General features: G+C 40.3%; 1 long non-coding RNA gene across 1 annotated transcript; it reads left to right on the top strand.

Moving 5' to 3' along the window:
• Positions 1 to 45,437: 45,437 nt before the first annotated feature.
• LOC140476755 (uncharacterized) lies at positions 45,438 to 58,325 on the top strand. Its single transcript, XR_011960593.1, has 3 exons — positions 45,438 to 45,670; positions 52,658 to 52,753; positions 57,052 to 58,325. It is a non-coding gene; the product is annotated as an uncharacterized lncRNA (long non-coding RNA).
• Positions 58,326 to 72,089: the final 13,764 nt, after the last annotated feature.

The following is a 72,089-nucleotide window of genomic DNA, read 5'->3' as shown; positions in this document are numbered from 1 at the left end:
TATTCTCCTGCTTGCATCTCTCCCGACCCATACTTCTTCTAAGCGCTCTAATGCACGAGGTGTCAGACATTTAACTTGCAGATACAACATATAATCAGGAAGACTCATGCCTACGATTCCATGCTGTAATAAAGAGGTACTGAAACACCTTTCATTTTAAGTTCTCAGACCCTACACACAGTGGCATGGCGTCCGCTATGGTAAGGGCAATGGGGCAGATTTCTGATTCACCACAAAGCCAACTCGGTTAAACCATCATGTTATTGGCACCAATCTGATCCACAGCAACTGTGCAACCAATTGTCACCCACCATAACCTTGTCCCCTCCGCCCTCACCAACACACCAAATTCAAACTGCTGTAGCAACGCACTGTGATGCATGCATGTTGTAGCCCCAGCATTATAAATAATGATGGGAGAAGGCTCCAATTTTGGTCCATCAGATGGCTGGCCAGGAATCTCCCCTCTTACCATCTGGCATTGTCATATTTTAGAAGGATTTATAAGTTGATACTGTTGAGGTAGATTATTTTTAAATATCGCACTGGTCACTGACAGTAGGCCTGTATAGTAAAATAAAGAATGTGGTTTCTTGTTTCAACTCAGTAGGCCTTCTTACTGACTTGAAAAAGATGCAGTCTAATGGTTTCTCTAGTATGTATGACTTTCTGAGACTTAATATATGCTCTACAGCTCTCTGTCTAAATCCTCAATGCCCTTATAGCTTTCTTGATTCAACAAGTTATTCATTTCCTGTGCGTCTACATTTTTCTCCCTTCAGTTAGCCAAAGATTGAAGGAGTTTGCAGTGCAATGGATATAAGATGTTATAGACTAACCTGATGAACTAATACATTGTTTAGTCTTTGGGGAAAACAACTTCCGTTTAACAAATTTACCACAGTTTATCTTGATCCTTCCATTTTAAACTTGAGAAGTTATACCAGAAAAAAAACACTTAAGTTAACTCTTCCTGTTAAATTGCTTCTGTCAGAAAAGGTTCAAAGTAATCCTGGTTGTGACAGTGACAATCTTGTTGATGAAAACCTCATGTTGCTCTCTGTGAATGATCAATAATCAATCACAGTAGCTCCTATTCCTTTTCATTCTTCATGTATTATGCATCCAAATTTCATGTTTCTTCCACTGATCTGTATGAGTTTACTGATCCACAGACACAGAATCACTTCTAATAGAATTTGTTCAGTAATTGATTAACTAAACAATTCAGCTAATAAATTGATTAATGGTAAGTCTTCAGTTTTGGTCTAATCACTTTCTATCTCAGACAATCCTCTGAAATATCTATGCTGCTCCAATTCTAGTGACCCCTGATTTTAATCCTTTCACCTTTTATGACAGTGTTTACAACAGCCTAGACTCTAAATTCTGAAATTTAATCTTTAATCTACATCACCTCTCTGCTACTCTCACTCACTCTCTCATCTGATCTAAAACCCCCACGGGCAGGTTTTTAGTTAGCAGTGCTCCTGTTGAGCACCATGTGCCATCTTATTCCATTTAAAGCACCACATAAATGCAGGTTGTTGTTATCCTTGTCCAATTGCTTTCTGCTGAACGTCTCTGTTTATTCTGTGAAGCACATTCTGGAGTAGCGCCTCATAGCTTAGGAATTAACATTGATGTTTTTGAGAACAGTCACACTTTTTTTGGCATGTGTAGTCAGCACAAACTGACTCTTTCCTTTCTGAGGCATGTTCACACGCTTTAGTAATTGCCAAAACCTTGGGCAAGACTTTGTGTTTGGGGTTAGGACCCTGTCAGAAGGATCTAAAGTGATTCTTGACCTTGGACCATGTGACAGATATTTTTACGAGAATAGCTAATTAGAGTCCTGAGGGTGCCCACACTGTCCATTTACAGATGGAACAATAAAAGGCTGCAACCTACCTTTGCGGGTAAGAGAATGGGAGGGAGCTTTTTATCTTCAGTCCCCTCAGCACTTTTCACAAAAATGCAGAAAGACATTGATCACAGCTGCTGTGAAGAGGCAACAGCAACCACAGCTGGAACAGGTAGAGTCGTTGGCAGCACAAGGTCCTCACAGTGACTCCAGTGCATTGGCTGTCTGGTACTTCCAGGCAGTGCTGGCCAACCTGAAAATTCCAGTTGGTTTCTGATCATCAGTTTTCATTGACCCTCTTAATTAGACCCCTCAGCATCTATGGCAGTGGTGAGCGCGGTGAGATTGAACCCAGCATGAAGGATATCAAATCTTTATGGAGTGTGCGAGCCCAGCATTGTTAGACTTTTAACTTTATTTCTTTAGTTTTCTACTCTATACTAAGAAAGACTTAATGTTAGACTTCTAACTATATTTCCTTATTTTTCTACTTTGTACTACTGTTGTATCTAAAATGGTGAAATTGTATACTTTTCGCTGTACTCTCGTATCCCTGTACTTGAGTACACACGACAATAAAATCTAATTCTAATTCTAATTAGTTGTACTAAGAAGCTTCACCATGGTTCAATGTGATCAATCTACCCTCCAGGGCAATGACTGGGAGTCAGGACTATTAAGCAAATACAGCATGCCAGCAGGCATCAGGAAATGCCACACCCTCTTGACAGACATGCGACCATGTAACAGCACCAAAATCCTGCTCCATTGTTTTGACCTGTGCCAATGAACTAAGGAGGAAGGGGAGGTTGCAGGGCACCTTAGCTTATTGGGTGCAGTCAGTATGCAGTTCAGCTGGTGGCAGCCTTCTGAACCCAGAGGGCTCTTTGCCCCTGAAGTCTCACTGCCCAGGATGGCAAAGTCATGGGTTGCCCTTTGTGATTTTGGGAAATCAACGTTTCAGGCAGGAGCTCTTCATCAGAATTCCTCATGGAGGGTTCTATCCAAAACATCAATTTTCCTGCTTCTTGGATGCTGCCTGACCTGCTGTGCTTTCCAGCACTACTGTAATCTTGACTCTAATCTCCAGCATCTGCAGTCCTCACTTTCGCCTTTGTGGTTCTTTCACTGCTGTCAGGAGTTTGGTCACTGAAATCTGGGTGTGTCTCTATATAAAAAGCAGGAGGAACTAGAAGCAGGAGCAGGCAATTCAGCCCCTCAAGTCTGTTCCCCCATTGATTTGATCATGGCTGACTTTGTCTCAGCCTCAACTCCACTTTGTTGCCCACTTTCCAAAATCCTTCAACCCATTACCCATCCACCTACTGCCTCAAATTTATTCAATGTTCCAGCATCCACTGTACTCGAAGGTAGTGATTTCCAGAGATTCATGACCCTTTTGAGAGAAATAATTTTTCCTCATATTTATTTTAAATCTCCTCCCCTTTATTCTAAGATTTTGGCCTGTCATTCTACGTTGCTTCACATAGGAACCATCCATTCTAAGTCTGCTTTGTCAATCCCATTTAGCATCTTATATACCTCAGTATAAAACCCTGATGTGACATCCTTATCCACCCTGAAGCTGGATATTCTGCTGCTTGGACATTGTAAGGATTTCAGAATCTCCTCATATTGGGGTAGTCAAAGGCTGCCATTCTCTCTGAGTATGATCATTATTCTCTGCTGGACTTTTGATATTTTTTCAAGCTGCCATTGAGATTAAATCTTTACCAGGATTTGTTCAGCCTCATTCTCCATGTTTTAATATATGTTCTCCTAATTTTTCACAATACCTTATGTTTTCCAAAAGACCTGCAGGGGAAATCCTGAGCCCAGAGAGGCTGTTTATTACCTGCAAATGGGACACCAATTTAGACACTCATGTTTACATCGATAAGGAGATCATGGTGGTTGAGAAGCCTGTCTTATCCGTTAATCCTTTGTGAAAAGCTTCATGAAATGCAGCAAACGAAAGCAGAAACTGTTGGCGAAACTCTTGAGTTTGTTTGAAACTCTGTGTTTGTTTCTTTTCAGCATCCACAGTTCTTTATGCATTTCATGGAGGGAAAAAAAAACTATCCCTTATGGAAATGGATGGCTTGAATGTTCAATGGATAAATGAGTGGAATTTCCAATTGTCGCGCTGTGGTGTCAGAATCAGTGAGCAGTGATCTTACACACATTGGTTTGGGCCAAACTCAAGGCCAACATATTATATATTGATTGAGAGCATATTGTGGGAAATAAGGTTTTGGCTACAGTTTCTATTGACTGCCTCATTATGATGGGCGAAATTGTAAAGGACTGAATGCTTAGTAGCCTTCTCTTACAATGTCCCTTTGTAAAAGCTCCTAGAATCGTTGCAGCTTCGGAAGATTGTACTGTAACAGTCCCAACTGAACCTCCCCTGCAGCTGTATATTTCTGGGTAGGGTTACTGCTGTGTCAAACAGAGGATAGGTGAGCAGATTATTGTGTCCAGGGTGCCTGCCATTATTTCAAGTATATAGATAAATTGCACGTGCAATAAAGCCTTTCCTCCCCAACCATACCAAACCACAGTGCACTTCTCTAAGTATCACATATTCACCATGGAGCAACCTGCAGTAATCATTTCACCAGAAGTAAGCTTTAGCACTGCCCATCTCACCCTGACCGGTTAAGGAAAGTGAAGCAAATGAATCAATTCTGTTGCTTGGTCATGTGACACCAGATCACATGACACTGGCACACCTTGGTTTAATGCCTCAGCAGCAACCCCAAGGGCTTCTTTAAAATTCCATTCTCAGGGTGTGAAGAAAAAAGTATTTATTGTCCACCCCAAGCTGCATGTCAGAATAAGCAATTATGAGTAAATTACATTGATGTGGAGCTGGAGTCGCCAAACTGCATGTTTCCCTCACTGAAGGACATGAATGAACTGGTAGGGCTTCTATGATAATCCATCAGCTTCAAAGTTGCTTTTACTGAAACCAACTTGTCCAGTTTGAATTTTAAAGTTGTAAAATTTTCAAATTGCCAGTGGTGTAATTTGAATGTTTGCTGGAATATGTGTCCAGTGTTCTGGATTATTAACTCAGAAGCATTAAATTTATTGCACCCTTTAGTTTTGTAGGATACCAGATTTTAGTCAGATGAATTGCAGCATGATTTGTGAATAATGACAGATTAGAAGCTTTGTGCATTTAAAGATGTGTAAAAAGACTTCTAAAGTTATGTTTTCAAAGTATCAACCACAATGAGAAACACTATGCAAATTCCACTTATTCATTGCAAGCATAATTGATAAAGTTCATTCTGACCAAAGTTTGTGTGGAATTTTATGCTTTTATTCGAATAAAATTAGTAAGTTGTAAAACTTGAGTAAGTTATAAAAATAATCAAAAGAAAAGCCCAGAACCAAACTTACTAACTCACTGGCTTTCAAACCCCACAGCAGAAATCCAGTTTTGAGGAGATGAAGGTTTGTCCTCTGAGAGAAATTCCCTTTAATGAGACATACTGAAGGGAATTTAATGGTCACTGTCGATCTGAGTCCATTTACCCAACTGCTGAGAGGGTATTAATGTCTTAAAGGGAAGTTTCTTACTTTCTGATGGATAAAGGAAAGCAAATATGTTAGCCTGTAGTGCAAAAAGATTAGAATACAGGAGTAAAGATGTCTTGCTGCAATTAAGAAGAGGCCAGAGCTGGAGCATTATGTAGAGTTTTGCTTTCCATTTTTGAGAAAGGATATACATTAGAGAGGGTGCATGGAGCATTTATTGGATTGATCCTTAGGGTGAGAGTGAAAGACAGAGGCTAATGAGCGGCCTGATAGAATTCTACAAAACTATGAGAGGCAGAGATAGGGTGGATAGTCAGAGGCTTTCTTCCAGGGTGAAAAGGTCAACTACAAGAGGACACAAGTTGAAGGTGAAAAGAGGAAAGTTTGGGGGAGAAGTGCAGGAAGGGTTTTTCATTCAGAGTGTTATGTGTGCCTGGAATGCACTGTCATTGGAGGTGGTGGAAGCAGGCACATTAGCAACAATTAAGGCGTAATTAATAGAAATGTAAACCGGAGGCAAACAGAGGGATTGAGACCACATAAGTGCAATAAGTAGCGGGTCTAAATAAGGATTAGTGCAGGTTTGGTGGGCCACAGGATCTGTTTCTGTGGTGGATTGGATTGTATATAGTGTGGAGAGATTGAGTAAAATGTTTGCTACTGGCGAGACGAATGTGGCATGACCTTATTGAAACTCATAAAAATCTTAAACAGTTTGACAGAGGAAATGTTCGAAAGATTTTTTTTAGAATTCAGCTGTAGTCTCAGGACAAGGGGGTGGCCACTAATGGTTGAGGTGGGCAAGAAATATTTCCATTGTGCATTGTGAATTCTCTACCCCAAAATGCTCTGAATGCTAAACCATTAGGTTTGTTGAAGGCAGAGATAGGTAGGCACTTGATAGATAGGAGAATCAATGGATAATAGGTTGGGGCATGTAAAAGTGGAGTTGAGCTCAGCAGTTGTCCATGATTATTTTGACTGGCAGAGCGTTCTCATAGAATAAAATGGCCTGCTCCTACCCCTGTTCCTTATGTTCATGGGTCTGTAAACTTCAGTTGAAGGAAGGAATGGACATGGCTGTCATTTCCCTATGGATGTACATCTGTCAGACTGACACGAGAAAGTGGTCACTCAGGTGAGACATTAGAAAATAGGTGGTGCCTATAAAATTGCATACCAACCAGTGTCAGCACTTGCAAGAGAAGAGGGGAGAACATTGGATGAGAAAAATGAATTAACTGATTGGGAAAGGAGGCACCTAAAATAGAAATCAGATACATTCTTCAGACAACAGCAGGATAAGCTTACTTTAACCGTAATGACTTTCATGTAGAAAAATAAATTTGTGAAGGGGCAATCGGGGGCATAAAAAGATGCCAAACTAAGGAAGAGGTGACTAGACACTTGGGGTAAAGAAATTTGCTTTAACAAGAGTCTTAACGCAATTGTGAAAGTGGTGGAGAGGGAATTCCTGGTGGCTCAACAGAAGGGTTGGATTATATACTCAGGCCATACAATGAGAAAGGAGGTGATTGGTGCCACCGTGTTTGTGCCAGCTCCTTGAAAGAAGTATTTGATTAGCTCCACTCTACTGCAGTGTTCTCCTCTGCAATTGAAAGTTATGATTAGATCTGTTTCTGCCACCATTTCAAATGGTGCATTCTAGATTGCAACAAAATTCCCCCAAAGAATATTGCTCTTTCTGATCCCCCTTTGCATTTTTTGACGATGATCATAGATTGCGCTCACAAAACTAATGCTGGTGCAAACACTTTCTCCCTATCTATCATCATTTAGAACAAATCTTTCAAACCTCCTCTTGAGTTCTTTTGCACTAAAGAGCTCCCCAAATTCGCCATATGAACGGAAGGCCCTCATCTTGGCAAAGCGCCTGAACATCTCTGTGAAGGTGGGATATCCTTCTGAAAGGCTGGTGCACAGAATCAGACACAGTACACCAGCTGAGGTCTAACCACTGGTTTATAAGTATTTACAATAACTGATTTAACCAAATTTTGTTGTCATATGCCACAAGTTCTTTAAATAGATGTTTCCTCTAAATATTCTTACTCAGCTGTGTGACCATGTTATGTAACACAGAGAAAGCGTTGCAAGGTATCTTCTAGGCTGCTACGGCTCTGTATGTTAATTGGATTCTGAGACAGGTACAAAAACTGAAACTAGACGTAAATTGTTTTCTTACTAGCTGGCTTATTTTCAGAATGCGGTATTACCTCCTAATCACCAATCACAGCAATCTCTCTTTATAAGTGATTGAAATTCGACACCGCCCTTCGCCTACATATCCCAACAAGCCACACTGTTCATGCATGCAGTTTAGTAGAACCATGGTCTGCAATTTTATTCTTTTCCTTCATTATATGACCCTATTTGTAATGCCAAGCACCCACATGCTTTTTAATATCCCTATCAATCTGTCCTGCCATTTACAAGGATTTATTTCTGTGAACATTTCGATCTTGTGTTCTATTGCTCCCTTTACAATTCGGTTTCAGGTCTGAAGGCGATAGGCAGGGGTGAAGCAACGAAAGGATTTAAATATCTCATATTAAATTACCAATTGCTCAAATTATGATACTAGCCTGAACTGCTGTGCTCTTCCAGCACCACTAATCCAGAATCTGGTTTCCAGCATCTGCAGTCATTGTTTTTACCCAATGTAAAAGATCAATTGATTGCATGGGTTGAGACAGCACAGGACTAGAATCTGAAGAGATGTGTAGTCACAGATATTGGATTTGCTTATCTCTGTTCTGCAGATTACAAGTCTCTTCTGACTTTGGCTGATACTTGGACTTCCCTCTTGAAAACCCTGTACTAGACTGTTCTTAGTCACAGCAAGGCCTGCAGCATGGGTGTAGGAGGTTTTCGATTTCCCCAGATTTGAATTCCAGGACTGCACATTAACAAAGGAGGAAACAGTAGACTAGAGGAGAAATAACCTACATTTATATAGTACCTTTCCCAACCTCAAGCTCACACTGCTCATTCACTTTTGAAATGATAATTATACTGTGGGAAACACAGCAGTCAATTTAAACACAGCAAGCTCCCACAAATGAGATAAATGACCAGATAATCTGCAGTTTTGTGCAATGAGGGACAAATATTTGGCAAAACATCAGGGAAAGCTCTCTTGTTCTTCTTGAAATGTTTCCACTTTTGCCCAGAAGGGAGATGGACCTAGATTTTATATCACTTCTGAATTACCAATCACTTAAATGTTGCTGTTGTTGCAGCACCTATTGTCCTCTTGGTCAGTGTTAAAACCTAGTGGAATGTTGTTAGGGTGTATTGCAGGTGAATGGAGATGGGTTTTAATTATGACTGCTTTCCCCCTCTTAAGTTTAAGGCTGTGAGGTATTATTTGATTTAATCCTCTTCCTTTTTACACCCATGTCTTACTGAGATATTTCAAAGGGTATTTGATTCCAAATTTTTGAAATAGACCAGCAGCAGCAACCTTTAAGATGAGAACACACACACATACACACACACACACCATAAGTGAGGCCAGAAGGGAAATTAGATGTACATGACATGTTTCAGTAAATCCAGAGGTCTCAAAATCAATTTATGCGAATTACAACTTCTAGGAGATCAGTGTCTTAAAATCATGTTCTAAGGCCAGTTCCAGTGTTTTCATTGTTGCAGGCAAAGTCTCGGCCTGTTTTCAATCAGCAACCTGAAGACATAAATGAAGAATTAGAGGAAAATAATCAACTCTGTCTGGCATTCTCTCTCTCTCTCGCTGGAGGTCATACAGCAACTAACTTGGAATCCCAGGGACAAGTCAAGAAGCTCAGCTTTCAGACATGTGACAAAGACACACATTTTAGTGTTAAAGAACCATCAGGAATAATCAGAAGTTTATTAAGCTAATAGCTTTACCTCTCCCATCAGAATTTCGATTGTCAGGTAACAAAGTAGCTGTGAAAGCATTACTGTACATTTCAACACACAGGACCTTGATGTTTTCCTTTATCCAGTGCTGTCCAGAGGCTGAATGTACCTCTCCAGCCCTTTGTGTCAGCTTTTCAAAGAATGTCGATACAATGCAGGGGGGGCGCTGCTGAAGCTTCTGGAAATATGGTCAGCTTCAGATATAGGAGGCCAATGATTTTAAACCTGAAAATATAGATGACATACTACATTTTCTTTGGGATTTCTCTTCATGCCCTTTAGCCATGACACAGAGGATATTCCACTGGAATTATGGTTACATGGCTTCTCAAGTTTCCTGTAGATCTTCTGCTAAAGATTTCTCACAGAAATTCAACTCCTTAGCTCTTTAAGCACCAAAAAGAAAGTCATCATCTATCCTTTTTCAATTTACTTCAACCTCCACAAATCTATTTTCTTGCCATAATCCCTCAATGCCTCTTTTTTGGAAAATATACAGTCTCCTGAGCCGACATACTTCAATAAATCTTCCCCATAACTTATTCCACAGAAGCATTTGTAGTTGTTTGACAGTGCAGCACTTGAGTATTGTTGAAAATAGATACATTTTATTCAAGTTTTCATGTAGCAACCATTAGAACAGTTGGCAAGAAATATCAAAATAAAAGTTGAGACGCTTATATTCTATGAGTTTGCTAATTGGTAAGCAAAGGAATTTGATTAGCATTGCCATGGAAAATGCACCAGTTAATGATGACTGACAGTTAACTATTGATCTATTTTAAAATTTGCAGAGTCAATCAGAGGCAGGTTGACTCTGATTGGTTATTTCATTGTCCTAAGAAATGAACCAGAGAATGGCTGACACCTGTTTTGTTGCACTAAAGCAGGACCGGTACATGTATGTGGATTTATAGAGTCATACAGCATGGAAACAGATTAATTGGTCCAGCTTGTCTATGTATACCAAGCTTCCCAAACTAAGCTAGTCCTGTTTGCCTGTGTTTGGCCCATACCTCTCTCAATCTTTCCGAAATTCTCATCCAAATCATTTTAATAAATGACAAACAACAGAGGACCCTCTGATCCCTATGGAACACTACTGGTCACAGGCCTCTAGTCCGAAAAACAGCCCTCCACAATCACCCTCTATCTCTGTCAAACAAATTTTGTATCCAACTGGCAAGCTCTCCCTGAATCTCATGTGATCTAATTTTGCTAACCAGTCTACCATGCAGAACCTTGTCATAGGCTTTACTAAAGCCCATGCAGACAAAATCTATCACTCTATCCTCATCTGTCCTTTTGGTCACATCCTCAAAAAACTCAATCAAGGTTATGAGAGATGATTTGCCATGCACAGAGCCATGCTGAATTAGTCCTGGCCTCTCCAAAGGCATGTAGATCCAATTTTTCAGGATCCCTTCCAACAAGTTTCCCTCTACTGATGTCAGACTCACTGGTCTATAATTTTCAGGCTTGTCCTTGCAGCCTTTCTGAAATAAAGGTACAACATTAGCCAATGTCCAGTCCTCTGGCACCTCACCCATGGCTGTAGATGATCCAAATATCTCTGCTAGGGCCCCTACAATTCCTTCCTTCGCTTCCCACAATATCCTGGGTTAGACCTGTTCAGGTTCCAGAGATTTATCTGCAATAAATCCTGACATGAAATGTTCATATTCATCTAAAGAATAGGAACTTGATTATTAATATATGTAGCTTCCAGCACAAAGATGTGTGCTATACTGAAAACACAACTTGCAATCCTAAATTGGTTGCCAGCGAAACTCATTGCACATTCAAGATCATGGAGCAAATGTTGTTCAACTACAGCATCACACCTAATATTGAGCATTGCATTGTGTACTTTGTAGCCATGTGCTGGTTAGGCACAGTCAGTACCTTGCTTGTTACAAATAGCTGAAGGGATACCTTAATGGATCATTAAATCCCTAAAGCATGAAAGCAGGCCATTCAGCCCATTGAGTCCACACTGTCCCTCTGAAAATCATCCCACCCAGATCCACCTCGTCCTCTGTAATCCTGCATGTCCATAGCTAATCCACCTAGCCTATGCATCCCTGGACACTATTGGCAATTTAGCATGGCCAATCCATCTAACCTGCACATCTTTGGACTGTGGGAGGAAACTGGAGCACCCAGATGAAATCTACACAAACACATGGAGAAACTGTGCAAACTCCACACAGAGAGTGACCTGAGGTTGAAACCAAATCTGGGTCCTTGGCGCTATGAGGTAGCAATACCAACCACTGAGCCAATGTGTCACTTGCTTGACTCTATCCATCAGTCTTTGGGACATACAGCCTACATAACTAACATTACACTCATACTGAAATTCATTTCCAGCATTGTTCATTTGTGGGGTAGGAAAAATGTCTTTTGGCTTGATGGCAGTGTCCTGTTTATCACAAACGCCACTCATGCTGCTGCTACATCGTAGCTGCATGAAGCAGTTAGCTTCACCTTTTACTCAAACTATTGAGGTACCTTGCCCTTCTAGGGTAAACTGTGGTAGTCTGGGCTGTCTTCAGGCCTAAATCAGGTGGCCTTCAGCCTAATCATAAGCTTTGTGATATACAGTAAGAAATTATCCATTCAGCACAGCCATTATCCTGCAGGATGGCTTTGATACACCTGATTTCAGCTTCAAATTTGTATGGTTAGCATCTGACTGGGCATCTATTATAAGTTTGCTGATAAGGCCAGCCTTATAGAATGTGTAACTGTGTATTGACCAATATAGGACGCAGTAGTAGAGAACACTTAGCCAATTCCTCAATTCAGACATTGAGGAAAGGGGGCTCATTTGACAGCTCCACCTCAAAGGTGAATTTGAACCAAAGATGGAGTCAATTAAGACATGGAAGAAAATTCTTCTGTGTAATTGTTGATTCAAATGTAGCAAAAGTATCATTCATGTAATGGAAATGTGCGAGAGTTGGGAGGTTAAGTATCATTCCATTGGAGACACATTTCTCATGGAACCCAACAAAGACGTTGGGCATCCCATGGTTTTCTCCACTCACATGGTATAAATATTGCTTTTCCTTTACTATTTCTTAAGAACTGCATTGACAAGTACAAGACTTTGATTAAAATGTAACGCTTTCAGCAAATCACAAGCATAATTTGCGTGGAAAAGAAAATTTCCCCTTTCTTCTCATTTGGATCATGTCCATTAATACTGAAAACAGCCTGCTGTAATGTTCAAGTTGTGACATCAAAGAAGCTGTAGACCAATTTATTTTGCCCTATTGAAATTGTATACTTTAATTCTTTATTTCCAGGAGAATGTACACAAGCTCTAATAGTTGGCCCAAGGCATTTCATTCTTAACGAGTGCAGAAATCTGTAAGAAAGGAGCAACGTTCAATCCATCACCTCTACCATAAGGCTGTTGGAGAGAAGCCTCTCCCCGTTGTCATGTGAATTTGCTTCCTGACCCAATGATGATGTAAACTATCTTATTCATATATTCACATTAATTCTCTACATTACAGCAATGAAGAGCCTGAAAATGTAATGGTGCAGATTGATCACCAGATTGCTGATGATTTGGCTTTTGCTGTGTGTGAAAAGCCTCCTATTTCACAGGCCAGGAGGTGAAATTGCTTTTGACAGAACTGAGAAGAGATGGAATATACTTAAAAATTAGTATCCACCCCCACCACCCCCCAAAAGCCCCTCAAGACACTGTACATAGGAAGAACTAGCTGAATGCAGACAACACTCGTCATCCACCACAGTAAAGGATGTGGCAGGTTCACACATAGGACCCTTGCAACACCTCAAGTTTATATCAGCTCTCAGGTTGGTACTAAAATTGTTCATTATTTTTACACCCACGTTGTGGTGTCTTACTGTTCCACATTTACAGCGTACTGCCAGGAAGACAGAGTGTCAGCTGTTGATTTTGTTGCTGAAATAGCTGCCACAGTAATCCTTTACATTGCCTGTAATTTATAGGCTGAACTCCACAGTATGTGACTTTACACATAATAGATCTTGGAGTAATATTAGTCCGATCATAGCACCACATTCAGTTAGTATTCTTTTTCTTGCCACTTTAATGAATGTTGTAAAATTAATGGGTTGACAAGTTTCATTAGCTCAGCTGAGAGAATTTCAGGAAAGTATTAACATATTTGTTCTGAATGTCACTCAGTAAGTTTCACTTCCTATTACAACTACCAACGTTGATATAATTAAACAGTAAAAATGCCCCAAAGAGTCATAATCTGAAAAAAAAACCCCGTGACACTGAATCAGCTAATGAAATATTAGAACAGGTGACCAAAAGATGGTCAAAGAGGTTAGTTCCTCAGAAAGATTTCAAAAGGAGGTGAGACAAGATGGGGAGTATTAGGGAGGGAATTCCAGAATTACTAACCTAGGCAGTTAATAGCTGAAAGCATGTAATTCTGGAAGAGCAGAGGTGGATGAGTGCAGCGATCTCAGATGGTTGTAGAACTAGAGAGAGTTACAGAGATGGGTGTCTGTGGGGGATGGGGGCATGGTATTTGGATAGGCATTGGTGGGATTTGAACACAATTGTAACATGAATGTCTTGACTCTCAAAGTGAGTGAACCGGCAGCAGAGGTTCGGATGAGCTGATGATTATCAAGGGTCGAAGCTAGAAGGTCAATACCAAATGAGTACATAAATACATTGTAATGATTATTTACATCTTCATCTACAACAAATTATATTTTTTTAAAAATTCAGCTTCTACAATAAACCTTCTAACCACCATAGCCAACAATAATGAGTGGAATGAGAAATTGTGGCTGGAAAGATGAGGGTGGATGACTGTCATTGACCTCAACTCATTCTTAATTACACATAATCTCTCAGCTCGCCCAATCTACTCTTGCGCAAGACTCTCCAGACCTTCATCATACTACATCAGTGTAAGGTTGATAGCATGATGCGAGTAACTGTTTTTAACACTGAAAATAAGTTGTACCTTTAAATTGTCCACAAGTGAGATTAGGGTTCAATATGTTCCTCACTGTTAGGCCTTCTTCACCCAAAGGGTTGTGAATCTGTAGAAAACTTCCTGCCCGGTGAAACAATTGAGGCTTCCTCATTGAACATTTTTAAGGCAAAGATAAATAGATTTTTGAACAGTAAAGGAATTAAGGATTATGGTGAATGGGTGGGTAAGTGGAGCTGAGTCCATAAAAAGATCAGCCATGATCTTATTGAAAGGCGGAGCCAGGTGGCCAGATGGCCTATGGCCTATTCCTGTACCTATTTCTTATGTTCTTACATTTTTAGAGGCAGGTTGGGTGTTTAAGAGGAGACTTTAAAGTAATGTTTTTATTTGGAGCACAGTCCAATAATAAATATATCTTAAGCTTTGAACTGGTGAGTACTGAATTTATCACAGTGCTTTTGGGCATGGGGGAGTGCGTCAGTTGTTTTTCCATGTATTATTTTGAAAGATACTTCATTACTAAAAGCAAATATCTCGATATGAGATGGCAGTGGTTTGTCTTGTATTTTTACCATTTGGGGGAGGTAGGAGATGATGAGAGGGCCAAGACTGGTTCAACTGTATTGGAATAGGACTGCCCGTACTCAGTGGCTATGTGAAAATGCTTTGGAGAAACCTGTCTTTGCATGTTCTAACTCAACACAGAGGAGGCAGTGATAGATTAGTACTGCCAGCTCCATCTGACCTGTGGACAATCTCCATCAGTGAATGGAGCTTCTAGCAATCACCAAGGCCATTGCAGCCTGAACTTTTATACCTCAGGCACATTCCAAGTGATTATCAGGGAATGTCAACAAGTGATCAATCAATTAAACTAGTTACAGGCAACCTGTTCATTGCTGTTCCCTTATTTTGCACGGGAAAGCGTGCAATAGAATAAGAACATCATGTAAATTTGTTTTTGGCTCAAAGTCTGAAAAAGGTTGCAGGAATTGCTCCTCTCAAAACAGTGAATGCTGCAGCAATTGAACCTTTTAAGACTGAGATCATTTGATATGAGTTTGATTGAGGTATCAGGAAATATGGAGCTAAAGCTAATAAACAGAAATTTTCTGCTCTGTCATGAGATGGGACCATCACTTAACCAGCATTTATTATCCATCTCTAGTTGCCCTTGAGGAGACAATAGCCTTCTTTTAGTGCTGCAGTCCATCTGGTGCAGATGCATCCATGGCACTGTTAAGAAGAGAGCTTCAGAATTGCAACCCAGCAACATTAAAGGAATGGCAATCCAGTTCCAAGGCTGGACTTTATGTGGTTCTGAGGAGATCTTGCAGATCATAGTGCTCCGATTTACCAACTTTTTTTCAAACCATTGTTATCCTTGGTATAGGTATGCTCACAGTGCTGTGTGGCTGCTATCCTTCTCCTAGCTCGTAGAGGTCACAAAATTGTAAGGGTCTCCAAGTAGTCTTGGTCATTTGCTGTAGTGCGTCTTTTGTATAGTGCACATGGCTACCTCTGTGCATTGACAATGGATGGAGCGAATGTTTAGGTTGGCAGATGAGGTTTCATTTAATATGTTTAAATCAAGTATTCTGGAGGCTAGCTTAAAATTGGGAAGGAGAACCAGCATTTGGTAAGTTAGTGTTTGAAAACATAATAACAGGACCTGCAGGAGATAAATTTAATTTGTAGGTGACACAAAGAGTTGATGCAGAGTAATAAGGACTGTGGAGGGAAATTGCTCTCAATCAACACAGACTTTATAAACAGGCATTGTCTGCTGCACACAAGTCTTGTCCTATCTTTCTGCCTCTAACCCTGTCAGTATAAGTTTGGTTCCTTTCTCCCTCAGGTATTTACCTAGATCTCCCTTAAATGCAAATGCGCTATTTGTGTTAAGTAGTCTGTGTGATGGCAAATTCCACACATTATTCCCTCCATTAAAAATTTTTACCTAACTTTCACTGGATTTATGAATCATGTTTTATATTTATGGCCCCTAATGCTAGTCTTTTCCTTATGATCTTATTAAATAATTTTGAAGGTCGAACCTTCTCATTTCAAGGGAAAAAAGGCCTGAGCTTGATCAGCTTTTCCTGCTGGGAATAACCTCTTGGTTTGGTATCATCCTTGTACATCTTTTTGCACCTTCTTGCAAAATGAAAGGTTTTGAATTACACTGCATATTATTGACAAACCTTTGGGCCCTCATGGAGGCAGGTTTGAATATAGGACAATAAGCAGATTCTGAGGGAATCCAATTACAAGTGCTTGGATATAAGTAATCTTTTAGGGCTGGGTGAAAGACTAATTGCAGGCAAGATGCCACTACCAGCATGATCTTATCCATGGGCTCCATTTTAAACCAGGCGTTTATCTGGATGACACCTGCTCAATCCCATCATTATGCAATCCCTGGGGCAGGAAGGCCACAGCCACAACCAATAACAATCCTGTACAGGGGCTCCCCTTCCATACAGGGTCTTGGAGTTGTCTTCAGTAGTTCTTGAGGTACTCATGCTGCTCCCTACACACATCAGCAATATCCATCTGTCCAGTTTGATTGCCAATCAACCACATTGTCAATTCTTTTGAGTGGGCCCAAGAATCTGCCTGCTGTCTTTAATTGATGGTGAATGTAAAAGTGGTATCTTAATTGTCTTAGGAAATGTGCACAAGGGAACATAGAAGTTCAGGTCTCCAAAACTCTATCAAATCCTGAGACTTTTCTAAGACATTAAGCATTCTCACTATGAGAACTGTGGAGAAGATAAGTCATTGCCAGTGTATATGTGATGGATAGCATGGGTGAAACAAGAAAATGATGTGATAATTGCAGCACAGATGAAGGCCATTTGCTCTGCTTTGTTTGTGGCTGTTCTCTGCAAGCTCCACCTATTGAAATCCCACTTCCCCATCCTCCACATAATCTTCTGAATCATTTTACCAGGCACTCATCCAATTCCCTTTTGAAAACCCACAACTGAATCTGCCTCCCCCACTCTCTTTGCAGTGTGTTACAAATACGAACCATAAAAACAATTTTTCTCTTGTTGCCTTTGATTCTTATGGCATTCACTTTAAATGGATTTACTGCGGCTCGCACCTCTCCCTATCCACTCTTGTGATTTCGAACAACACCCCTGTAGAATTTCTTCACAACTTTTCCTTATTTTATTGCTCTCTCCACAAAAGTGAACTCCCTCACCTCCAGAAATATTTTTGTAATTCTTCTCTGAATCATGTAGAACACCTTTGGATCCTTCCTGACATGCAGTGCACAGAATTGGGCATAGTAACCCATTCAAGGCTGAATGTGTATTTTACAGAAATTCTTCTTTGCATTCCTATCTTTGCCACTATTTTTGAAGTCCAGAATTTGTTTTAAAAACCTTTCTCAATCTGTCCTGTCACCTGCAATCACACACACACACACACACACACACACACTGTATTTTGGTATGCCATGCATCGTTCATCCTGCTAACGTGAATGGTTTCACATTTCTCTGCACCATCTGCCATATTTCTGCCCATTCCAGCAGCCTGTCTCTCACCTCATGAAATCTATCAATGTCCTCCTCAATTCACAATGTTACCAAGTTCTCTGTCTTCAGCAAATTTTGACATTGTGCCCTGTTCCCCCAAGTCTAGGTCAGTAATACATAATAAAGAAAAAACACTGATCCTTGATTATACTAATTATAAACATTCCTCTGGTCCAAAAACCATCAGTTGAATATTCCTTTCTGTTTCCTGTTTCTCTGCCTCTCAGCCAACCTTCTATTCAAGAAGTCTCTGTCTCATTTAAACGTTGCTGGCACATCAACACATTTTGGAAGCGAATGTACACCACATTGACTGCAATACCTTTATCACATCTCTCTGTTACCTCATGAAAACCTCAAGTTGGGACAACATGAATCATCTTTAGGAAATCTCTGCTGGCCTTTCTTAATTAATGCATGATTGTGAAGTAAATTTAAACTTTTCCTTGATTGCCATTTTGAATCTTTTTCCTACTGCTTGTAGGAAAACAAACAGGCTTGTAGTTTCTTAGTTTATGCTTTTAACAAGGGATTTGCAGATAAGGTACATGGATAGGAAAGGTTAAGAAGGAATTGGGCCCAACACAGGGACTAGTTTAGTTGGGAATCTTGGTTGGCATGAATGGGTTGGTCAGAAGGGTCTGTTCCATGCTGTATGACTATGTGACTCTATCTGGTCTGGACTTACCAACATTAAATGCAGTCAGTTTTTCTATCATCTCTGCTGTAATACTTTCTAGCCCATTCAGAGTCTCAACTATCTCTTCATTCATTATGAATTCACCAACAACCTCCTCTTAATGTGTTAGTGCGATATGAGAGGCTTGAGGGCAGAACAGTGTGTCTGTCAAAGACATGGGGGAATTGAAGGGAAGGGTAAGCTACCAAGGACACAGACAGTGCATTCCATACCAAAGCATCTTGCGCTCGAAGCAAGCAGTGTCCTCAGCAATCAATCTCCTCAGCAAGTACTCACAACTATCAAATATGAGATGCAGAGTCATCCTCATATCTACCCAAACAATCTCTACATGTCAACAAAATAAAAGGTATTTCCACAAAAACAGTGTGACCAATGCAACTGTCATTTCAAACCTGTAGACCTATGTCCGTTCATATACTGACAGACCCTTACAACTAGGGAGAACTTCCATTGTGTTGTTCTGGGGCATACATTTTTGTTCATAGGTTAAAGGCAGAAATGCCACTGTTGTATTGCCCAGTGCTCCAGTGCCTGACACTGGAAATGTTATTTCATAGATATGTGTGTGCTGGGAAGAAGCTGCAGTATCTGCCAGCTGCTAAAGCAGGCTGTATAAGTTCCAGTTTGCAAGGTAATCAGCAATCGATATCTCCGTCTAGACCCATCTAGTGGATTTGATTGAATTTTAATTTCCCACAAGGCTGAATGACCTGACAAAACAGCTGGCCCGAAGCAGCATCAGCAGACAGCAAGGTGAAAGACAACAAATGTCTTTATAAGAGCAGGATGTATGATTAAAACTGCTAATGGATGTACTGACCTATTGTGTAATGCTGCACTTCCCAGTCTATGCATCCTAGCCTCAGTGGAAAGAGTGACGCTCCTATTCCATGCTTTAATGAGTTAATGTTATCTTTCAAACAGTTTAAATTTATATTTAAAAAAATTACTTTAATTGTAATCAATCAGTCCATTCTTGTGTATTCCTTGTACATTATAACAACAGAATCAGGGATAACATGAAAACAGATGGCATTTTTGGCTCCAGTTCCTTGATAAATAAACATAAGGGTTTTCTTTTGAAAGGGGTGCGAGATTTAATTTAAGTACAATATAGAAAAGGGTTTGCACATTGATAAACAGTGTGCTGTCAAATCCATACGGATCCTATTAATAAAAAAAATGAAAAGCTGAATACATACTGTGGGCCGTAAAGGTTTCCTTTTAACATGAGCGGTCACAGCACATGTATTGATTTTTTGTGAATTAAGATGTTAATTTATCCATAATTGGATAATGGGGATTGTTTTTTTTCCCCCAGTTGGTCGATAACTATGTTTCTTCAATGTTATTCTGGGTGGCTTGTCCATTATTTCTTAATCTTACAAGTGAGTGACCTTTTCCTTCAGTGTGCATGAATGTTATGAGCATACAAATGAAGGATGTTCTTGCTAGGGAATGGAATATTTTCCAGCTTTTTCCGTGTGTCAGCAAGAGGCACTCCCATGACAGCTGTAGACATGCAGAGTTAAACTCCCCTTAGCTAAATCACAACTGCTTAGACAGAGTAGGTGAAGAACGTGTTTGATCGAGGTATTTAAATCACAAACCATTTGGATGGAGTAAATTAAGGGATACTGTTTCCAATGGATAAAGAGCAGATAACCAGAGAGCATAAATTTCAGGTGATTGACAAAAGGACCAGAGGTAACATGAGGAAAAAGATATTTTTTACATTGTGTGGTTTGGATCTGCATTGGGCTGCCTGATAAGGTGGTGGATAGAGATTCAGTAGCAACCTTCAAAAGCAATTGAAGACTCAAAGCAGGAAAAGAATTGCAGAGTTCTGAAGAAAGAAAAGGAGAATGGGACTTAATTGGATGGCTCTCTGAAAATGGTGTTTCTGATCCCTGTAGAGAACAATCACTTTTAAAAAAGAAAAATTGAACTTGCAGTTGATTTCTAATAGGATGATATGATAAGATTTTATCTTTTAAAATGATTACTACAACAAACAGATTAATAGCACTCTAGACTAAGCACAGTTCTTGTAGCGTACAGCCATTGCCAAGGTTCCGTCGTCCGAGTTCTGGTCTCCAAATTTGAGGAAAGACATTCTGGCCATTGAGGGAGCGCAGCGTAGGTTCACAAGGTCAATTCCTGGAATGGCAGGGCTACCTTACACTGAAAGACTGGAGTGACTGGGCTTGTATACCCTTGATATTAGAAAACTGAGAGGGGATCTGATTGAGACATATAAGATTATTAAAGGATTGGACACTCTGGAGGCAGGAAACATGTTTCCGCTGATGGGGGAGTGCCGAACCAGAGGACACAGCTTAAAAATACGGGGTAGACCATTTAGGACAGAGATGAGGAGAAACTTCTTCACCCAGAGAGTGGTGGCTGTGTGGAATGCTCTGCCCCAGAGGGCAGTGGAGGCCCAGTCTCTGGATTCATTTAAGAAAGAGTTGGATAGAGCTCTCAAGGATAGTGGAATCAAGGGTTATGGAGATAAGGTAGGAACAATATACTGATTAAGGATGATCAGCCATGATCATATTGAATGGTGGTGCAGGCTCGAAGGGTAGAATGGCCTACTCCTGCACCTACTGTCTATTGTCTATTGTCATGCTCATCTCCCGGATACCTTCCATTACCGGACGTTTCTGCCACACACGAACCTTGAAGAGCCACACAGCTGGAATAAAAATGAGAGGAAATGCTGGTTGTAGACACCTCATTCTTTAAATTACGAAACAGAGCATTCTACTTTTACTTCTAACGTAACTGAAAATTCCATTCCATCCGGTATTCTGTGCACTGTCTGATTAAGTCATTGTTTGATTTTCCTAAACACAGTCTAAAGTGGTTTTCAGTTCCTGAGGGTTTATTTTTGTTCCTTTCCTTTCCCAACCTGGCAAATTTTAACCCTGGAACTGGTGAGGGCATTTTCTGATGGTTCACCCTCTAGTGCAAGGTAGGCAAATCCTTCAGCCTCATTTCATTTCCTCAGGAAATTTGGCCTTTTAAATTTCAATTTCACCCACATTCCTGAATGGTGAACCATAGAAACCTTTGACAAAATCTAAAAGAGAGAGAATAGCTTGAGGCCATTCAGCAATAGGCTTCAGAAATCTGAAACATAAAGGGATTCAGGAATCCTCATTCAGGATTCTTTTAAGGTTAACATGTAGGTTCAGTGGCAGTTAGGAAGCCAAATGCAATGTTAGCACTCATTTTGCGAAGACCAGAATACAAGTGCAGGGATATACTGCCAAATGGTGTGGGTTCAAGTCATTGAGAATATTTAAGACAGAAATAGATAGATTCTTGATTAGTATGAGAGTCAAAGGCTATGGGGAAAATGCAGGAGAATGGGATAGAGAAACATATCGACCACGATCTAATGGTGGAGCAGACTTGATGGTCAAATGGCCTCATTCTGCTCCTATATTCTATGGCCTTCTGGATATCCTAGAAACCTTTCCCCTCTCAAAGCCTACACCTGCGCTAACATGAAACTCATAGGTCTTGTAGCAAGAAAAAAGTGCTGATTAGCTATTGTTGAGACTCAAATTCTTTATCTTAGATGAAAAGGGACAAGCATGTCAGGATGTAAAGCATAATTGTTTACAGTCTGGCATTCTTAACATCTTCCTGGGATTTTGGAGTCGACCAATCTGTTTACTGTATCTGCTGGGACAGTCTCCAAGTGTGAGCTCCTTACATGTATCTTTTAGCAAAGCAATCTGTGTCTTCCCTTAATCTTTAATAGACCTCAGCCAGACATGTTGTTGGTAAACTTTGGAACGTAGAATGATAGGATTTTATGTACAAAAGGTGGCCATTTGAACCATTGTGTCTGTACTGGCTACTGAAAGAGCTACCTAACTAGTCCCATAGATCAGTTGGGGACATGGGCAGAAAATGGCAAATGGAGTCTAATCCAGACAAATGTGAAGTGATGCATTTTGAAAGGTCAAGTACAGGTGGAAATTATACAGTGAAAGGCAGTACCCTTAGGAGTATTGATATGCAGGGGGATCTGGGTGTGCAGGTGCACAGATCACTGAAGGTGGCAGCACAGGTGGATAAGGTAGTAAAAAAGGCATATCGCATGCTTGCCTTCATTGGAAGAGGCATTGAGGAAAAGGATTATGCTGCAGCTCTATAGAACTTTATTTAGGCCATAGTTGGAATATTGCATGTAGTTCTGGTCACTACACTAAAGGAACGATGTGGATGCTTTGGAGAGGGTACAGAACAATTTTAGCTATAAAGAAAGGTTGGATAGACTGAGTTTGTTTTCACTGGAACACAGGACGTTGAGGGGCATTCTATTAGAAGTTTATAACATTGTGCATGGCATAGGTAGAATGGAAAGTATGAGGCATTTTCCCAGGGTGGAGGGGTCAATTACTAGGAGACACAGGTTCAGAGTGCAGGGGGGAAGTTTAAAAGAGATGTATGAGGCAAATTTTTCACACAAAGCATTGTGAGTACTTGGAATACACTGACAGAGGAGGTGGTGGAAGCATAAAAGCAGCATTCATGAAGAACCTGGGCAAATACATGAATAGTAAGGGAGTAGAGGGATACAGATCATGTAAGTGAAGGCAGTTTTAATATGGAAGGGCAAAATGTGGAGGTGCAGGCCTGGAGGGCCAAAGGACTTGTTTCTGCGCTGGATTGTTCTTTGTTCTCTTTATTCTCATTCTCCAGCCCATGAATTTTATCATTTTACCCTAGATTAGAGATGCTGTCCCAAAACGAAACTTGATAATTTGACAGTAACTTATATGATTGGGAGCCAGGAGAAGGTGAGGACTAGCTTTGATTACCATCCACTAGCTAACCCACCTTACCCCCTCTGCCTTCAGAACAACTGTGTGCTCTTAGTTGTTGACCAGTGTTGAGGTAGTCAGATGGTACTGGCTCTGTGGGCCTGAATGAAACTGACTAAATTGAGGAGAACTGTGGCAAATTAGGGAGGGAACAAAGTTATTCCTGCATTTTATGAAAAGGGGAATGAGTAAATGGCTTGTAGTTAAAGCAAAAATATCAATAAAGAATATATGAGAATATAAGTGTCAGGTAAGTGCTCTTTCATAATGAAAAGAGTCTGTAATGAATTAAAATTCATAAATGATCCTAATGGTGACAATCTGACTAATTTGAAAATGCAGGAAGGATTTCTTTTGGCCTGTGCACTGCTGAATGACAATGTGCAACTTTCACTGATTCACCACATGGCTATATTTGTAATATGACTATGGGACAGGCTGACATGTAGTAATGTCATTGTGCAATTCAGTTCTGAGCTGTCCCTTCATAGACTGTAATCTAGATATTTTTGGGTACATTTCCTTGTCAACATTTTGGATGGTGCAATGAAATTTCTGTCAATACAATAAAGCCAGCCTCGAAATAAGTCTTGTCTCTGCATCAACTTAGAGACAGAGGACAGGAATAGATCATTCAGGGCTCCAACTCTGTCTCATCATTCAGTTAGATGGTGGGCAATCAGTACCTTAATTCCACTTGCTTTTTACACATTAAAAACCTCCCTTAATAAGTAGCGAGCAATCTTGGAAGTTTTGCCATTCTAATTGATCTTGCTTCAGAAGCTCACAAACTGTACAGAACATTTATTGGTCTTGGAATGACTACATTAGAAGGTTAGAAGGTTTTGGTGGAGCTCAGGGGTTTTGGTGGAGAATCACAGGATTGTTATGGCACCGAAGGAGGCCATTTGGCCCACCATGCCTGCACTGGCTCTGCAAATGAGCTTTATTACCAAATGGTCATCTCCTGCTTTTTCCCCAAACCCCCTGCAAATTATTTCTATCTAATTGATCACCCAATACTTCCTTGATGCCTCAGTTGAACCTGCTTGCACTACATTTCCAGGCAGTGCATTCCATGCCCCAACTACTCACATCGCACTTACTTCACATCTCTTTAAATCTATGCCGTCTCATTCTTGTACGTTTTGCAAGTATGAACAGCTTCTCCTAATATAATCTATCCAGCTTGCCCATGATTTTAAAAACATCCATGAAAGTTCATTTCAGTTGCTTTCTGTGCAAGACCCAACTTCTTCCGTCCACCCTCATAACAGAAGTTTATCATTCCTAGAACTATTCTTGTAAATTGCTTCTGCACTCTCTCCAATGCACACACACCTTTCCTGTAATGTAGCACCCACAACTGCACACAATAGCTTAGCTGAGGTCGAGCAAGTGTCTTAGAGAAGCTCAACATCACCTCCTTGCTCTTGTAAGCTATTAATACAGCTGATTATATGCTTTATTAACTGCTCTCAATATTTAGTCTGCCACCTTCAACGATCTCTGCCCAGCTTCCACTGTTCCTGCATCCCTTTTTGCATTTTAACAATGAAATGAAAGAAAAATTACTGGGAAGAATCTGAAGGCCTGATTATCCCTTGCCCCCAAAACCGACACAGCACTGACACACAGTTACCCTCCGCCATCTAAGTCTCACCTCCTCTTCCTCTCTAAGCCAGTGTCTCTCTGAAACCTGGCCTGCAGACTCACTTGCAACTCAGGGGTTTTGAAGGAACACCTCAGACGGGGAGAGGGGTGGTGTTTTAGTGAAACATCTCGGAGATGGCAGGTTTGTTGAAGCAACCCGACGGTGGAGATTTGGTGGAGCTCAGGAGGTTTTGGTGAGTCTGGGTGTGTTTTGTGGTGGTTCTGGTCAGCAGAGCGGGAAAGAGTTTCTGTGCAAAATCCCTGCAGGGAAATTGTAATCACATTTCTGAAATGATGTTTACAATTGCCTAGTGGATTTAATGGCCCTGGATATTTTGTGACAGTTCCAAGAGATCTCCTGGGCACTGGACCCATAGATAAAGAATGATACACGCTCGCTTTGGAAAAATTCACAGTGAGAAACTAAATAGAGTTCAATCAACTCTTGAAAATACTTAATGGGAGAATTTGGACAAAAGTTTGTGACTCTTGCAAGTTTTGGCAGCCTGTTACATTGATTGCTTTAAAAAAATGAGTTGCATTGTTAAAATACATTGATAGGTTTTTTGAGAGACAGGTATTAAGGTTTGGGAACCAAATGGGTTAGTAGAGTTAAGATAAAGATCTGTCATGATCAATTCAATGACAAAGTAGAATTAAGAAGTGGTTTATCCACTCCCCCTGTTCCTCAGGTCACTTCTTCCTAAAGCTCGGTCATGGAGAATATTGCCAATCAGTATTTGTCTGATTTGATTTAAAGTTGGAAAAATGAAGCACTGACATCTTCTGCAATGAATACAACCAAATGGAGATCCATTGAGTGGTTTCCCAGAGATTTATTTGGTAATTTTCAGCTTCATCATCTGAAGATGAACAAGATCATCGCTCCATTCAACTTTGTCCTCTCCCCCATCCCCAACTCCCATCTAAATTATTTCCCTAATTTCATTTTAATATTATCTGGAGAGTTTTCCTAGAAAAATGGACATGCTGTTGCTGAAAGGTCACATGATTCAATTTACAATCTGTACTGACTCAACTGATCTCGGGTACAGGGTTGAATTTAGGACTCCCCAGCTTAGAAGAGCATAGTGTTCCCAGTCCTGTAGTTGGATGGAGACGTCTGACAAAGTTTTGTATTCAACTTATCTTGCTTAACTACAAAACATACTAACACCCAGTATGTGGGCTTGTCCTTTTTGAGAGGTTTTGGAACACCTTCAATGAGGAGAGAAGGGAAGAAGAGAAAAGCTGCAACAAGCTAAAATCTAGACAACTTTGAAAGATCAATGAAAGCTTTAGCGTTGGAAGGTTAATTGGCCCAGTCATACAAACACTATGGCTGTAACCGCTGATCAGAAGCTGGCAGTTCTATATTATGTAACTCACCTCCTGTCTCTCATGAAAGCCTGGCCAACTACATTGAAGGAGCCAGGAGTGTGATGGAATACTTGCCACTTGTCTGAATAAGGACATTACCCACAGCATTCAAGAGGCTTGATATCATCTAGGCCAAAGTGTTATGCCCTGATGAGAATAGTGTGCTGGAAGTCAAGCCCCACAATTCCATAGTCATCACAAATATGAAATAGGACCAATTTAAACACTAGGATGCTTAATGGCTGACTGTGATCACCATCTAAGATGATAAAACCTGCCAGGTTTCATCATTGATTAACAAAACAAAAATGTTTTGAGTAAAAGAAACTTACCATCTAGCATTTGGCTAGATGGATTACAACTTACTAATATGTCAACTTAAACTTAACACCCTTTAAATCCAAATACACAAATTCATTCACAAAATAGACGAGACAAACAGCTTTTCAGGAATATCAAGGCTGGAAAATATAGGAAACTGTAATAAAACCTGTGGATCAAAAAGCCAAATCAAAAGGGATTGAATTAGGTGAGGTTTTCACAGTTCTTCTTTTTACTATATTACAGTGTTGACTGTGGACAAACTTTAATTTAGTAGTTGGTTCGGTTGGATCTAGTTCTTCACATGAGTAAGAAGTTTTCTTTCTTTGCCAAGTCTTTTCTATTCACAGAGGGAATAAGAGGGAGAACTGTATCACTCGCTTGCAGGCTTTCAGAGGTCTCAGTCCAAAATTCCCTTCCACCTACCTTTCCCCTAGCCCCACCCTATTTATTTCTCAGCCCCCTTCCCTCTCCCCAGTCCTGATGATGACTCTCTTGCTGGTCAGATGCTGCTTTACCTGCTGTACTTTTCCAGCTCCATATTTTATAGACTTTGACTTTTCAGCATCTGTAGTCCTCATCATCTCCCAGTTTTGTTTTCAACCCAAAGACATATGGTGCCAATTTGTGTCTCAAAAGTATCAAGTCAAGTTTCTTCAAAAAATTGCTTGCTCTTGAGTAACCAACAAATGTCTGCACAGTTCTATTTTTCCTTCGAGTTCCAAAATTTCATTTTCCAGTGTACTTTGCAAATAAAATATTTGCAGAAAGTGACCCATTTGATTGGTACCTCCAATCTCCATATCAGACATCTAGTCCATCCATCATCAGCCCACAGTGATAGCAGCATGTACCAGCTGCAAAGTATAATTGCAAGAAATTGCGATGGTTTCTACAACAGTGTCTCCCAAACCTGCAACTTCTACCTCCTAGAAGGACAAGTGCAGCAGATGGATAGGAACCTGACTGATTGCAAATTCCCCTCCAAATCGCACACTATTTTGACTAAGAAGAGTATCGCTGTCCCTTCACTGCCATTGAATGAAAATCCTGGAGCACCCTTCCCAACAGCACATACCACATGCATCATGGGGATTTGACCATAGACTTCTCACGGGCATTTAGGGATGGGCAATAATGTTAGCCCAGCCAGTGAAACCCCCCCAAGAGAAATGAAAACAAAAATTAATTTATGACTGGATATAACTTTATGAGTCATTTATTCATACACATGAATATCAACTGGGAATTTTTTATTGAATTAAAATATTCACAATTGGAGTATGCAATTTATTGATCAGGAATGTCCTGGCTTTCCTGTTTCACTGTCACACAACCACTATATAAAACCCACTACATTCTATAGAGTGATCCACCTATGCATCTATGCATTTCATTCAAGCCTAAACATACTCTAAACAGCTTGTCTGTATTTTAAAAAAAAAATTTGGCAACTGGTTCTTGAATACTTGTGCCATTCCTTTTTCACACAACCAAAACAGAACAGTAACCTTAGATACGCAAACATTTGTTATTAGATCCAGGCTCAGAAACAAAAAGTTTCAGTTTGGACCAAGGAGAATCAGCAACTCTAACTTGTCTGTCATGTTCATAATGTAATTTGTACACTCGATGAAGATTAGCTACAGCTTTGGGCCTTGCCCAAATCCATTTTCAGATGAGAGGAATCCTGCTCGGTGAGCAAACCGATTTCACTATTCACCGGGGTTTAGGATTATTTCTGCTTCTGTCAATCACTCGCTGGAACCAATGGCATTATCCAGAAAGCTGGTATCAGTTTGAAGATATCAATAAATTAAAACACTTAGTTCTGCAACAAAAAGTACCTGAAGATTCTTTGCAGGGAACAGGAAAGTCATGAAGATGACATGATCTTGTCCCAACAATATATCTCCGCTACTTGTGCAGTGATTACCAACAGAGGTTCTAAAACAATAGAATCTAAAGCCATCGTACACCTGTTAAAGATGAGTCTGTCCATACTGCCTCATGAAGACCTTTTTAGCTATGTCCATACCTTCACATAGACTCTTGCTGACACATTCACAGCAAACCCACTGTGCAGCATTGCTATACACAAAGGATGGCTGGGTTCAGCATGCGCCCTGATAAAGCCCCCCATGACATAGTAAAGTGAATGCAGAGACCAGGTATCTGAAAAGATGAAGTGGCGAATTCTTTGACACTTGGTTGGCAACGTATTCAACTCTGAGTTCAAAAGTTTAAATCCCAGAAGAGAAACTTGAGCACAAAATCCACATTGAAAACCAAGGGCAATACTGAGGGAGGGCTACATTGTCAGAAGTGTTATCTTTCAGATGAGACATTAAAACAAGAGCCCATCTGACCTTTTGAGAAATGAATTGATCCTGTGGTGTAATTTTGAAGAAGAATGGCATTCCAGACCACTGTTCACTCTTAGTCAATATTATTAAAACAGATGATTTGGTAACTATTTCATTGCTGCTTCTGGGAGTTTTCTGTGTCTTAACTGTCTGCCCATTTTTCCTACAACAGTGACTATGCTTTGAAAGTACTGCATAATGCGCAAAGCATTTTGGGATGTATCAAAGTCATGCAATACAAAATAAAAGTGCTTCCTTCTTTCAAACTTCTCGCCATGAGCTCTGTAATCCAAGTGCCAAACTGGTACTGAGGAGGACCCCCATCAATCACACCTCCTAACCAGAAAATGTCTCCCCTGCAGGATACTATTTTCAAAGTGTCTAGCATAATGGAAAAACTGAGTCCTTCAGCAATCTGACGTCTTAAGAATAGATTGGAGAAAAAAATGACTTAGTTGCTGTCAAAAAAAATTCATTAAAGCTCCACAGAATAGGAGCTTAAGCGTTTAACATTAGCATCTTTTGTTACTTTTAAGCTAGAACAAGTCACTGTTAAATTCGGTGCTGTGTTTCAGTCTCCATTGACACACTGGGGCTGATGGATACCAGATATTGCACTGTGCAAATGTCTGGGACCTGGTCTCTGCATTGACTTTGCTGCATCATGGGGGCTTTAATCTGACAGCAGATTCCAGCTCCGCGTTTTCTCAGGCCTATAGCGCTGCCAGTTGTCAGTGGCTCTGCAGTCCATTCATATTTAGGAACACAGCCAACATCAGAAGAACCAAGCATCTGCAGTCAGCTGCTCTGCTCTGATGCAAACGTGCCGTCTGCATTTTTTCATTTCTGGGTCTGTTCCCGGGACACACAAGGAGACAAAAATCAACCACTGATGGAAAAATCAATTGAGCAGTCTGCAGGACGAGAAAAACAATGTCGAATGTAGATTGTGCAGAATATGATTCATGGGTCAGCTTGAGTGTGGGCAGTGAAGGCTACAGATGCATTGCACAAGCCATTCAGGGTGAGATTTAAAGTGTGGGTCTTCAGTTTTAAAAATAGACACTCGAATGCAAACGATGACAAGTACTTGTGCACGAGAATACAGAGGTCATTTCTCTGGAAAGGAAAGGTGACGTAGACCAAGATAAATTCACGAACACTGGTTAAGTTGTGAAGGGACGGGGAAGCTGGTTGGTTGCTTGTGGTGAGTCAGTGCAAGTCTGAGTTGAGCATCATTTGAATTGCTAACTGGAGAAGGGTCCTGCGAGGGAGGAGTTGCTCGAAGTACCTAACCTGGAAATGCAAGATCTGAGCAGCTTGCTATCTATCTGCTGAAGCTTCTTCAGTAAGCATCAGTGGTATACTTATATGATCATGAATTGAAGAGAGGTTGTTAGAATACTATTTCATCTGCAATCTAACAGGAAGCAACAGATATAGGCTGATGCAAAATGAAAGAAGATGGTCGTTAGTCTCTTAACAAAGATTTATATTCTATTACTTAACCTTTTTTTGAAAGACTATGTCTTGTAATGTAGTGATTTTATTCAATCCTTCAGTTTTAGTCCCCAGGTCAGAAATTGCTGTGTGCAACAAAGCAGATACATAACATCGTAAGAGTATGGCACGGCTGTATGTTTTGTTTTAAAAGGGACAGACTCTAGTCCAGTAGGCTTAGACTGGGCGCATGTTCATACAAATTGTGTTTTAAATGAGATATTGTACATGTTGAGTTATTCTGCACAGAATATGTTATAAAGCTACAAGGATTAGACATTGGTTTCCCCTTAAAGGTGATGCATTTCTAATTGGTATGTAATTATTATGTCTTTCACCTCAGAATTTTTAATCAAAACTAAAAATTATTTTTATTTAGCTCACTCTGTAAAGTAATGTGATTTGAATGCCCATAACTCTCTCTCGTCCTGTCTTCCATAACTTCTCATGATAAAACCATCATATTTTCTATTTCAGAAAGCTATGAACAGTCTGGGGTTTATAACCATCTTGGCTGATGAACAGCAAGCTGCTGCCTTGGGGAAGTAGGGTGGGGGACAAATCAAATGTTTTTATTTAAAGTTCTAAAGTCATCTCCTGAGTGAGGCAGTTCCTGAGTTGGAGCTCCACATAGTCATCTCGCTGACACCTGACTGCCTTTCAGCCAACCATAGCAGACGGCTTGTACAATGAACAACCCTGAGACTTCAGCTTACAACTGCCTGGTTGGGAGTCAGTGCTCGATATTCGACAGCCCAGATCTACTGGATGTTACTGTCTGACAATTGTTAACTTCGCCATAGTCAGAACTAGGTTAGAATCAAAAAAACTGTGCAGAGCTGGAGGACACTGAAAGAAAGGAACTGTGCAGTACGCTTTTCCTGCAAAACGAAAACCTCAAAGGGTAAATATGGTGTAAAGCAATTTGAACAAAATGTAGAATATTCTTATTAGTTCATTTGATTAGCACTTTAAAACGTAACTTGAATTTCTGATCACAATTTTAGATTTAAATTGTTTTCAATAAAAATTTTAAAGGGTTGTCTTAAATATAAGACAAAGACTAATGGCTATTTCTCCTCTGGGCAGTTCAGTTGTGTGTTGTATCTCTGAGTTCTGATTCATCATTGCTCAGAGATTCCTTTTTTTAACATGTTCCAGAACATCCAGCTTACAACAGATTCTTCTCTTTTTATGCCCAAAGCCAGGCTTAGACATGAGGGAAAGAGTGAATTGACTTAGTGAAATCAGTTGCCTGATGCATATGATGGCAAGCAGCTGAATTATGCACATTAGTTAAAGCTGAACCTTTGGTTTACAGCAGCCAGTCAGTCAGCAGATTTATACTGATTGATGTCATGGTAATAAAGATTCCAGTTCAGTACATCATGCTCACAATCAAATACAAGCTCCTTGTGAAGTACATTCCTGTGTTCTTGACGTTGGGGCTCAGCCAGGGGAGGTAGCCTTCAGCAAGTGAGGAATGCCATAGTATTACAACGTTTATCAGTAAGGTGCAGAGGCTATGATGAGGGGATTCTCTGTTAAATAAATTATACACAAGGTGATGGGTGGAGGAGCAGTACTGACATAAGGCTGACCTAATTAACTGTTACCACACACTTAAGACATTAGCATTTATAGTACTCTACCAAATGTCAGACTGCTCTGTTCACTTAGATTGTTCATAGTAGTTATGTTATACAATACTGGGTTTAATATTTATTAGTATCTGCCTATGTACATGTTACTGAGCGCAACCGGTCATGGTATCCAGCGTTTGGATACTGTCATCACAAAATGGCTTATCTATTTTGTGGCTTTATTTTTCCTTCTCCAGCATCACTCCTGTTCTTCTGAAGCTCATAATTCCACAGATGTTAGCAATGTCTGGGTGTAAGTGACTACTGCGGATGTGTGGTCCTGAACTGTTGAGTGTTGGTAGTCACAGTTGGGAAGGAAGATTCCGAGCTGTGATCCAGAATGAGTTTCCCATTGTTGCATCCCAAAAGCTGCCTCGACATATTTACCTAACTGTGGCTTACTCTCTAACACTAGGCTGTATTTAACAAATCATACACAGGAAAGACCAATAAAACCATCAAGTGATGCACGATGGTCCGACTCATCTTGTATACTCAAAATGGAGCACCACTATAACCTCTGCATTAATTTCCAAGTTTTACTGTTTTTTTTAAACTGGAGCTGTATCTCTAGTTTCACACTTTTCAGCAAAGTCACAGAGGAGTCGCATATCTGCAGAGTAACCGATCATGTTTGCTGAGCATCAGATTGACTCCGAGAGGAATCAGGAGTCACAAATGTGGAACAAATAATAAACACAAAGCCAAATGTATAAACCCATTCAGCTCTTGCTTTCAGTTAGAATCATCCAAAGCAAGCAGAATTAACAAGTTTGCTGTATTTGATTTGTTATTTCTTAATCAAGCTGACTGCACAAATGTAGAAAGGATAGTATATGAAATGATGCACTCTAAAATCTTTCAGCTCATCTTTAGCCTAGCCCTTTTGCAGGCATCTGTCCAATAGATATTGCTTCTTTATCTTTATTCTTTGTGAAAATGCGGTATCTTTGTTCTGCCGGTGGCTTTCCCACAATTTCCTTTGATGTGGAGATCTTCCTTGTATTCAAGCATATGTTTCTAAGGCTTCATGCAATTGTAAAGTTTGGGTCTCACAAGCCTCTCTAGTGCTAGTACATATTAATTAGATTTTTATTTTCTTTGGGATAAAGGTCACTGTCAAGGCCAGCTCTTGTTGGCCATCCTCACCTGGCTGGAGCTGAGTGGCTTGCGATGCTATCTGAGAGCGTGGTTAGTTGTCGACCACATGAATGTGGATCTGGAGTCATTAGTTGGTCAGATGAGGTAAGAATGGCAGGTTCACCTCTCTACAGGATCTTCGTGTACTGGATGGGTTTTCATAACAACAGATGATGGTTTCATGGTCACCATTACTGAGAAAATCTTGCAAATCCAGATTTAACCATAAATTGAAATGAAATCCCACCAGCTTCCAGAGTGAGATTTGCACCCACATTCCCAGAGCCTTAACCTGGCTCTCTGGATTAATAACCCATAAACCATTAATATTTCCCAACTCAGCATTTACACCTTGGGAGGAAATTGCAGTAAAGTTTTCATTCTGAGGCTGTGCCAATACCACCCCTTAAAGAGTTCAAAGGTTGCTTGTTGCTGTGACAGACTGTTTCAAAGGCCCATTTGGGTGCTCTAGGATTTCATCCCTATTGTTATAATAACAAAGAAACAAAGAAGATTCCTCCAGCATCCACCCTTTACATCTTTACAGCCCCCATACACTCCCCAGTTCTCCAGCCTCAATAATGCCACCAAATCTTCCCAACAAACCTCCACACACAGTGGTTCTACAGAGTATGTAGAGGATAATGATAATTCCATGCCCTTTCATTCTCTACATATTCTGTAGAATCACTGAACATTTAGTAACAATGGTATTTGTAAAAACAGTTATTCATTCCTAACTTTTGATTTCTTTAAAAATATAACTTTGCCACAGATCTTGATTAAACCAACCAAAACTTTTTGAAGTATTAATAGCATTAACTTTAAAAATATAACTTTGCCACAGATCTTGATTAAACCAACCAAAACTTTTTGAAGTATTAATAGCATTAACTGCAAGCACCCGACATCTTCGTGTACTGGATGGGTTTTGATTGTGCAAGCCTCCTCATCCTCTCCCTACCTCTCCCTCACCTTCACATTGCCCTTAACAGCCTTTGCATGTAAATTAATCAATTGGAGAACACAAATGATTTACTCTAGGTGGTTAAGAGGTGAAAACATACAACAGGCAATTTGGTGACGAAAGAAAAAACATGCAAGAGTGCTTCTGGATATAAGAAAGAAAATAAAAAATAAATGTGCAATTGATAGATAGAGTAGATTGTTGAGTAAGAGCTATCAATCAGGCAATGCTCTCTCTGGGACGTAACTTTTTCAACAGACTGATAGACATCTGGCCTTGAAGACATAAGGCATGTGCTTATAGTTTCTGAATGGGCTTGAAAATGCCTTCATGTGGCATGAAGTGTGGACAGTGCCATAGAGGATGGGTAAGACCTTTGAAACTTACTAATTTTTATTCACTCATGGGACTGATGCTGGCTAGACAACATTTATTGTCTGTCCCTGGCTGCCCTTGAGAAAGTGATGGTGAGCTGCTTTCTTACATCACTGCAATCAATTTGCTGTTGACCCATAATGCTGTTAGGTAGGGAATACCAGAATATTGATCCAGCAACAGTAAAGGATTGGCAATATATTTCCAAGTCAGAATGGTGAATAGCTTGGAGGGATGGTGGCATTCCCATGTGTCTAGTGGAAGTGGTCAGGGGTTCAGAAGGTGCTGACAATGATCTCAGATGAATTTCTGCAGTGCATCTTGTAGATAGTGCACATTGCTGCTGCTTCTGAGTATTGGTGGTGGAGGAAATGGATGCTCATGAATGTAGTGCCAGTCAAGCGGGCTGCTTTGTCCTGATGGGGTCAAACTTCTTGAGTGTTGTTGGAGGTGCACTCACCTAGACAAGTGGGGAATATTCCATCACACTTCCTAACTAGTGTCTTGTAGATGGTGGAGAGGCTTTGGGGAGTAAAGAAATGGGGTACTTACTACAGTACTCATAACATCTGACTATTTCTTGTAGCCAGTGTCTTTCTGGCAAGTCCAGTTGAGTTTTTGGTCAATGACCACTCCAAGGATGTTGATAGTGGGGATTCAGTGATGGTAACACCATTGAATGTCAAGAGCAGTGGTTGGATAATCTCTTATTGGAAATGATCATTGCCTGGCATTTGTGTGGTACGGAATGTTAGTTGCTACTTGTCAGCCCAAGCCTGGATATTGCTCACAGCTTGTTGTATTTGAACATGAACTTCTTCAGTATCCCCTGTGGAGTCATGAATGGTGCTGAACATTGAACATCAGTGAACATTCCCACTTCTGATCTTATGGTGGACAGAAGGTTAGGGTGAGAGGAGAAAGAAATAAAAGAGACCTAAGGAGCAACGTTTTCACTCAGAGGATGGTACCTGTATGGAATGAGCTGCCAGAGGAAGTGGTGAGGCTGGTACAATTGCAACATTTAAAAGGCATCTGGATAGGTATATGAATAGGAAGGGTTTGGAGGGATATGGGCCGGGTGCTGGCAGGTGGGACTAGTTTGGGTTGGGATATCTGGTCAGCATGGATGTGTTGGACCGAAGGGTCTGTTTCCATGCTGTACATTTCTATGACTCTATGGTTGGGCCTAGAACACTACCCTGAGGAATTCCTGCAAAGATATCCTGGATCTGAGAGGACTGACCTCCAACAACCATCTTCCTAGGTATCATCCAGCTAGCAGAGAGTTTGCCCCCTAATACTTTGCTAAGGCTGCCTCATGCCACATTCAGTTGAATGGGGCCTTGATGTCAAAAGTTGTGACTCTCAAGTCACTTTTGGGATTCAGCTCTTTAGTCCATGTTTGAACGAAGGCTGTAGTGAGATCAGGAGCTGAGTGGCCCCGATGGAACTCACACTGGGTGTCAGTGAGTAAGTTATTGCTGAGCATATCCTGCTTGATGGCACTGTTGATGACATTTTCCATGAATTTATGATGATTGAAAGTGAACTTATGGAGCAGTAATTGGTTGCTTTGGATTTGTCAAGGTTTTTGAGTACAATACATTCCTGGGCAATTTTACACATTGTTGGGTAGATGTCAGTGTTGTAACTGGACTAGAAGATCTTGGCTAGGGGAGCAGCAAGTTCTGCAGCACATATCTTCAGTATTATTGCCCAAATGTTGTCAGAACCCATGGTCGTTGCAGTATCCAAAACCTCCAACTGGTTTTTGATATCCTGTGGAGTCAATTGAATTAGCTGAAGTCTGGTCTGTATTATGTGGATGCTGGGAGGAGACTGAGATGAATAACCCACTCAGCACTTCTGGATGAAGGTTGCAGTGAATGCTTCAGCTTTCTATTTTGCACTGATGGGTCTGACTCTATCTTGAGAATGACAATATCTGTGGAGCGTCTCATCCTTCAGTGAGTTCTCTAATTGTCCGCCATCAGTCATGACTAGATGTGATAGAGCTTAGATGTGATCTGTTGGTTCTGGCTTAGCTCTGTCTATCACTTGTTGCTTATGTTGTTTGGCACGCAAGTAGTCCTGTTTGATGGCTTCACCAGATTGACACTTTATCTTCAGGTATGCCTGGTGCTGTTCCTGGCACTCTGCCCTGAACCAGGCTTGATAGTAATGTTTGAGTAGGGGATATGTCGGGCCTTGAGATTGCAGGTTGTGTTGGAGTATAATTCTGCTGTTGTTGATGGCCCACATTGCCTTATGAATGTCCAGTCTTGAGTTGATCGAGTTGTTTGAAATCTGTCCCATTCAGCACAGTGATAGTGCCGCACAACACAACAGAGGTTATTCTCAACATGAAGGCGGGAGTTCGTCTGCACAAAGACTGAGTGGTGTTTGCTCTTACCAATACTGTCATGGAAAGATGCACGTACAACCATCAGGTGGGTAAGGATTATGTCAAGTATATCTTTCCCTCTAGTTGGTTCCTTCACCACCTGTTTGCAGACCCAGTTTGGCAGCTATGTCATGTAGGACTCAACCAGCCCAATCAGTAGTGCTGCTGGTGTGCCGCTCCTAATGTTGGGCATTGAAATGCCCTCGGCAGACTACATTTTGCACTCTTGATACCCTCATTTCCACATGGAGGCATGCCAATTCGCCAGTGGAGGGAGGGTGGTACATGGTAATCAGCAACCTGAAGCCATGAGAATTTTTGGAGTCCTAAGTGAATGTTGAGGACTTCCAAAATAACTCTCTCCCAACTATATACCAGTCTATACTACTTCTGCTGGATCTGTCCTGCCGGTGGAGTAGGACATATCCAGGGATAATGCGAACTGGGAAATTGTCTGTCACATGTGATTCCACGAATATGACTATATCAGGCTGTTGTTTCACTTGTCTGTGAGATGGATCTCCCAATTTTGGCATTAGGCCCGAGTTGTTCATAAGGAGGATTTTGCAGGGTCAACAAGGCTGTTTCTACCGTTGTCTTTTCGGGTGCCTAAGTCAATGCCAGTTGGTCTGTCCAGTTTTATTTCTTTGTTGAAAGTTTGTAGCAATTGATACAGCTGAATGGCTTGCTGGGTCATTTCAGAAGGCAGTTGAGAGTCAACCACATTGCTGTGGGTCTGGAGTCACATTTAGGCCACACCAGGTAAGAATAGCAGAGTTCCTTTCCTAAAGGACATTAGTGAGCTAGATGGGTTTTTCTGACAAATAATATTGGTTTCATAGTCATTAGTAGATTCTTACTTCCATACCCTTGTTCCACATCACCTTTGAAGAGGCCTGAACCACAAGTCTCCCACAAGCCAGCTCAGCTCGATGAGAATGCTTATCCTGGAATGAAATTGTGCAGGTCCAGAGTGCAGGGTATGGCCTCATGATCCATACCTGTCAGCTCCTTTAAACCAGGTTGAGTGTGCTGGGGATGGAGTTTGGAATCTTGGAATTGGGTTCTAATGGCTTTTTGTTTCACTTCCAAACAGTCTTGCCAACTCCATGAAAACCCAGGCCATTTCCAACACACCACCATATCCCCATATTGCTTCCCTGTAACCTACACCAAGATGGTTGTATGTTTGTTTGCGTCATTTAAAGAAATTTCTGGCAGAAATTGTGAAAGTTTGACATTAACTAACTGAGCTCGAATGTGGTCTTTTTGTTTGGGTAGAATGATGAGATATAGTGCAAGCCTAGTGAGTTAGCAGCTTCATTGCATTGTTGAAGGAGAGGCAATTGCTCCCAGGGGGGCATTTTGATGGAGAATAAACTGAGTCATTCCACTGCATCTTGTTGTTTCTGCGTTTACAATGGGTCACCTACACATCCTTCTTAACTGCAAATGGCAAGAAGTGTTGGAGAAACTAATGTTTTAAGATAGCTCTCTATTTACACTGAACTTTGTTGATGCATTGGATAAATAATTAGTGGGGTGTATGATTATCAGACTCATTGTTTCTTCCAGGAGCTGCACAGTTCAGGTTTCTGGTTTTTGGTTCATGTTAACATTATAATCATTGAAACTTGCAGCTTCTAAAGAGGTTGTCTGGGTTGTCATGTGTGAATCAGCTTGTGAATAAAGCTGTTCTGTTGAGTATCTCATCCCATTTTATGTGCATAAACCTGTAATTTTAAGTCCCTGTAACAATCTGTTAAAGCATCTTCTATAGAATCAGTTTTCACCACCTTTATCATGTAATGTTCCAGATTTTCAGAATTTCTGACTGAAAATATTCCCCCTTATCTCCCCTCTCAAAACTTGGTTTTCATAAACAAGGGATGCTACCTGAAATGGGTGATCCTTTACTATGAAACTGTCTGCATTGCTAGATTCCCCCACAATGGAAAACATCTCCAAATCTCCACCGTCAAGCACCCCCAGAATCTCATACATTTCAATTAGATTCAGTTTTCAACATCAGTGGTGATCAAGTTGTTGGAAGGAATCCTGAGGGACAGGATGTGCATGTACTTCAAGAACTCATAGGGATAGTCAACATGGTTTTGTGCATGGGAAATTGTGTCTCACTAACAAGATTGAGTTTTTTGAAGAAGTAACAAACAGGATTGATGAGGGCAGAATGGTGGATGTCATCTTATATGGACTTCATTAAGAAGTGTGACAAAGTTCCTCATGGTAGACTGGTTAGCATGTTAGATCACATGGAATACAGGGAGAACTAGCCACTTGGATACACAACTGGCTCAAAGGTAGACGATAGAGGATGGTGGTGGAAGATTGTTCTTCAGACTGGAGGCCTGAAACCAGTGGAGTTCCACAAGGATCAGTGCTGGATTCACTGCTTTTCATCATTTATATGAATGATTTGGATGTGAACATAGGAGGTATGGTTAGTAAATTTGCAGATGACATCAAAATTGGTGATGTAGTGGACAGTGAAGAAGGCTACTTCAGAGTTCAATGAGACCTTAATTAAATGGGCCAATGAGCCGAAGAATGGCAGATGGAGTTTAATTTAGATAAACGTGAGGACCTGCATTTTGAAAAGGCAAATCAAAGCAGAATTTATACACTTAATTCTAAGGTCCTGGGGAGTGTTGCTGAACAAAAAGACCTTGGAGTACAGGTTTATAGTTTCTTGAAAATGGAGCCGCAGGAAGATAGGGTAGTGTGGAAGGTGTTTGGTATGTTTTCCTTTATTGGTCAGAGAATTGAGTACAGGAGTTGGGAGGTCATGTTGTTGCTGTAAGGACATTGGTTATACTCTTTCAGATTACTGTGTGCAACTCTGGCCTCCTTCCTATAGGCTGGGGCTATTTTCCTTGAAGCATTGGAGGCTGAGGGGTGACCTTATAGATGTTTCTAAAATCATAAGGGGATGGATAAGGTGAATAGCTCCTGGGGTGGGAATGTCCAAAACGAGAGGGCACAGGTTTAAGGTGAGAGGAGAAAGATTTAAAAGATATCTAAAAGGAGCTTCTTCATACAGAGGGTGGTGCATGTGTGGAATGAGCTTCCAGAGGAAGCAGTGGAGTCCGGTACAATTGCAACATTTAAAAGGCATCTGGATGGGTATATGAATAAGAAGGAGTTTAGAGAGATACGGACCAACTGCTGGCAAATGGGACTAGATTAATCGAGGATACCTGGTTGGCATGAACAGGTTGGACTGAGGGTTTGTTTCCATGCTGTACAGGTCTACAACTCCCAGCAGAATGCACTCATTCATTCACCCTTCTGAAAGGGTTAAAGGAGTATCAAAAAATCAAATCTGGGATGGACTTGTTAGTCAAATGAACTTTGTAATTCATTTACTCAAGAAACTAGATGCAGCAAGTAAAATGATGGGGCATGATCTATTTTTAACTTCACAAACTCATGGTCTCTGCCACATACAATGACAAGGGCAGCAGACACAGTGAAATACCACCATCTCTAAGATACCTTCCAAACTGTGTGCCATCCTGACTTGAAATTACTCAAATTAATCCTTTACTGTCATTGGATCCAAACCTGGATCTTCCATCCTAGCAGCTCAGAGGGGCATCTACACCACATGGACTGCAGAGGTGAACAAGGACGGCTCACCACCACCTTCTCAGTGTTAATTAGGTACAAGCAGCAAATGCTGGCTTCGTCAATGATGCTCAAATCCCACGAAAGAAAAAAAGAATTTGATTGAAAGATGATCTCTCTTGGGGCAGAATTAGGACCTTTGTTTACAGAAAAATTCAACGAAGTTGGAGGAGAGGAAGGAGGAGCCATGGCTGAATTAATTATACGAAGGATACCTCGCACATTGAATCTCAGTCATAAATCCCCGAACAGTGGGAAATAAAATGTGAAAAATATAAAGGCAACTTAGAGAAGATTGTGCAATGTAACAGAGTTACAATAACTGGGGGCTACAGTATTTCAAGAGAGACTGGATAAGACAAATACTTACAGTTCAGTGAGAAGTTCTTAGAATATGCCAAGGTCTCTTTCTGTACTAACACTGGAAATTCTGAAACGGGCATTAAACACCTTGCTAGTTTGAGGTTCCTTGTCTGAGGTTCCTTAAGATACTCCAAACATGCAGAGCCTGGAGTGGAGAAGCAGCCTGTGCTCACAAAAACATTACATAATTTATCAGAGCCCTAACCAGTGGGCTTTAATCAGCCAAAAAGCTATAACCAAGGTAAATTTGTTTAAAAATGCATTAATAAGCTAGGAGATACAACCGCATTTCTGAAAATCCCCCATTAACACAGTGGGATCTCTGCTTTCCAATCCAATCATTGCTTCGATGTCCTCCTCATGCTTTCATCTCAATGTCTTGATTAATCCTGTCATAGTCACCCACAGCCTCAATCTCATCCCCTTCCCCTTTAAGGGCCTACGCCAGGACTGTTGCTGGTAAGATCTTACCTGGTGACCTGCCTGGAAAGTCTCAAGAGTCCCTACAGTGCCATAATCTCATGTTGAGAATGTCTCGGGCCTACCCATTCAGGAACAGGGATAATTCTCTGTAACCCATTCATGAAGTTCTGGGCCCAAACAGGAGCCAAATGCTGGATTTCCAAGATTGCAGACTCTGTTTTCTCAACAATAATGTTGCTTGTTTTCTTCATATGTGACTGTACAGAACCGAACTGCATTTGTGTCTACATATATATATAAAGATATTTTTTATGAATAAAGTATATTTTTGAAATTAAGAAAAGGGTGGGAATCTGTACCTTGAGTCAGGCAAGTTTGTGTTGTCTCTCCTGCTTTGTTTGTATTTAAGGAACCTTTACCTGAGTCCATAACGAAGGAGAGTGAGAACTGTTTTGGATAAGACACATTCCTTTCAGGAGGAGCCAGCAGCAGGAGCCAGAGAGAGGAGCCTAGACAGGGGAAGATTTAAAGTCAAGCCTGGGGGTTCTTGGACCTGGTTTCAGTTCGGGCATGTTCCTTTCAGGACAAGCCAGCAGCAGATGCTGAGAGCATTCCTGATCACCATATCTGCAGGATGTGTACCAGCTTCAGCTGTTCACTGAATGAATGGACTGCCTTGACCATCAGTTGGAGACCATGAGGACCACACAAATGGTGGAGAGCATCATGGATAATAGTCATAGAAAAATGGTCACACCCTAAGTACAGAAGATGAATGGGTGACCACTAGACAGGATAGGAGGTCAGTGCAGGTGTTCCCTGCAGCTGTCTTCCTGTGAAATAACTATTCAGTTTTGGATACTGGTGAAGGGGTTGTCCCATCAGATGACAGAAGCAGCTGCAGCCAGTAGCACCACGGCTGGCCCTGCTGTGCAGAGGAAAGGGACAAAGCATGGTAGAGCAATAGTAATTGGAGATTCAATAATCAGGGGCACAGGCAGGAGTTTCAGTAGCAGCAACAGAGACACCAGGATGGTATGTTGCCTCCCTGGTGTCAGGGCAATAGATGTCTCTGAGCAGGTACAGAGTATCCAGATATGGGAGAGTAAACACACAGAATTCATTGACCACATTGGCAAAGGATAAAGGAGGGAGGTTGAGTGGAGCCAAAGGAAATGGGTGGGATCTTTAATGAGTACTTTACATCGGTATTCACAAAGAGAGGGATGTGAGGGATGTTGAGGTAAGCAAAAGGTGTATGAATACTCTTGGACAGGTCAACATACCGAAAGAGGAAGTGCTGGGTGCCTCGAAATACATGATTGTAAACAAGTATCCAGGGATGGACCAGATCTATCCCAGGATACTGTGGGAGGCAAGGGAGGAAATAGCTGGGATCTTAACAGATATCTTCGCATACTGTTTGGCTTCAGGTGAGGTTCCAGATGACTGGAGAATGACCAATGTTACTCCTTTGTTTAAAAAAGGAAACAGAGATAATCCAGATAATTACAGGCTGGTGAGCCTGATGTCAGCGGTGGGAAAGCTGTTGGAGAAGATACTGAGAGACAGGATTTATTCACATTTGGAAGCAAATGGACATGTTAGTGACAGGTAGCATGGGTTTGTGCAGGGAGGGTCATGTCTCACCAACGTGATTGAGGTTTTTGAGGAGGTGACAAAAATTACTTATGTGGGAAGGGCAGCAGATGTTTTCTACATGGAATGTAGTAAGGCATTTGATAAGGTACCTCATGGAAGGCTGTACAGAAGGTAGAATCTCTTGGAATCAGGGGTTAGCTGGTTAAATGGATACAAACTGGCTTGGTCATAGAATTTAGCAAGTAGTGGTGGAAGGGTACTTTTGGAATGGGAAATCAGTAAGTAGTGTTTCTCAGGGATCAGTACTAGGACCTTTATTGTTGTAACATATATAAATGATCCAGAGGAAAAATGGAGGTGGTCTGATTAGTAAGTTTGTGGATGATAACAAAATTGGTGGAGTTGCAGATATTGAGGAGGATTGTCACAGGATATAGTGGGATATTGATAGATTGCAGATTTGCACAGAGAAATAGCAGACAAATGTGAGTTAATGCTTTTTTGGAAGATCAAATTCAGGTGCAAATTATACAATATCTGGCAGAAACCCTTAGGAGTATTGACATACAGAGAGATCTGGGCATACAGATCCACAGATCCCTGATTGCAGCAACACAAGCGGATAAGGTTGACACTATAATCCAGAGAGTGAGTACCAGTCAGCCTTGTAGGGCAATTGCAAGCAGTCAGGGGAATTGCACATTGTCAGTCAAGGAACTGCATTCACAGCAGTCAGAAGACTGGTCAGTCATGTCTAAGGACTACTTGTCAAAGTAGGTCAAAGCTCTGGGTGATTGCAGTCACTCCCTTTTAAATGTAACTCAGTCAGTGTGGCACCTTGGCCATTTTGCTGCAAATGCTGTGACCAGGGCCATTGTGGGGCAGATAAAATGTGTCCTACAGCTTGGAATAATCTGGGGCTAGAGGTTCCTGTATAAACTGGAACGAATGTGCCACATTATCCTGGCGTACCGAGCTCTGTATAACTGGAGCTGGCAATGAGGTGATGTGATGAGTGTTGAGGAACTGGGAGGAAAACAGCAAAATACATTGTCTGACCAGAGGTGTTACCTCCTTTATGTTGGTAAAACCTGAACTTATCTCGGGGCAGTGACGTGAAAGAAATTCTGGGATTCGCATATTAATCGATCGAAACCTGCATTGCCATCCAAACTGATTAAGGATCTAAGAGCCATCTTAAATGTGTTCAATTCATTTGCATGAGTTGTATGACCCTTTGATCTTTTCCTTTTAAATTCTGTGTCTAAGGTCTTTCTCTCTCACTGGCACCTGATGAAGGAGCAGCACTCCGAAAGCTAGTGTTTTCAAATGACCCCATAGATCTATAACCTGATGTTGTGTGACTTTTGACCAAGGAAAAAGAATATTCAGCCCAACTTGGTTGACTGTAACTTGCCTCAGAAATGGTCACTAAATCACTCAAGGGCAATTAGGGATGTGCAACAAATGCTGGCCCAGGCAGCAACATCCAAATCCAATGGGGCAATAAGAAAAAGTCTTCACCAGATAGACTGCATTAATTCAAGAAGGCAGCCTTTCACCACCTTCTCAAAGGCTAATGGAAATGGGCAATAAATGTTGTCCTGACCAGTACAGGGGTCCCTGATTTACCAATGTCCAACTTACGAACAATTGAACTTCCGAACGCGATCCCATTCACGGGTGTAATTGTAAAGATCCAACATACAAACAGTTCCTGTAGTTATGAATGGCTCTTTTATATTGTCCCGCACTAAGTTCCAATTTCAAACAAATCAACTTCCGAACGGACTGAAGAACAGAACCTGTCTGCAACCAGAGGACCGACCATGATGCTTACATCCCATCAATAAATAAAAAGAAAACACAGTTTCATTTTTCATTAAACCCCTCCTACATCTAGCCCCGATGTTGTCAACTTGAATTCACTGCTTTTTGCAACTTGTGCTATGTAGTCCTCCTTTTCAGAAACCAAACAGGTGAGAAATTCATGCAAAGAAACCTGGCTATAGGTGCTTTGCCTATAGTTGGCCCTGAACCACATCCTGTATTTTGATGCAAAGACACTGATGAGATATTGCACATTCTGAATATAGTTCCTTCTGCTTGCAAATTAAGCTAAAACCACTTCCTTTCAGAACATGTAGAAATTTAAATTGAGATAGTGGCAGTGTCTGGCATTTTTAATTGCTTGTCAATTCTTCAATAACATGAAATGTCTTAGATCTTTTTCTGGAGTAAGCTATTATTATGTTTCCTTTTTTATCACAGCTGATAATTTCTCTGGTTATTGTTCAGTGCCATCAAGTAGACCTGCATAAGTTTTCAATTGTCTTGGTACTTCACAGTAACACCAACTTGCAATTACCTGACGTCCTCTGAGGTGCTTCACAGGAGAGTCATCAAACACATTTTGACACAAAGTCAAACAATGGAATATTTCAACAGGCGGTCCAAAGCTTGGTCAAAGAGGTATGCTTTAAGGAGGGCATTTAATGTTGTAAAGAGAGACACAAAGAGATGTAGAGAACAGGTGAGGTCAGAATTAGAGGACGACAGATGCAGATATAGAGTCATACGGAGAAGCAGGAACTTCGCGCCGGTGATTTCATTTCTATTCGTTCATAGCCATTACTATCCAGGCCAACATTTAATGGCCATCCCTAACTGTCAACTACATTGCCACAGATCTGAAGTCACATGCAGGCCAGACCAGGTAAGGAGGGAAGTTTGCTTACTCAAATGACATTAGTAAATCATATGGATTTATCCAACAATGAACAATGATTTTATGGTCATCATTAAACTCCTATTTCCAGATATTTATTGAATTCAAATTCCACCATCTGCCTCAAACCTTGAATGCATTGTCTGAGCTGAGGTGTCACTTTTTTAAAATAAAAACTTAAGTTATCTTGAGAATGTGACCAAAAACAAATTCTGGGATTTACATATTAATGAACCAAAGTGAAAGTGCCAGTGTTGGACCGGGGTGGACCAAGTTAAAAATCACATCAGACCAGGTTCCAGTTCAATGGGTTTATTTGGAAGTACAAGCTTTCAGAGCGCTGCTCCTTCATCAGGTAGCTGGCGAGCAGGATCATAAGCAGAATTTATAACAAAAGATTACAGTGTTATGCAACTGAAATGATATATTGAACAAACCTAGATTGCTGTTAAGTCTTTCATCTTTTAGAATGGGTTGCAGGTTTTGGTTCATTGAGACCTAAGTCCTAGAACTTCTTTTAGATCATTTTCTCGAGATTACTTAAGATTTTATCAAAAGAAAGTGACATCTCAGCTCAGACAATGTATTAAAGCTTTGGGGTTAGAGTGTGTCTGTATCCCAATCTTGAGTTAGACTGGTACAATTTCCAAAGTAGGCGCTTTTTGAGAAAAATAAATGTGTCTGCAAATATAATTCTGCAAATGCAAATTCACCCCATGGAATTATATATGTGTGTGTGTGTGTGTGTGTGTGTGTGTATGTGTGGTGCATGAGAGGGAGAGAGTGTGAGTGTGTGCATGTGAGTGTGAGTGCATGTGAAAATGTGCGTATTTGCTTGTGTGTGTGTGCTTGATGAACCAAAACCTGCAAACCATTCTAAAATATGAGACTTAACAACAATCTAGGTTTGTTCAATATATTGTTTGACACTGTAATCTTTTGCTATAAATACTGTGTCTTATGATCTTGCTCCACAACTACCTGATGAAGGAGCAGTGCTCTGAAAGCTAGTGCTTTCAAGTAAACCTGTTGGACTGTAATCTGGTGTTTGTGATTTTTAAGCATGTGCCATGGCAGGTTTTAAACCAAGGTCCCCAGAATATTACCTGGGTCTCTGGATTAATAGTCTAGCTAAAATACCACTAGGAGGCAACAGCATAGTGGTAAATTTCACTCGGTTGCTAATCCAGATAATGTTCTTACATGGGTTCAAATCTTGCCAGGGCAGATGGAAGGTAACTTCGATAAAAATTTGGAATTAAGAGTCTGATGATAATTATGAATTCATTGTTAGGAAAAGCTTATGTGGTCCACTAATGTCCTTTAGGAAAAGAAACTGCCATCCTTACCAGATCTGGCCTACATGTGACCCCAGACCCATAACAATGAAGTTGACTCTTAAGTGCCCACTGGGCAATTAGGGATGAGCAATAAATGCTGGCCTAGCCAGCGAGACACACATCCAGGAGTGAATAAAAAACGAAAGGTCATCATTCCTCTTGGAAGATGAGGCATGTTGAACAAGTGGAAATAATATTAATATAACAGGCAATGGATCTATAACAGTCTTACTGTCCAATTTCTGTCAGTTCAGGGAAGGGTAGCACAATGTTCACTGAGAGGGGGGACTGCTCATAATGGCGATAAGGAACAGTGCTGTAAAATGCTCCAGCCATTTTTTTGCATGATGAATACTTTTAAGAAAGGTCTCAATACCAAATATTTGACACGATATTTCACGATCGTAAACAACAGCATGAAAGGACTAACTCTCCCTCTCAATGTATGGACATTGATAGATACTAAGTTGATCATAGGTAAAACTGCACAATAAAAACTTGAAATAGCAGTGTAAAGGGTTAGTGTTAATGTGTAAATAAGGTAATCCTCATCATCAGTAATATAAGATCACATAACTACTAGAATTACAAAGACAGTTCTAAACTAGCAGGCTATATAGAATCTTATCCTATATATAGTATATTGCATTTGCTAGGGCTCCTTCGGTATATATAAAGGTAATCCTGGATAATGTTAGTAGAAAAACTAGTGAGTTTTGAGCAGATTTGTAGATCAGGTTGAGGTTCTGGATGTAAGTTTGCTTGCAGAGCTGGAAGGTTCGTTTTCAGATGTTTCATTACCATACTATGTAACGTCATCAGTGAGCCTCCAGTGAAGCACTGGTGTTAGTGAACCATTTTCTATTCATCTATTTAGGTTTCCTTGGGTTGGGATGTCATTTCCTGTGGTGATGTTATTTCCTCTTCTTTTTCACAAAGGGTGGTAAATGGGGTCTAAGTCAATAGAGTTGATAGAGTTCTGGTTGGAATGCCATGCTTCTTGGAATTCTCATGCATGTCTCTATTTGACAATCTTTTTTGGTGATGTCAAGCGTCCCTTGTCTGCAGGTAGGATAACAATTATTTTATCTTTTTTCAGTCCTCCTAAGGCCTTCCTTTCTTGTGTATTGAGTGTGTTTTTTTTTCTGCTTAATGTTGGTGTGACTCTTTGTCTAATTGTTGGCTGCGTTTCTTACGTGAGTTCGTTGTCTTTCAGTATTATTTCGAATGCTGCTAAGAAATCTTTCTATTCCGCATCCAGGAAGTTGTAATTTAATCCTCTTACTAAGATGGCTTTCTCAGTGTCTGTTAAGGGTCGGTCAGATAAGGTTTTTTTTATCCATGCTTCTGTGTTGCCTGTGTCGTTATTTTGTGTGAGTTTGTCTTGTCTATTTCTGCAGGGCTAGTTTTTATCATTTTCATTTTCTGTGTTTGTCACTGTCTAATGTCTATGGCTCATTGTACTATGTCTGTCCACTCATGGTCTGTAGAGTTAGTGAGTAAAGTTTTTTGGCATGTACTTTGTACTTATGGAGTCTGTTGTGGGCATCATCAATCATTTCTCTCAGCATTCTGCAGCCTTGCAAGATACCTAGCAAGAAATGTAACAAACACTACATTGGACAAATAGAAAACTAGCCACCAGGATACATGAACATCAACTAGCCACAGACAGACATGACCCACTATCACTCGTATCCTTACATACAGATGAGGAAGGAAACCACTTTGACTAGGACAACATATCTATCCAAGGACAAGCCAAACAGAGACACGTACGAGAATTCCTAGAAGCATGGCATTCCAACCAGAACTCTATCAACAATTTGACCCCATTTACCACCCTCTGAGAAAAAGAAGAGAAAATGGCATCACCAACCCAAGGAAACCTAAACACATAAATAGAAAGTGGGTCACAAATACTGGTGCTTCACTGAAGGCTCATTGATGATGTTACCTAGTATGGGGACAAAACATCTGAAAACAAACCTTCCAGTTCAGCAGTAGAAAATCTATTTACAAACAGAATTAGGTGAGTATAGATGATTATTCTATACTGATTTTATTGTCCACTTTCCTTCAAATTTCATCTATAGCTAATTTAATCACTCTTACCACTTTTGTGCTGTCTGCACAAGTTCAAATTTGCCCCAGGAAGTGTGAGGAATCATGCAAATGGGACACTCCATGGACATTGTGTGATATTTCCCTATTATTATCCTGACAATATTGGCACCAGTTCTTAATCATTTAATTTAAAATCAAGCGACACCAGGTTATAGTCCAACAGTTTTATTCGGAAGCACTAGCTTTCAAAACACTCCAAAAGCTAGTGTTTCCAAGTAAACCTGTTGGACTATAACCTGGTGTTGTTTGATTTTTAACATTTCCCTTCCCCAGTTCAATACCGGCATCTTCACATTATGGTTAACTATTTACAGTTGACTTACACAAAGTCTTCTTCCATAGACAACTAAAAGGATACGGGACAACATTAAACTAAAAGAAAGAGTGGACAAAAATGCAATAAACAACACAGAACCTGCAGAATAGGAAAGATACAAAGACCAGCAAAGGGCACTACACGACTTATAAGAGCTACTGAAATAGATTATGAAAAGCAACTTGCAAGGGACAGCAAAATTAAAAAGAAGAAATTTTATATTTACATACAGAGAAAGTTAGTGGTCAGGAGCAATGTTCAGTCACAAAAAGTGCAGATATTGTCAATGGCTATGCGAAAAATGTCAAGTATAGTGAATAATAACTTTGCCTCAGTAATTACTGCAGAAAAATAGGATAATATGCTTGAATTCCCAAGGAAATTAATAGTGGATTGGCAACAGAGGCTGAGTAATGTTAACATAAATAAAACAGCGATAATGAGGAAATTAATGGGATTAAAGATTGACAAATTCCCAGGAACTGATGGTTTCCAGCCAAGGGCGATAAAGAAAACAGGGGAGCACTAACTACAGATGCCATAACTATAATCTTTCAGAGTTCCCTAGATTGTTTCCCCCTAGTTTGGAAAATTGCACGTCACTCTGCTTTTTAAAAGGAACAAAGAGGAAAACCAGAGAAGTACAGATCGGTTAGCCTAACATCTATGGTGGGGAAATTGTTAGAATCTATATTCAAGGTTACAGTAACTGAACACCTCAAACAGTTTCAGTTAATCAGGGAGAGCCAGTATTGATTCATGACAGTTATGTTCTGTCTGACTAACCTCACTGAATTTTTTTTTGAAGAGTTGACTAAGGTAGTAGACAGGGGAATGTTTATGGATGTTGTTTGTATAGACTTCCAGAAGGCATTTGATAAAGTCCTGCATAAGAATTGTTAACTCAGCTATGAGCCGCAGAATTGAGGACAAATTGCTGACATGGCTGGGAAATTGGTTGAATGGCAAATGATACAATGATGAAAATTAAGATAATGGCTAGGTACTTAGGTTGACAGGAAGTGACCAGTGGTATCCCATAAGAATCTGTGTTAGGGCCTTAATTCTTTGCATTATTTATTAATGACTTGGATCAGGGCATAGTTTATCAGATATACAAATTTGCCAACGACACAAAGTTAGGCAACATTGCAGACAATATAGATGGTTGCATAAAGTTATAAAGTGATACTGTTAGACTAACTGAATGGGGAAAACTGTGGCAGATAGAATTCCTGTAAGCAAATGTGGGATTATCCACCTAGACTGAAAGAGGACTGCTCAGGGTACTTGCTAGATGGAATCATGTTAAATATAGCATATGCCCAAAGAGACAGAGGCAATAGATCTTTAAAATATCACAAACATGTGTAGAAAATAATCAAGTAGGCTAATAGAATGCTGGCCTTTATGTCTAGGGGACTAGAGTACAAAAATGCAGAAGTTATGCTGCAGCTATACAAAACCCTGGTTAGACCCTATTGGAGTACTGTGAGTATTAGGGCACCAGCCCTTAGGAAGGGTAGGAGAAAGTGAGGACTGCAGATGCTGGAGATCAGAGTGAAAGAAAAGCACAGCTTGTCAGGCAGCATCTAAGGAGCAGGAGAGTCAACGTATCGAGCATAAGCTCTTCATCCAAGGGGGCTGAGAGATAAATTGGAGGAGGGGTGGGGCTGGGCAGAAGGTAGCTAGGAAGGTGATAGGTAGATGAAGTTGGGGTGAAGGTGACAGGTCAGAGAGGAAGGTAGAGCAGACAGGTGGGAAGGAAGATGGACAGGTAGGACAGTTCAAGAGGGCGGTGCCAAGTTGGAATAAGGTGGGCGGAGGAAAATATCACTTTCCCAGCTACCTCCCACCCCCCCATCCATTTATCTCTCAGCCCCCTTGGGCCATCCCCATATTCCTGATGAAGAGCTTATGCTCATAACGTTGACTCTCCTGCTCCATGATGCTGACTGACTGGCTGTGCTTTTCTAGCACCATACTCTCCGACTTAGGAAGGATATATTAGGCGTACAACATAGACTTACAAAAATAATACTTGGACTTTAGGGGGTTAAACTATGAGGAGAGATTATACGAATTGGGCCTGGTTTGTCTAGAATTTAGATGGTTATGGGGTGATCTGATCACAATCTTCAAAGTAGTAACAGGAAAAGACTGAGGCGATAAAGTTAAACTATTTCCACTTGTTGAGGATTCTAGACTAAGGGGCAGAGTCTGAAATTAGGGCCAGGCTGTACAGGGGAGAGTTTTGGTGCACTTTTACGCACAAAGGGTGGTAGATGTTTGAAACTTTCTTCCACAAATAGCAGTGTAAGCAGGATCAGTTGTTACTTTTAAATCTGAGATCAATAAAGTTTTGTTCAGCAAATGCATTAAGGGATATGGGCCAAAGGCAACTAAATGGAATTAGGTCACAGATCAGTTTCATTGAATAGAGGAACCAGCTTGAAAGATTGAATATCCTACTTGTGTTCCAATGCTCCTATGCCTATTTTGCTTCTTATGAAAACTGAATGACTAATATTTAGAAGAGTCGTGACATGGCTGGTCTGGACAGGGACTTTTTTGAGAGGAATATTGATTGGGTTCCCACTTATTTACACAGTGAGTGATAGTGACATGATACTCACTGTCTACTCGTAGAAGTGGAGAAAACTAAGAGTTTGAGAAAAAGTTTGGATGGGCACTCATGGGAAATCAACTTGCAAGGTTATGGGGCTACAATGGGGAAATTGGATTGAAGGAATTTCTCTGAGAAGGCTTCCATGATCTCAATGGCCTCTGCCTGTTTTGTATAGACTCTCTGACTTGTGCTCAATGGAAGGAAGCTAAACTTACTGTTAAGTTCCATCACAGTTAGATGTGTTCAGGAACAAGTCAAGGCTTGTTTTTTCTCACGTTCTCCTCACTTTAAAATGCTGACTCATGTTCTGCTTCCACAGGACAGGTGCTGAAGCTTTCCCAAGCCTCATCCAGGTCTCTAAAATAATGGAGGGGTTGACTGCAAAAGGATGCGGGGGCAGTAGATAGAGGAGAAGGTGAGTGGGAAGGTGCCTAGGGACATCATCATTGCTAAGCCCAGTTATCATCTTCGAGGAGAAAGTGAGGACTGCAGATGCTGGAGATCAGAGCTGAACATGTGTTGCTGGAAAAGTGCAGCAGGTTAGGCAGCATCCAAGGAACAGGAGAATCGACGTTTCGGGCATAAGCCCTTCTTCCTGATTCTCCTGTTCCTTGGATGCTGCCTGACCTGCTGCGCTTTTCCAGCAACACATTTTCAGCTCTTAAGCCAACATCAACCAACATTCACACCTATATTATAAAGCAGCATTTAGGAAAGAGGAGTGTGGAACAGTGCCTAATTTTTCTCTCCTCCTCCTTAGCCCAGAGCATTGAAATTATTTAGAGTATGTTTGCATCCTCCTTAGTTTGATGAGATACTCTAATTTAGCACAGATCAGGGATTTTGAAATCAGGACAGTTCAGGCCTGTTTGATTCAACTCCTCCTTCCTTAACTGCTGAGATAGCTCCTTGAAATTTTTATTCGGGAGCCAATGTCTGGAACTAAGTGATGTTTCCAATACAAGCCCATGAGCTTGCTTCCTTAATTAGCCTTTGGTGAAAAGATTTGCAATTTGGCTTCTTCCACTTACTTAGTCAACTTTGTATTTCCTGGGATTAAAATGTAACCTGGTTTTTTAAATGAGTCATTTCAAGTACAAATTTAAGGCCTCTCAATAAATATATTTTTAACTAAAGTGGAGCATTATAATGTAAAGTTGACAATATGTTACTGTTAGTTGCAGCTTTAATTTCACAGAAAATCTTCAATGGCTTATGTTTTATGAATAATCTTTGTACATCAAACAAATATTCACATATCCTTACTTAGTTAGTTCCAAGCACTCTCATCATAGTTACAATGTCTGTTTAGCTTGTGATTCTCAGAGTTATGTTTAATGAGACTTGTCAGGTAACACAGTTAAGGAAAGCTAATTATGCAGACATTAAGCTTTGTTTGAATAGCCCTGAACTAAATTGTTATTAAATTGAAATGAAATATGACAAGGGATTATTAAAGTAAATTTTCTCACCAAATTTAAGGATGGGGAAGTGAAGGACTGGCTGAGTCCTTTCTCTTAACCAAAAAGAAATCCTCTTCTTAAAAAGGCATCATTTGAGTATCCTAGATTACCTCTTGCAGCATCCCAACCTATTATTTGCTCAATTATTGGGGCCAATGTGTCTAAACTACAGGTTCTGGAATTTCATTATTAAACCTCTCTAATCCTTTCTTCTCAATTAAGACACTCCTTAATGTCAACCACTCTGATCAAGGATTTAACCACCAGTATTATTGTCCCTTCCACTGGTCTGGTCTCAGTTTTTATCATTTGTCTGATATTTGTCCATGAAACATGTCAGGATGTTTTGCTACATTAAAGGTGCTGTATAAGTGCAAGTTGCTGTTATTGCTGTTGCCCTCAGTCCATCAACAATGGTTCTTGATTAATGAAGTGAGCACTAAAGTTCTCAGTGTGATCGTGTTAGCTGATCTCATGAAGGACAAGCCTAGGGGGCATTACAATTTTCCCCACTACCCTAGAACAGAAGGAAGAACACCAGCAAACATTCTCACTCACAATTCTTATCCAGAAATCCTGCTTGTAAGAACACTTGGCAACATTGTGTTTAAGGATAGGTTAAAACTCAGCATGGTGTCACACCATGGAGTGCAGGTTCATAGCTCCTTGAAAGTAGAATCCCAAGTAGATAGGATAGTGAAGAAGATGTTTGGTATGCTTTCCTTTATTGGTCACAGTATTGAGTACAGGAATTGGGAGGTCATGTTGCAGCTGTACAGGACATTGATTAGGCTACTTATGGAATATTGCATGTAAATCTTGTCTCCTTCTTATTGGAAGGATGTTGTGAAACTTGAAAGGGCTCAGAAAAGATTTACAAGGATGTTGCCAGGGTTGGAGGATTTGACCTATAGGGAGAGGCTGAACAGGCTGGGGCTGTTTTCCCTGGAGCGTCGGAGGCTGAGGGGTGATCTTATAGAGGTTTACAAAATCATAAGGGGCATGGATAGGATAAATAGACAAGGTCTTTTTCCTGGGGTGGCGGAGTCCAGAACTAGAGGGCATAGGTTTAGGGTGAGAGGGGAAAGATATAAAAAGGTTCTAAGGGGCAATGTTTTTACACAGAGGGTGGTGCGTGTATGGAATGAGCTTCCAGGGGATGTGGTGAAGGCTGGTACAATTACAGCATTATAAAGGGCATCTGGATGGCATATGAATAGGACGTGTTCACAGGGAAATGGGCCAAGTGCTGGCAAATGGGACTAGATTGGGTTGGAATATCTAGTCAGCATGGACGAGTTGGACTGAAAGGTCTGTTTCCGTGCTGTACATCTCTAAGACGCTAAGTCTTTGGCTAGAACATAGGGAGGATTCCCTATTCATCTAAATAGCAAATATCTTTGACCTGGCAACATTACTTCTGGAAAATCATCCTTGGCTCCCTTCAATTTTTCATTTCATGTTCTTGCAAAGCCTCAATCTTAAAATTAACCTTTTTTCTTAAATTCCTCCATGGTTTTATCAATCCCTTTTTCTATATCCTCCTCTCAGCCTCCAGTCCTCCAAGTACTCTGTGCTCCTTTAGTTCTGGCCTTTTCTGCACCACACCATTAGTGGGCCTACCTTCAGCTGTTCTAACTCTAGACTCCGAAATTCCTTGTTTTTTAACATCACTATTTTCCCTTAAGACATTCCTTAAAACCTAACTGTTTGCTGTTCAGTGAAGAACCTCTGACAGCCTCACTATATTACAGGCGCTGTATAAATAACTTGTTGTTAGGTTAGTCTTAAGCTCTAGAGTAGGAAAGCCACATGTCACTAGGAGGGTGGTACTTCTGACAATTCAAAAGCACTGCACGGAAATTCTGGCTTAGAATCAACATTAGAATGAGTTTTGGTTTATTGTTCTGCTTATGGATGCTTATATGGCTGCCTTTTCAGATTAGTTTTGGCCTGGTATACATTAGTAAACATTCCTCTACCTAACGGTGACAATAGTCTGGCTGACAGGTTTCGGCAGTGCTCCCTGCATTTCCACTGTTATACACTTCTATTCACTCAGAGGTAGTACATGTCTCAGGCACAGACTGTTCCTTCTCTCATCTCAGAGTCTAGCACATGATGATTGTTATGTCTCCATATACACCACTATCTCATTATTTGACAGAAATCAGTAATGAGATAGTGCCTTTGATTTGTCACTTATATAACTTGGCACCAGAGAGGACATTAAGCAATAACTGTTTATAATTCAATCATAGATGTCTTTCACAGTGAGACTAATGCTACCATTCACCTGTGCATTTTCCAAAAGGCGTTCATTTAATAGCTAATGTGAGTGAGAATTTTGACATTTTTTTTAACTGAAATTACTAAGGCAAATTGTAATCCGTAATTCAGATGAAAGGTCACAGATCTGAAATGTTAACTCTATTTTTCTCTCCACAAGATACTGTCGGACTTGTGAGTATTTCCAACATGTTTTGTTTTAATGCGACCTTTAACCAACCCATTCAGTTGAACAAGAGTTATATAATGGAATCTGCTAGTCTGTGTGACTTATTACAAAATTTCACTCACAATGTTTTTACCCAAAGGACATTGGGGCAACCAAATTATTGTTTTAATATGTTATTTACTTTCTTTTCATATTTATAAATGTTCCAATCCTACATTATCCAGTTTATCCAGAGCCTGCTAGAGAGTGTGGATAATTATTCCTTGAAATTCTAGTGAAATAAATCCAACAAAACACTAGCCTTAGAGGAATGCAAAGATGGCCCTTTGCTCATTGGGTTTCTTTGCCTTCCTTTCTACAATCTGCTCCAACTTATCTGTCAGAGTCCTTCCTGAAAGCTGGTAGATCTGTTAGCTGAATGTTCAACATTGGTGGAAGTTATTGGACCATATTGTTGCCATCTGAATCATTCAAATGGAGTAATAATGACTCCTAATAACTGCAACATTTAGCTGAACAGCCAAGGACCGCTCCATGCAGGACAACAGCAGTTGAAAAGATTAAGAGAGAACACTAGAGACATCAGAGTGTTAAAGTGTGGTGACTCCAAGTATGTTTTTAAGCTTGTACACATTGTAAGAAGAAAGAACAATAGATGTTTTGAGAAATGAATTGCAATTCTGATGTTTTTTTGATTGTAGATGAATGGGTGATTTGCAAAACTTTCAAAAGCTGTTATCTGTGTGTGGCCACTTTATGCAAAATAATGAATTTTTCATTTATTTTTATCAGGTTGTATGCATTAACTGTTTAGGTTAAGCAAAAATTGCCACCCTGGGAAGGAAAAATAGCTGCATTACTGAGTGAAAGCAAATGACTTCCTATGTGACAACAGTGACTTTACTTCAGAAAGTTAGCTTGGGACATGCTGAGGTTGTGAAAAGGCACTATATAAATGCAAGTACTCTCATTCAGAACACAGAAGGAAATTCGAGGATTAATCAGCCTGGTTATATGGCCTTGACAATTGTTAATTCAGCGGGGATGATATCAGATTCTTTGCAGTCCTATTGAAATGGAGAACGTCATTTGCTCTTGATATAACCTGATGAATTAAAAAAAAAGAAATTTATTTAAGAATGAAATATTCAAGATAATATAACAAGAATGTTGAAGCATTGTATCATTATGATGTAACTTCAAGCAAAATGTGTTGTTAGTACATGAAAGACACGTTTAAGTAAAATCTGATACATTTGATAATTCAAGACCAACTGTCTCCCAGGATTTAATTCTTTAATCTCAGATATTGTGCAATTTCACAAGCAATATCGAGTCAAATAGAAAACCACACCCTATCAGATGTGTTTTTAATTTTTGACAGATTGAGTTGTATTTACTAAGATTGTAAAGGTGAGCTTACAACAATGTATCCTTTATTTATTGTTTGTATTCACTTTGTAAGATAAGATTTTACCATCTTGTAATCTCTATTTACATTGGCACAGTGATATTAATAAGGTAAAATCATAGTAAGATTGAATCTTCTGTGAGAATCATCCAGCTCAAAACATCATTAAATCTGCCATTTTTATTTTGAAGGACGCATTGACAATTAGAATTGCACTAGATGTTTGCTATCTTAACGAATGTGTTGGGGGTGAAATTGGTTCTCAATTGCAACATTAAATGATATTGAATTGTCAGCTTGTTTGTTTTTGCTCAAAAACTGCATGAATCCATGTTATATTCTGTAAATCCCTTTTTAGAAATAGAATCAGTCTGAACATTGGGACACAGACAGTCAGACTTTAACCTCACACCTTAAATGCATTATCTGAGCTGACATGGCACCTATTGTTAAAGTTCACCTGAGAATGTATCTTTTAAAAAACGTTCTGGGATTTACATATGAAAGAACTGAAACCAACATGGTCATTCTAAAATATGAGTGACTAAACAAACAATCCAAGTGGTTTTCAATATACAATTTCATTTACATCATACTGTAAAGTTTTGCTATAAGTTCTGTATCCTACGATCTGATACTCCACAACCACCTGATGAAGGAGCAGCACTCCAAAAGCTAGTGCTTCCAAATAAACTTGTTGGACTATAATGTGGTGTTGTGTGATTTGTAACTAAGAATATGGGGTAAGCCATTTAAGACAGAGATGAGGAAAAATTTCTTCACCCAGACAATGGAATTCCCTGCCACAGAAAGCAGTTGAAGCAAAACCAATAAATGTTTGCAAGAAAGTTATAGATGTAGTTCTTTGGGCCAAAGAGACTTACATAGCAGACAGAATATTTTATTTAATTTGTTAACATTAATATTTCGGATGACAACTGGTGAACAAATTACTTATGAACAGATGCAAATCCAGCAAAGACTGATTTTGTAATGGATACCTCTAGTTACACTGAGTTATTAAGCTATTCAGACTATCAAAAAGAATACAAGTTTAATAGTGTGTATTTCATATAATTATACTTTAATAAGTTCCAATAATTGCTATTAAACTGTGTTTTGAATGATGCAACCACCCTGATCAAGCTTTTCCACATGCAGTTAATGACATTATAGTCCTGCGGCTTTGCTTTCATTGATAGGATACCTTTGCACCTTTGTACTTGAACAAATAAAGAAATACCGTGTTACTGTCATTTCACAGCTGTAAGACACACCCATGAATGAAGATTACAGACTTCAAATAAAAATGCTAACAAATGCATTTGGCAATCACCTCATTGACCGTAACAGAGTGTCTGATGGATCAATATGTTTCCAACACTGCATGATATTCTTCTTATCACAATCATGCCTGACTTTGGGATTTGCCTCTGATTGGCAAGACATGGCTCAAAGGGGAACTGAAAAATAGTGCAAAGCCAACTGATGCAGCGGATTGGACATCTGGTTCTGTGTGAAATGTGGACCTCTGGCCTTGACAGAGCCCGGATACATCAGTACCTTTCTCAGTCAGAGACCATTACTCTGACCTAAGTGTCAATTAAGTCCATTCTTGTTCACTAGTCCAATGTTAATAGTTTTTCAGATGACTATTCCTGTTCTCCGAGCTCAGCTTTGTTAGTGATTTAACACCAGTGGCTGAAGCTGAATTTAGTCAGTATATGATAAGCCTGAAGTACTGCATGATACTTGATACTGGAGCCTGCAAATGCTTCATGAATTCAAGTCCAGCTGCTTCACTCTGTCCACAGGCTTCAGTTTGTGCTGATAATGAAAAATGTAATTTATAACTAGATTTTGTTGGGTGTACAATTGCTTTGACAATGGGCTGCAGCTGTCTTAGACACGAAGCTATATATATAATTTCTAAACAATAAATAGTATTCCTGCATATTAGAAAAAAATCCACATCAGCTAAAATGAAACGACGTGTTTAGTCTGTGTTATGATTGTGTTTAGCAAAGTGGCTATTTCGATGTTGGGGGTTCTGATGGGAGGAAGGATCGCTATGAGGTTTGAATAAGGCAGCATTTGTCTTCTTTAGGACAGAATTCTTTGTTGCTTCTCGGAATTGGCTCTTTTGATTGATAGCTTGTCCTTGTCTCAGACACACCTTTGGCAAAACTGATTGCTGAGCATCATCCAAGAATTAAAGGTCCTCTTTCAAAAGCCTCCAGGGCTTTTTCAAGTAGCAGATCACTCTGCATCAATCCCAAGAGCTGAAGCTTGTCCTTTTCAATGGATTCCAATGGATAAGTGCTGGGTTCATGTAGTTGAAGGGCAAGACAAGCTATCTATCTCTCACATTCTTTATAAAAGCCAATTTAGGGCTATATAAATGGAAACCTGAGAACAAGGTGTATGACAGGGATAGAATAAAACACACTTGATTTTATTTTATTTTATTTATTGTCACATGTACCTAGGTACAGTGAAAAGTTTTGTTTTGTGTACAGTGCAGGCAGATCGTACCATACAAAGAGCTTTATTATGGTGATAGATCACTTGATCACTTCATGAGAAATAAACATGGCAGGCATTTTCTGCATACCAATGATCTTCCAAGCAGCAATGAGGATGTGAAGTGAGCAAAAGCAGGATAATTCAAATATAATGGAAATTTGAAATAGACAGAGAGTGCTGGAAAAACTCTGTAGATCAGCCAACGTATATAAAGAGAGAAACTGATTTCAGGTTGCGGTGACTTCTCAACAGAAGATTCAAGCAACTAGCAGGGCCATTTGGGTCAGGAAGAAGAAAACAGAAGGTTTGCAAGATGTTGAACGACAGGAAGTAGTAAATGACAGAAAGGTCAAGAGAAGTAGAAATGAGTAAAATGTAAAAAAGAAAATATGTGATGTGAATGACTGGATAGCAACTATCCAACTTCAAAATGAAGTTTAAATTGTCCAACATGAAGAAAGAAACCAGTAAGAATTGAACAAACATAAACACAATTCCAAAAAAAAATGAAGGCAGTGGTTATGCCCCAAAATTGTACTACATACCTTTAAGTCTAGAAAGTTGTACAGTGTCAAACAGAAAGATCGGGGCTGTTCCTTGATCTTTCATCGATCTTCATCAACACACTATGGCAGACCAAGGATAGAAAGGTTAGAGTGGGATTGAGTTAGTGAAGTGAAACCATGGGCGACAGAAAGAACAAGGACATGTTTGAGAGTGAGAGATGTTCCACACAATGGTATGCAGTGTGTGCTTGGTATCCCAGTGTGAATGGAATTACATCGCAAGCAGTAAACACTGTTTTCCAAATGAAAGAAGTAAGAAGGAAATCATTGCTTCAGCTGGATGGAATGTCCAGGGCCATGGATAGTGAGGCAAATGACTTGCTTTTGGTGTTGGGGGCTGAGGGAGGAATAATGATTGGAGAAATCAAGGAATTCCTTACTGCTTTTTGACAAGTGTCATGGAATCTATTACATCCATGTGAAAACTATTATAGCAAGCAGCTGAGAGTTTTCCTCAGCTTTGTCAATAGATTAACTGTGGCTAATTAGAGTTAAAAATCACACAACACCAGGTTGTAGTCCAACAGGTTTATTTGGAAGTACTAGCCTTCGAAGCGCTGCTCCTTTATCAGGCAGCTGCGGAACAGGGCCATAGGACACAGAATTTATAGCAAAAGATGACAATGTCATGCAACTGAAATGATATATTGAACAAACCTAGATTGCTGTTAAGTCTTTCATCTTTTAGAATGGATTGTAATTTTTGGTTCATTGACATGCAAGTCCCAGAACTTATTTTAAGTCACGTTCTTGAGATAAAGTAAGGTTTTATGAAAGAAAAGTGACATCTCAGCTTATATAATGCAATAAAGGTGTAAGGTCAGTGTCTGACTGTATCCAAATCTTGAGTCAGACTGGTTCTATTTCCAAAGTGGAATTCATGAAATTTTACATGGACTGACTGCCTGTATTGACTATCTGCAGATTGTGGACTTTTTGAGCAAAATAAAATGTAACTGCAAATATAATTCTGTAAAGTGTAGTCATCTTGCCAGAGTCCTCGCAGAAATGCTCCACTGAACAGCTCTGTGGAAATTGTCGATTATTAGGTTCTAGTACGTGGAGTATGAGGCACTCTTTCGTATCAACGTCAAGCTGGAAGAGTTGTCTTTGAGTTCACTGTTGGGAGCTCTCCTGTTTCAAAAATTATATCGATGACATTGCAATGGAAACTCAAAACAAACTGAATCGATTTGCAGGCAATACCAAATGAAGAGGAGCTTTTGAATTTGAGAAGGTAGCTTGTGAATTATAAAATGAACTACCAAAAACCTATCAATGGACAAAATGATAATAGATGACACTGAATATAGTTAAGTGTCATGTAGCCATAAAGGTATAAAAACCAGGTTACTCACATGCTTCAACTTGTTAAAAAAAGTCAAGAATGAAGTTTGCAAAGAAGTTACATTTGCATCCTTCTTATCTGTCACATCTCTCACAATGACCCCAAACTTATTTTCTTATGCATCCTGTAGGGGAGATGGGTGTCATGGTAATAATGACTAATAATCCAAAGGCCTAGACAAATGCTCTGGAAGAATCAATACCCAGTACACATTAATTAATGTAATATGCAAAGATACTTTCATGACCACCAGTGCTGAGACTATCACCGACTATCACAAAAAAACCATCTCATTCACTAATGTCAATTTAAGGAAGGTAATTTGCTGTTCTAAATTGGTTCTGGCCTATCTGTCACTTCAAATACACAGTAATACCCTCCAAAATGGCCTTGCAAGCCATTAGCTTCATGGGCAAATAGGGATAGACAACAAGCCTTTCCAAAATACCTATATCCCATGTAAGAATAAATATAGAATCACGTAGTTTAAGCTAGTTACTCAAACCTATCCACTGGAAACTGGGTGATTGGTTTCATGGTTGTCAGGGTCAAAGTCTGCTAAAAGAAAGCAGCACCCCAGTTCAGCTTCTGCCTTCCTGAGAAACTTCTGGTTTGAGGTTGGTGCTAGAATTGTTTTTTAGATTACTTACAGTGTGGAAACAGGCCCTTTGGCCCAACAAGTCCACACCGCCCCGCCAGTTTATCCCTACATTTACCCCTTACCTAACACTACAGGCAATTTAGCATGGCCAATTCACCTGACCTGCACATTTTTGGACTGTGGGGGGAAACCAGAGGAAACCCACGCAGACACAGGGAGAATGTGCAAACTCCACACAGCCTTAGGCAGGAATTGAACCCAGGTCTCTAGCGCTGTGAGGCAGCAGTGCTAACCACTGTGCCACTGTGCTGCCCAATTGAAATTCAGATCCAGGTGTTCTCTTGAGAAGCATCTGAAAGAATTCTTCCTGACAATTCCTGAGGAAACTGCATCTGCAGAGGTCCTAGAGACAGTTGTATATTTTTGCTAACACTGATTGACATGTCCAATGCTAACTGAAAGCCATCTCGAAGGTTTCATGCTTTATTCTTTTGCCTTTTGAGAACTAATAATTATTGGCCAAGTAATTTTTCACAAAGTCAATTTCTGCAGAGAATATCGTTATTTAGTTCTCTATCTGTTGTGTATGTATTGGATTATTCAGAGGGATAAACATTTACACTTTCATATGTCCAATTGAGTACATTAATCAGCTTTTTATCTTTACTGAATAGTCTTTGTATTGTAGTACATAATTTTACTGTTTTTTTTCTTAAAGAAACCTTGGTGATAGATGGTTTTATTCTGACTCTGATAGAGTAGACATGCATGTTACCTGTGGAGTAGTGGGACTAAAGACAGGAAGTGCACTCCTCTAAACATTGTCAAACATAACCTTTACTCTACTTTCCTATTAATTTGCACCAGTTACTGCATGATCAAGATAACCATTGACTTTTAAGAACACTGAATTTCTTTGTAATTTCAGCCCCTGTTGTTATGTCATATAAAGGTTTCAGTGTGCTATTGAACTTGGCACTCAACGTGTCCAATCTGGCAGAAACAGTATAGTATAAATCAGCAGGAAGTCTGTTATCATACTATTGTCAGACCACACCTTTTTACTAGACACAGTTCTGATCACTAAAACAAAAGGAAAACATTGAAACCATGGGGATAGGACTGATATAAACCACAAGATTAATTCATAATATTGGAAAATAAGCACATTTTACTTTTCCAATCTTAAAAGAGCCAACATACGATCTGCTAGAGCTAATTTGGAATATTAAAACAAGTTGTATGGAGAAGAAGTATATCCAGTATGGTGAACATTTTGGGTGCTCCAAATTGGTTCCAAATTGATTTCTGTGGCACACACATGCATCTGACCCGAAGTGTACCAGATGCCATATTGATGAAATGGTTCGCACCATTAAGTGTATACAGAGCAGATTGGGCATGCTATGAGCCAGCTTACTGCACTGATTTGACACCAGCCCTATCATTTTGGAGGTCTATGTTTTAGCCTAAACCCTCTTTTACCTTGTATGACTCAACATGTATTCAATGGCTTGAAAAACCCATCTCTTCCACCCTTACTACATTCCCCTAGCACCGTTGCAAGGAATCATTAACAACTTTTAGGTAGTTTGCATTTTCATGGCTAGTGCAATTCTGTGCATCTTGGGTGTACTTCCACATGATCAGGGGCCGAAGCTTTATTCGGTGATGTACAAACCAAGTGCCTCCATAGGTGAATGAGCTGGTAAGGTTTCCTCCTGGTAGATAGTTTAGGAAAATGAACAGAGGTTATGTAAAGCAGGACAGGCTGCTCAAAGATGGAGAAAAGGAAGGGGAGAAAGGTTTTAAGTAGGTTCCCATATCTGCAGATGGTTTTTAGTAAAGAGATGTCTTGGCAAACAGATTATGTGATATTCTTTGCACGATCTTCAGTCTAAGCTCCCATTGCATGGACGTTCAGTGACATATCCTTGTGCTGGAATGGCAGTGTTATGTTTAGCTCCGAAGTTTTGTTGATGAAGGTGGCCACCCATTCTGTGTTAGAAAGAACGGAATCTAAGATTTAGATGGTCCATGCTCCTTGACCTTGAACATAGACTTGCTTAAAGGCTTTCATCTGCACCAAACAGTTAGGTCTGTGCACTCATGCATGCTCTGAATCAGTTATTGTTGCCAAGGTTAACCTGAGCCTTTAGTAGGATAGTGTGTGGCATCAACTTCCAGCCAATTGGCTCCAAAGATGTTCTTTTCCCCTTAATTGGCTGCAGGCCACTTGTGCCTAGCACCTCATCATGTGTGCAGATACCATCTCTATTTTGACCTCTAAATTATGTCAATATCTGAGCTGGTGTGTAAAAACATGTGACAGCGTGCCCGGTTGTCACTGTCTTCTTTGTCTACTTCCTGGCCAGGTTTTAGTTTACAAGCTGTGAAAGAATAAAGAAAGGGCAAGGCTCAATTAGTGGAGAAGGAAGAAGAGAAAGATAGAAGTGTATGCTAACACCAGCTCCTCAGTCACAAGACAGCATGTGATTAAGGGCTAGTTAGCAGTGGGAAGGAGGATTAGATATGAAGATAGCATCATCCTCAAACATTCATGTCAGTTGCTGGTCCCAGCAATGGATGGCATCGCCTTTTACGTGGGGTCAGGACGCATAGACAAGTTCCTTTCATTCTGGTTAGCTCCTGCTGTCTCTAGTTGTCTGTGGCTATTTCCCAGTGAGAAAGAGGAAAGTGTGTCAGTGAGTGATACAATCTGTTCAGATGATATGACCATCATTGTTGAATAGCTGCCAGTATTATCAAGTTGAGAGATCTTATTTTGAGACCTTTGCAATGGTGCAAAGTATATGAGAATGAAGTGAAGCCTATGAATGTAAAGTATGGGTTCTGATTGACTAAGGTTGTCAGTAGGTAACTATTGGTGTTGGGACATATTGAGCAGAGGCAGGGATAACTAGTGCAGTTGGTAGAAAATAGAATTCTATAATGCAGTCATTAATTTGATCAGTGTGTGGGCATTAAACATCTTCCAGAACTGCATCCAGGTGCTTGGGTCTGTACAGGCATTGACCTCCATGACCATCTGCTCCTCTGCTTGCCCATCATCTGCCCGGAGAGCTTCCTGCCTCTTTCAGATACAAGACATGTCCTCCATATTACACATCATTCCAAAACTTACAGTGCACCAATCAAAAGCCTTGATGTAGATCATTCTCTCATTCTGTTTTTCCAGCCCAGATTCAGTTGTAAAAGGAATGTCAGCATCTGCAACTAAAACACCTCTTCCCCTTTAAGAGATACAGCTTACCTTTGTGTAAAACAGGCTATCCTGAAGAAATGTAAGTTCTTATCAATACTGTGCCCCTTGCAGATGTTAGCAGTTTATGCTGGCAACTCTGGTTGCATACAGCAAATGAAATCAGCTGGTAGTTCATCTCCCATCCAGACACCAATTAATCACATGCATTGTGATCACTGCACCCAGTTAAAAGGACTAACACATTTAAAATCCGCTATTTATTAAAAAAAAATGTTTATTTCATATCTGTCTAAGTGCTTGTTTCAAACAGTATAGTTTTTGTTGTTCCCATTTTAACTCTGTAACCTTTCAAACACCTCTATAATTTTGCTTTGAAAGAATTTATGGACTGTTTCAACAACAGTTGGTGGTAAGAAATTCCACGTTCCAAACCCACTCTGTGTGCAAAGAATTCTAACTTCCCTTTCAATTGTTTTATGGGTTCACTAACTGGAGGGAATCGTCTATCACTGTTAAAATAATTGCGGCTTTCATTGGATCACTATTAGGTCACCCTGTGTTCTCTCTGGGTAACACTAACTCCTCATTCCTGGTAACATTTACATGAATTTACACCTTCTACGTTTATTTTACATTCTGCTTATAAATCGTTGTTCAAAAACCATTCGCTATTGTCTAAGAGTATTGTAATCAATGTCTTGGACAAGTTCAATTTTGCCACTTTGCTGCTCCGTTTTGTGTCTCCAAGTGTAGTTCTGTGTACTTCCTTTAATCTAACTAATGAGTCTAATCAGCTTTAATAGCACACCTTGAAACTGCACCAAGGGATGATGCAGCAATAGAATTATCATATCTTGAAACTTGTTCATTAATCAATGAAGAGAAAGTGAGGACTGCAGATGCTGGAGATCAGAGCCGAAAATGTGTTGCTGGAAAAGCGCAGCAGGTCAGGCAGCATCCAAGAAGCAGGAGAATCGACGTTTCGGGCATGAGCCCTTAACGGCGATTCTCCTGTTCCGTGGATGCTGCCTAACCTGCTGCGCTTTTCCAGCAACACATTTTCGGCATTAATCAATGAATCCAAATTTGATTTTAAAAAATCCACAACATTAGAATAGTCTCACACTCAATGATGTGGAGTGTTGATTTCTATAACAATTCTACTTTAAGGCTAGTACTTTAAAATACACGGAAGTAATTGTAAATAGATCCTTCAGACTTTGACTTGAAAAAAGCATTATGTCAAGTTCTGTTAAAACATGACAGCAAGAATTGTGAATTGCAACGTATCTACATCCTGCAAGTTGAGAACATAGCTTTACCCTGTATAAGAAAAACAGATGCCCGACCTTGAGGGGATCTTTGCCCTCAGTAGCAGTTCAAGTTGTTTTTGCCTGACACCAGGCATATTTCTCTGGGGTCATAGAGTGTAACCTATTGGAGTCCTTGAAACGATGGATGTCAGGAGAAAGGAAATCAGCACCTGCATGTCAGGCACACACAGCCGATGTCAGATGTTGTTAACCAATTGCTGATAAAGATGTGGCGGAACATCAAAGCCAGAAGGGAGAGTTAAATTGAAAGCTTGTAGATAGGTAGTCAAATGTCTGTCCTTGGACCTTGGCCACTTTTTATTATGTGCGTTTGTAGCTTTAAACTTTATTTGTGAAAACCACAATAGGAAATGCTGTCTTTTAGAAACCAACTTCCCTTTGGGAGCTTATGTGTCATTCTAAGATATTTCCCAACATAATCATAAGACCACAAGAAATAGGAACAGGAGTAGGCCATTTGTCCCCTTGAACCTGCTCTGCCATTCAATAGGATCATGACTGATCCAACATTCCTCAATCCCTGTAACTCTTGATTCCCCTACTGATTTATCATCTATCTATCTAAGCCTTAAATATGCAGAAGGACTCTGCCCCCACAGCTCTCTGTGACAAGGAGTTCCAAAGATCCACACCTCTCTGCGAGATGAAATTCCTTCTCAGCTCAGTCTTAAATTTGGACCTGTTAATTCTGAGTCTATGCCGTCTGGCCCTTGACCTTCCCATGAGGGGAAGCAGCCTCTCGGCACTCACTCTGCCAAGCCCCTTAAGAATCCTATATGTTTCAATAAGAACCTCTGTCCTGAATATTCTTCTGTGTTATCATACAAAGATTTTGCATGTTTATATCAAAACCCACTTTGTTTTAATGGCGATATTATCAGTTTCATTTTTTAACAAGCTAATCTCTCCATTAAAGTAGTGTGCTAAAGGATTTGACAATATGTAAGTTCATGAGTCAAAATATTACATAAGTTTATGTCTCAAAATATTACATACCATTCTTACTGCTGATCAAGTAATATGTTTATCTGTTTATTCTAATGAAATAATAATATTCTATAGAAAAGTCATTGATCTGAAATGTTGGGCAGAATGTCATGTCACTGCTCCCTGCCTGACAGAGAGTTAGAGACTGGGAGCAGGAGGATGTTACTGAGTGAGATTCCACTGCCTTCCCACCCACAGCTGGTGAAATCCAGGTTGCAAAGGTTGATTTTTCCAGCCCGGATGCTAATTAAGGCTCTCAAGTAGAGAATTAAGGGTGTAACCCCACAACCATCATTGATCAGTGATCATACAAGAAGTCTGAGAAGCAAACTGTCAAATGCTTTTGGTTGGGGGGGTAGGGTGGGGAAATGGGGGTGTGCTGGGGTTGACATTGGGGATTACCATCATTTCCTGAGGAAGGGCTTTTGCCTAAAATGTTGATTTTCCTGCTCCTCGGATGCTGCCTGACCTGTTACGCTTTTCCAGTAACACTCTAATCTTGACTGTACTACCTTCTTTTGCCTGTTGGGGATTACCATGTTCAAAGGCACTGAGTGCTGAAGACCTTTAGTATTGAGAATGGAGGGGGAGCAGTGGCAGTTCTTCTGAAAGTCACCTCCTGACCCTGCATCCAAACCTCCTCCCCACAACCCCCACCCTCTTCCCCCATCTCAACACTCTCCTTTGAGCCTTCCTTGCAATGTAAATCAAGTCTCAATGGGATTCTTCTTTGATTTTTGACCTCTGGTGAGTGCATTACTGACAGCTGCCACTGCCACTGGTGGCGGGTTATTTGCTGAGTGGCAGGCAGGTCTCTAGGGGCAGGATTTCTGCCGCTCGAGTCCTTACTCCAGAGGAAGGCCTGACTGTTCCACTTGAGCGTCTGGTGGTCTCAACCCAAGGTGGGCCTTCACCAGCAGAGGGAATGCGGGACTCCAACCGATTATCCACTTGGCAAGGGGAGAATCCTGTCACAAACATTACGTTTTGCCCATTAACTCTTTGTCTTTCTATCAGTTCTGCTTGACCTGATGAGTATTTCCAGTATTTTCAGTTTTCATTTCCAGTCTAGCAGCCATAGCATTTGTTTTTTTAAAAAAACCCTATTGATAATATGTTTTAATTTCCTTTCAGCATGGGTATTTTCTTCAGTTGTTTGATTGTGTCATGATCAATAGTTCAGGTGGGCATCCCACTGCTGGGCCTGCTCTGAGTCCGGTGACAGTGAGTAATCTTTACAAACAGTGCCTCTGATAATTTTTTACTGCTCTTTTCCTTGTAAAGAAAATACTTAACCTGTCATATCTTAGATTGGGCAACTGTGCCATAGCAGAGATTGTTGACATCAGTTTCAGTCCAACCATTCCCTCTTACCAGTTGGAGGTCAGACAAGATATAAGTTGTTTGATCTTCAGCGATCACTTTGACTCAGTAGTGTAGATTGCGACACTGTGTGACAATATCAAGCTGTTACAGTGAACAGGCAGTCTATTCTCCTCGCTCCTTACTTTTGCTCCCTTTGAAGTCAGACTGCTCAATTAATGTTATCGCAATCTCCTCTGTTGATACTGTATGCTGAAACAGTCTTGGACTCATGCTTTCCACCTCAGCGCTTGCTTTATACCAGGGCTGACTTGTTGGCAAATTATGGGTGAGGTATTTAATCACGCACTCCCACAATATTTTGGGTGAGGGACTAACATCAGCATCTATAGCACATGATCCAGTTGTGATATGTATACGAACAAAATATAACAAACTTAACTACAAAAGCACCTTGGTGAGTCAGCTGTGTAAATGGAGTAGTGCAAATGAATGTGACATTGTGGATTCAAGTACAGACCCAACACAAAGCTGCTGGATCTGAGAATAAACAAGATTAAAGGCAACATTAAGCCTGGGTTTTCTGCGTTTACTTATTGTGGGGAGACATTGATATGAAAGTACACAATTTCAGTGCATTAGTATTTGATAAACCTTTGTTGTCGTTTGCTTAGAAACCCATAATGGTCTGAATGTAATACCATCCCCATTGTGAATTGAGGAATAGGATAAATGCAGTTGGGGGAGAGGATGATTTTGTATGAGTTGCTAGTCATGATGAAGGTGGCTGTCACCGTCATCTTCAACTGTAGTAAACTGTATGGTGACAGAGGAGAACCACTTCCTGTTTCTTGTAAGTAACAAGATGTAGTTTATTTCACATTAGTAAGTAGTTACACGTTATATTGATATGACAGGCAGTGTTAGAAAGATGTTGAGGAGGTATCTCACACCTTCAAGTTCCTAAACTGTCCCAGGGATATAGTGAGTGCTTCTAATGACTTCTCAGTATTAGTATCATAGAATTTCTACAGTGTGGAAGCAGGCCATTCAGCCCATCAAGTCCACACTGACCCTCCAAAGACCTCCCCCCCCCCACCCCCACCTCATATAACTCTGCATTTCCTATGGCTAACCTACCCAGCCTGCACATCCTGGACACTCTGGGCGATTTAGCATGGCCAATCTAACTACCTAGTTGGGGCCACCTCTGGATTATTGGTGCATATGGCATAAATCACAATGAATTAACACAATCAACAGCAAGTTATCTTTTAACATAGCAAAATGCCCCAAGGTGCTTCACAAGAGCAACAGCAAAAAATAATTGACAACAAGTCGCACATTAGGCCAGGTGATCTGAAACAAAAATATAGGTTGTAAGGATCATCTTAAAGGAGAAAAATAACAATTTGGAGAAGGTGAGGGGGAGAATTTTAGCTCTTGGGACCCAGGCAGTTGAACGCAATGCTGTCAATGGTGGGAGTAACCAAGGATGTGTGGAGAACCACAATTGGAGAAATGCAGAGGTCTCAGAGGGTTATAGGGCTGCAGGACAGTTTGGAGATAGGGAAGGATGAAGCAGGGAGGGACTGAACATAAGAATCAATATTTTAAAATCAAGATTAGCAACTTTAGGTGGAGACCCATCTTTTTCCATGCCCCAACCATTATGGGTAACCAACCTACTATGACTATCGTGCTGCCTTGCCACCTGCATTAAAGAAGTTAATTCAACGATGTTTCATTCTCTTTGCAATGCAGGATTTCTTGAGGCTGTATTCCTACTTGAGTGAAACGAATCTCTTTGTCAAGGAGAACCTTACTGGAAACTGTAATTACTGTGGTTCAGTCTGACACTGTACCAATATACCTGAAACTCAGCAGCCAATTTACAGCAAACACCTACAAACAGCAAAGACACAATTATTAGGTCATCTGTTTCAATGGTGAGTATATGAAGAGCATTCTCTTGTACTTCTATGAATTACTGGTGTTTTGAGGGGCCAGAGAGACTTAGCATCTCATCATGATGACACACAGATATCATTTGAACTGGAGTGTGGCCTGTACCTGCAACCTTGTGACACAAAGGTGACAATGCTGGCACTGAGTCGTAGCTGATGCATTGACATTATAGCATCGCTGATGTTCAGCTAGACTGTAATTCTGTGAGCCCGTAATTAGTATAGATACAGGTTCCATTGTAATGATAGGACCAGGCAACTATTTAGGACAATTCCCAGACACCAAAATGACTTATACTTGTGTTCCTTGGAGGTATTTCAGGCCTCCACATGCTTGTTCACAAATATTGTCACTAGATTCTTTGACCCTCAACAGCTGACCTCTTGCTGCAAGCTGTTAACTATTTAAAGGAGCTACGCTATTCCTGTTGAAACTTGGACAGATAGATTCACTTCTTCACACTGCTTCCATGCCGATTTTTTTTAGATTAAATTAGATTCCCCTACAGTGTGGAATCAGGCCCTTCAGCCCAACAAGTCC

This window comes from Chiloscyllium punctatum, chromosome 5 (assembly GCF_047496795.1).
Source record: "Chiloscyllium punctatum isolate Juve2018m chromosome 5, sChiPun1.3, whole genome shotgun sequence".
In the NCBI taxonomy this organism is placed as follows: domain Eukaryota; kingdom Metazoa; phylum Chordata; class Chondrichthyes; order Orectolobiformes; family Hemiscylliidae; genus Chiloscyllium; species Chiloscyllium punctatum.
The sequence above is the reverse complement of the archived record's forward strand: the minus strand, read 5'-3'. Positions and strand labels throughout refer to the sequence as shown.